Here is a 72,089-nt window from a genome sequence, read left to right as displayed (position 1 = left end):
GATTACACAAAGGTCTTGAGATTTGGCTAAAGTTTTTGATGAATCGCCGGTAGAACCCAGCGTGACCTAAAAATGATCGAATACCCTTCACAGAGTGGGGTTGTGGTAAATGTTGAATGAGTCGACTTTAGCTTTATCTACTTCAATTCCTTTTTCCGAAACGATGTGTCCTAGAACTATGCCGGAGTTTACCATGAAGTGGCATTTTTCCCAGTTTAAAATCAGATTCTTTTGCTTACATCTAGACAACACAAGGACCAGATGGTCCAAACATTCATCAAAAGAGGAACCAAACACAGAGAAATCATCCATAAAGATCTCGAGAAAACTATCTATCATGTCTGAAAAAATGCTCATCATGCAACGCTGAAAAGTAGCAGGTGCATTACACAGCCCGAAGGGCATACGTCTAAAAGCAAATGTCCCAAATGGACACGTAAATGTAGTTTTTTCCTGATCTTCCGGTGCAATGTGAATTTGGTTATAACCGGAAAAGCCATCTAGAAAACAGTAGTGACTGTGTCCAGACACACGTTCTAGCATTTGGTCTATGAAGGGAAGGGGGAAGTGATCTTTTCTTGTTACTGTGTTCAACTTCCTGTAGTCGATACATACTCGCCATCCTGTGGTTGTACGTGAAGGGACTAACTCATTCTTTTCGTTCCGAACTACAGTAATGCCTGACTTCTTAGGCACAACTTGAATGGGACTAACCCATTTACTATCTGAAATCGGATATATGATACCCGCATCAAGTAGCTTCAAGATCTCACTCTTAACACGTCTCTCATGTTAGGATTAAGTCTCCTTTGCATTTCCCTAGATGGTTTGGCATTCTCTTCAAGATTAATGTGTGCATGCAAATGGTGGGACTTATCCCTTTGAGATCTGAGATGGTCCATCCTAAGGCTTCTTTCTGCTCCTTAAGTACTTCTAAAAGCTTGTTTTCCTGTTCTATGTTTAATCGTGAAGAAATGATAACAGGTAAAGTATCAGAAGGACCTAGAAATGCATACTTCAAAGTATCAGGTAATGGTTTCAATTCCTGTTTGGCCTTAGGAGACTCATCCGAAGATATAACAGACTTCTCAGAAAGTGGGAGTTGTTCCACTGTAGTCTGCCATTTAGTGATGTCCATTTGAGGTACAGATTCGAGCAAAGATTGGACTTCACCAATGTATTCATCATCATACAACTCCAAGTTAACATCTTCCAAACATGCTTGCAAGGGATCTTTTGACATAATGCCAGTCAATGAATCTTGTATCAAACTCTCAATCATATTGACCTCATGTACATCCTCATCATCAAGATTCACATGCTGTTGACTAACATTAAACACATTCAGCTCTACAGTCATGTTTCCAAAAGACAGCTTCAACACTCCATTACGACAATTGATGATCGCATTAGACGTCGCCAAGAAAGGACGTCCTAAAATGACAGGAATGTGACTATCCGGGTTTTGTACAGGTTGAGTGTCTAAGACAATAAAGTCTACAGGAAAGTAGAACTTATCAACCTTAATCAAAACATCCTCAATTACACCTCGAGGGACTTTGACGGATCGGTCCGCCAATTGGAGAGTTATGGGTGTTGGCTTCAATTCTCCAAGACCTAACTGCGCATAAACAGAATATGGCAGGAGGTTCACACTTGCACCTAGATCTAATAAAGCTTTATTGACCATGTGGTTTCCTATAGTGCAAGAAATTGTTGGACAACCTGGGTCCCTAAACTTAGGTGGAGTTTTGTTCAGAATGATGGAACTCACCTGTTCAGCTAAGAAAGCACGTTTGTGCACATTAATCTTGCGCTTTTGAGTGCACAAGTCTTTGAGGAATTTGGCATATGCAGGGATTTGCTTAATTGCCTCAAGAAAAGGAATGTTGATGTTGACTCTTTTGAACAGTTCTAACATCTCATTGTAGTGGGTGCTTATCTGTTGGCGAACTAACCTCTGAGGATATGGAGCAACATGAGCATTAGGAGTTAGAGGGATATTCACAACAGTGGGATTGTCGGCTTCACTAATGTGCTCAGGCTCCTTTTCGTTGGAGGTGTTCTTTGGTGGTGCAGGCAATGATATGTTTGGCTCAGATTCATTTGATTGTGGTATGCCTACATTGTTCTCAACAATCTTACCACTTCGGAGAGTGGTGATGGAATGGACTTGATCGGGTGAGGTTTCATTGCAAGATGATGTGCCTGCTTGAAATATCCTCTTTGGATTTTGTTGGGGCTGGCTAGGAAGTTTACCCTTTTCTCTTGTATTCAGTGCATCGCAAATTTGACCCATCTGTAGTTCTAGAGCGGAGACTCGTTGATCAGTTGCTTTCTCATTTTTCATCAGATGTTGGGTCAACTGATTGATACTCTCTTCGATGCTAGACAATTTCTTGTCAGCAGTGTATTGAGGGTACGACTGCTGTTGAGGATTTTTAGGGTATTGATAGCCTTGATTGTTTTGATAGCTTTGAGTGGGTTGAGATGGTCCTCCTTGAATGGGTCCTTTAGACCATGAAAAATTGGGGTGGTTCCTCCATCCTGGGTTGTAGGTCTGTGAATAAGGGTTATGCTCTTGTTTTTGAAACATAGCATGTGCCTGTTCCAGCCTAGATTCTTGGAATGCATGCATTTCCGGACAATCACTGACCTGATGGTCAGAACCGTTACATATATCACAGATAGCCATTTCGACATGTTCACAGAAAGCAGTGGTAGAAGGTTTTACGTTTTTCTGAAGTTCTAACGCTTCTATTCTTCTTGCTAGTGCTGCCATTTTTGCATTTCCCTCAAAATCAGACTCAATTCTATGGACCTTATCTACAGGTGTAGTCTTTCTAGGTTCACGAATGGACTCCCACTGTTGAGTTTTTTCAGCAACTTCAATTAGGAAAGCCCAAGAGTCATCAGCACTTTTATCTGTGAAGAGTCCATTGCACATAGACTCTACAATTGTTCGGGTGGAGACATCTAAACCTTCATACAAAATTTGCACAAGTCTCCATTTTTCAAAACCATGATGGGGACACTTAAGCAACAATTCATTGAATCTCTCAAGATATCTAGCTAAGGTTTCACCTTCTAATTGTACAAAGCTGTTCAGACTTTGACGAATTGTCGCAGTCTTGTGATTAGGGAAGAACTTTTTGAAAAACTCTTTTGTGAGGTTGTCCCATGTCCTAATTGACTGTGGATGTAAAGCATACAGCCATGACTTGGCCTTTTCCTTCAAAGAGAAAGGGAATAGTCTCAATTTTAGGGTTTCGTCAGACATCTGAGTGAAACGTATAGTTCCACAAATCTCCTCGAATTCTCTCACGTGATGGTAAGGGTTTTCATTTTCAATTCCTCTAAACACGGGAAGCATTTGTATTGTGCTCGATTTTAGCTCATAATGACCAGTAGCTTCTGGTAAAACAATGCACGAGGGTTGACTTGTCCTTGTGGGATACATGTAATCCTTGAGACTACGGGGTTCTTCCATTATCTCAGGTTGGTCCGGTGTGTTTTCCTCAGAAGATGTGGGTATGTCAATTGGGTCTATTGGATTGACTCTAATTAGTCGGTTTGATTGGTCTCTAAAGGTCACAACCATATCCTAATAAGATCATTGATCGATGAAATAACATCTAACAAGCCCACAGTCAATGAAAAAAAACACGACCTAAAATTTGGTTTTGTTGGGTTTTGGTTTCACAATGGGTTTTGGTTTATAAAATGTAGAGCCCAAATTTTTGGTTTGAAAGGGTTAGAAACTTTGGTTTAAAATGGGTTTAGAAAATTTTTGGATTAATTGGGACAAAGCCCAACCAACTAAAAGGCTTTTGGTTCTTGGGTTCTTTGAAGAATTTTGGTGAGAAAAATCTTAACTCACGGCCCAACAGAATTTTGTTGCCTCTAAGCCCAACAAAATTGTTTTTGTAAGGTTAGGAGCCCAATGGATGGGATATAAACCTATAGTCCAAATTAAAGTGCAAGCCCACAAAAGAAAAGAAAAAATAACAAACAAATAATTACAAGCCCATAAAAGAAAGAGAAAAAGAAAAAGAAAAATAAAAATTATTACAAGCCCAAATATAAATACTTAAATACAAGCCCAAATAAATTTAATGAGGCCCAGTTGGGTTAGCTCATGGGTTAGGCTTACTTGATTTTTGGAGGGAAGCCCAAATTTGGGCTTTTTATCCCTTTTTGTTGCACTAGCCCAGTTGGGCTTGGATCTTCCTTAGCAACCTTAATCAACAGCTCAGCAGAATTGCACCAGCAGCTTCACAGCAGCAGCAAGCAGGAGGGAGCAGCAACAACAACAACAGCAGCTTCACAGCAACAGCAACAACAGCTTCACAGCAGCAGCAACAGCAGATTCACAACAGCAGCAACAGTAGCAGCAAACAAGGAAGTTGCAGGTCAGGAACAAGCAAGATTAACAAGAAAGAAAACAGAAAACAAGCAAACCGCTACCGAGTCCCCGGCAGCGGCGCCAAAAACTTGGTAGCTCAAGGAATGAGACCTAAAAACTACAACCTATGTTTACCTACAAGTATACATGGTCTTGATGAAGATAGAATGTAAATAGAGGTTTGTCCACAGGGACTTGGAGGATTTGCTAAAGTTTTCTAAATTTCTAAAGTTATCTGAATTCAAAAGAAGGTACTAAGGCTTTTGATTCCACTACTTGACCCTAGGCTAAGGAAATTATGATGCAATGTATGTCTTGTTCTTTCATGAAAGACTACAATGAGGATTCTACTAACTATCCTAACCAAATTACCCCTAGCATCAGTTGTCTTTAATCAGCACAACTAATCACAGGCATTTAGCTCCTCTAGCTAGTTTAGCTTAAGGCAATCTCTCTAGTGGATTGAATTCTTGGCCAAAGACCTAGCTCCACTCCTAGTATCAGCTGTCTTCTAACAGCACAGGTGATCACAAGCAGGTAGCCCAAATGGCTAAGCATTCATCCTAAGGCAATTCAGCTCAATAAAAGAACATACAAATACATTAACATTCCTAGCATATGATCAAGAGCTTCCTCTAAACCCTAGCAAGTGAATTAGAACATGGACATGCTTGTAATCATGATACTAACAGGTATAAACATGCTCCACATTACACAACATACAATTCACATTCAACCTTTATGCATAAGAAAGATTCAACATGGATGAATTGAAAATGAATTTTGAAATTAATATTGAACTGCAAATATTGCTCACTGGCTAGCCCAGAGATGCCGAATTTCACAACCCCTAACACCCTTTTATAGTTACAACAAAAAAAATTCCAAAATCCCCAAATCAGTGAAATTAGGGTTCTGACAAAAAGTGAGATTAAATCACCTAATACATTGAAAACTACTCGAAAACTTTCACCCATGCCCCTAATTAGACGTACACTAACTTTCCCCCAAAAATCCCCAATTTATGAAATTAGGGTTTTACAAAAAATCCTTACCTAATCTCTGAAAACGACTGATAGCTCTCACCCCTGCTTCCTTCTCGTCTGCTGATGCTACCCATGCCTTCGATTTATCCTCTAACCTCACCTATTTCATCAACTCCTAACCTAGGGTTCCTGTGAGATGAAACGATTAGGAGGTGATGTAATAAGTGGCTAGAAAAGTAGGTCTTGGTTGTTAGAAGTGATGATGGCTCGAGTGGTGGTGGTTGAGTGATTTGTGGGTTATGGTGGTGGTGATGGAGACAGCGTCGCTGTTGCAGAAGAGGGGAAGAAGGAGATGAACGAAGAGAGAAGGGGGTTGTTTGGTTTGGGTATAGATATTTAGTGCTCGGGTGTTGGGCGGTTGTAGCAAATTGGATGAACAGCGAGGATGAGCCGTGGGATGTGGAGATGATGGATCGATCTAACGACGATATGGAAGGAAGCGAGGAGCGACCGTTGGATGCGAAAGTACAACGAAACTGACGGCTCAAGATGGAGTTAGGTGCTATAGTGTTTTTCAGGAGCTTCAGATTTTGATGCACTATGATGAAGCGACCGTAGGATGCTGAGATGATCCAATCTGACGGCTGAAGATGAATGCGGGTATGGATATTGGAAATGGGTTTGGGTGAGGGTTTTGGGCCTTGGGTATGCCAAGCCCATATCTTCTTTAAGAACAATTCTTCCTCTTCAAGCCCACTTCTAGCCTTTTGGTCTTGTGCACAACATTCTTCGCGGCTTCCTTGTGTAATTCCTCCCGGCTTTTCACTACTTTTCTGCTCTTTTCGCTCCGTTATTCATCCAAACTTTATTTATTACCTAAAAATGCAAAATTAATTAATAAAAATATTTATTCTTGAAAACAATGAAAATAAAGAATATGGGATAAAATGTAGAATTAATGCACAAAAAATGAGTTAAATGTCAAGAAAAATATATAGAAATATGCACTTTTTAGCACCCATCACCTATCCGCAAGGACATAAAACCCCTGACTTAATGTTCCTTGTGTAAATAATGGGGTCATCTAATGATCAATGTGTTATAAAAACGCAAAAGAATCCTTGTTCTCGTACTTGAAAACCCTTAAAGATTAAGGAAAATCGAAAATCAAAAGCGACAGATCTCTCCAATAAAATGGAAAAAATCATACTAGATCTTCAGAGTTGTATCAAAGTTTTAAGGAACAAATTACGTAACAAGAAGAGGCAAACAAATTTCTCAGGTAAGTTTTCTGATTTTATTCTTGATCCTTTGGTTTATGAAGAAAGACTCGACTCGAGTAAGAGTTGTATCAAAGTTTGAAGAAACAAATTAAGTAACAAGAAGAGATAAACAAATTTCTCAGGTAAGTTTTCTGATTTTATTCTTGATCCTCTGGTTTATGAAGAAATAATCGACTCGAGTAGATTTCCCAAAAATATATTTTATATTCTTGAGAAACCACCTAACTTCCCACCTGGTGGGAGTAATTGCTATTTGCAATAATCCTCTGGTTAGTTTTCATCTTTCCCTTGGATTAGAACTACAACCTAAAGAGGGTATAATTGTCTGAACAAACTTTGTGAAAGACAATCTAAAGGAAAATGACAAAAATGATGGATTATATCTCAATAAAACTAAAAATATTCTCAAAACTATCGAGTCATGCTCCTAGATATGTTTCCTTGGATGATAAGTTTTGTGACTTGTCAAAGACAATGTTTATTGACTAAATTTTCAATACTAACAGTCTAATTAACACCACTAACTGAGTCATCTATTGTTTACTTGGTGTAACCATATCATAATAATAAGTCCAAAATATAACGGCTTGATGTGGATATCGACATGCCTCATACTCTCTATAGACTCTCTCTGGTTATCTGCCTCCTAAGCAAGAGACGAGAACAAGATCCATGAGCAAAGCTACATAGTTAGTTAATGGCAATATGCTTTGAAAAGATATCTCCCCGGATAAAGTTGATATTTAAATTTTAAAGTTATTATTCCTCAAATATTTTTATTTACCATATATAAAAAACTTCTTTTAAAAAGTTTTGATCAAAGACAATTCTTCTATAAGTTTGAATTGTTTCAAGCTCTGGTTATAGTAAGTTTAAAAAAAATTGTGTTTCTTTCTCAAAAAAAATATTGTATTATTTTAACTTTCATGAGGCATCACGGTTCCGTAACCTGTTTAATAAGAAATTCCTTTTAAAAGGAGAAGTCTCGTCCCCTTGCTTCATGGAAATACTTTCATAGTAGTGGTAGGCACATTTTTGTGTCTGAATTGTCCTCAATGTCTCTATTGATAGTACTCGTTTTCGTCCTTATTATGGTGTTTTATGTGTTTGTAGATATTTTTTTGGAAATAAATAATTTTTAAAAAATCGGCTCGAAAAATTATGCGGAGCATCTCGGAGGACATTTGTTATTCGGACTCTCTGTTTTGGATAAGGGGCACCTGAGTTGGACACCTGCTAGTTACACTCCACAGACGGTTAGGGGCAGTCATCTTCAAGAATTCAAATTCTGAATTTTGGCGGGAAATACTTAAACAGTTCTGGAAGAATTTCAATTGAGAAAATGAAGGGGTTATGGGTCGATTCAATGGCTGAAATTTGGTAGAGAGATGTGATATAGGTTAAGAAACACATTATGAGTGACAGGATCGATTAACTTTGGATGGAATTATCGGTGTGATTCACAAGCCCAAAACAGAGTACGTGGACTATAACACGAGCAAAAATATGTTTCTGCTGTGCATGGAGAAGTTCTGCTAGCGTTAGACGAAATCTGAGGCGTGTATAAGCTGAATTGGAGCGTGCTACAATGAAGTTTACGTGTGAAATTCCAAAAATGGTAAGAAAATATTCTCTTCACTGCCCGAGTAATGAAGGATTATTTAGAGTTATAGCGATGGATTTAAGCGTGTTTTTGAGTATAAATATGCTCCTTGGGTCTACTATAAAGGTTGGAAAGTTAGAGGGGATAGAATAGAGCAACACAGAGTTCAAGGGAATCGATAGAAAAACTTCCAGAAAAGAAAGTTTTTGCTGCTGCTGGAAGGGAAGAACGCGAAGAACACACTGACCAAGACAGTCGTTTACCAACAGTGACAACGACTGTCCACTGTGGGTCGTAGTATTCTAAATACTGCACTTTAGGGATATCGTTCTTTGTAACGGTGTTTGCAATAGTTATAAACGTTGCAAACACCCGATTTTATCATTTTTCTCCATTTCATCCTTGTAAACATCTTTTGAGCAATGAATATCAATTTTGAGCAAGTTTACACAATGATTAGCTAAACCCATCCTCTGGGGCAACGGAGGAAACTATTTGGCCAATGAAAAAGGGGTAATTTCTATTTTAATTATTTATGCAATTTATTATATTTAATTATTTCCCTTGAACTAAGAGTTTTTCCAAGGATTTTTATTAAATAGTTGTCATTTTAATTGATGGTATATGCTTGACTTAGAGTTTTTGATATTCCATGCTTTTAACTTACATTTATTCTTTTATAAAATCCATTTTTGCAATAATTAAAACTATTTAAAAGGAAAAATTTGCATAATAATATTAGAAATATCATTTTAAATTGGTAGAAAAAGTGGAATCCTTAGCCCCAGTTTCTCCAAAAATATTTCAATCACTTTGTTATTTTGCTTCACTTATAAAATTTATTTAAATCTAAAAAAAAAATTATCTCCTTCACAAGTTCGAAAAGAACCCCAGTTCTTAGCACTATTCACAACAACTTTTGAAAATACATCAAGTAGGTACCCTCCAATCATGTCATCTTCTTAAATATTAAACTCGAGCAAATAAAACAATGTCTGGACTGTACAATTTCCTACTGAGAAAATTCGTCTTCAATCTTATAATAGTGATTCAAGTCAAGGTAAGTGTATTTATGCACCTTGTAATGATTTCTTAATCTCTCAACTTGATGAGTTCTTTCTTAGATGAATTTATTGATCAAATTCAAGCATTATGTGAAGATTTGCAAGCTTTCATGGAAAGGATTGAAGACAAGATTGAGAATTTTGAATCCAGTTTGATTCTCTTTGAAGAGGAATTTGAAGCATACAGAGAGGTTGAAGACTACACCCCTGGAACTCCAGTGTAAGTAGTTCCTATTTTCACTAGTTAACTCCTTGTAGAAATTTTATCTTATTGTTTTAAGGAGGAACACTAGTTTTTGGAGTAGCGTTTATATGTGGTTATACTAGTTATTCCAAATACTATTATCTTGCAATAATTAAAGTTTATTTAGTTAACTTTTATTTTGGAGATTACTCGCAATACCTAATCTTTATTGATTATATATATGTATTGCTTATTTTGTAAGATTTTTTCTTTGTTATCATATTTCAGGTGATTAGAATAACTATCTCATAAGTTAATCTTTTAACTCTTTGTGTTCGTCACTAGCTAAAAGAAAATTAAACTATTTTGAGAATCACAATATTTATCTCCCACTATTACACTTTTGTGAATATATTACATTGGACTCACTAAGATGTTCTCTAGTAATCAGCTTTCCTCCCTGAAACCGTAACTGCAGGGAATAAGTTCGAGAACTTTAATCTCTACGTCCATACATGGCTAGAGTATATATAATTGTTGAGTCATATCGCATAAATTTTCCTCTTTGTTCGTAACTGGTCTAGAGAATAATTTTTTTCACAAAAATAATGTATATTTAACGGTTGGGTCTAATTTTGTATGGTTTTGAGTTTGGGTCCGGTCAAATAGTTGACCTAACATTTCATCGCTTGACTGTTTCTTAATTATTATAAACTTATATTTTTATATTTAACTACGATGTTAGCTGCCGCCAGACATTGCACAATAAAAACGGCTGCTTCTTATTCATCATGACTATGTTGTCACTCAAAATATGTCGTAGAAATCTTCAATAGAAAACACATCAATATATTTCTAGTTAACTTTTTTTTTGTTAAATTAAAATTATTAGCCGAAAAACATAAATGAGTGACATCTTATAAACAATCCAAGAATTATACTAGAATCCAGAATCATTGGCCATAAGAAAAAGATTATTACAATGGAAGCACATTTCAGTTAAATAAAGCTCAATGTATTTAAGTAGTTTTGATGATGATACATAATATTATGCAAATTGCATTGAAGTAATCCCGACGATGATACACAAATGTTATGCAAATGTAACTGTAATCTATGTAAATGAGGTCAGTTCAGGTAAAACCCATAATTTAAGCAAGACTCAACATGTTGTCACACATGTAGTTATTGATCATCGACCAAAGATATTTCGATCACATGTGGAGAATCAAAAATAAAAACATTCAATTTGTTGTGAATTGGGATCTAAAATGCTTTAAAGCCTAAATTAGCTCATACCCATTTGAGTCGGTTGCATGAGAGTGCATGAATAATATTACTTGCAGTACTGACGGGTTTATGAGATTATATACATATAAAGAATATATATATACAAACCTCGAGAGGTTGTTGTAGCAAGGGATTCTTTCAGTTAGATGGCAAAATAATTATGTGGGGGCAATCTGGTTTTTGAGGTGGTGGGAGACGTGTTAATGGCTGGAAAATTAAATTAGGGTTTCAAAATATAATCTCATGGATTTTAAAATCTTGTCTAATGATTTATGACGTTAATCTCTCATAATTTTCAGATTTCACCTTGTTAGAGTGTTGCTCGGTTAAACCCACAATTTTTTTTGTCTCAATCTTGTTGTCAATGTAAGATGATCAAAATCATATCTTGATTGATGAGTGCTAAAAAGTGCATATTTCTATATATTTTTCTTGGCATTTAACTCATCTTTTGTGCATTAATTCTACATTTTATCCCATATTTTGTATTTTCTTTGTTTTCAAGAATAAATATTTTTATTAATTAATTTTGCATTTTTAGGTAATAAATAAAGTTTGGATGAATAGCGTAGCGGAAAAGAGCAGAAAAGCGGTGAAAAGCCGGGAGGAATTACACAAGGAAGCCGCGAAGAATGTTGTGCACAAGACCAAAAGGCTAGAAGTGGGCTTGAAGAGGAAGAATTGTTCTTAAAGAAGATATGGGCTTGGCATACCCAATGCCCAAAACCCTCACCCAAGTCCATTTCCTATATCCATACCCGTTTCCCTTTCTCGCCGTTAGATCCGTCCCAGAAGATATTATCCCACGGCTCAGCTTCGCAAGACATCAAGATTTGTTGTACCCGCCTCACACTCGAACAACCTAACCCTATACCATCCCAACCAAACACCCCCTACTCCAAAAATATCGAACCCATCCTCTTCTCCCCCCTTCTGTGCACAGTGACGCCATCACCACCACCTGCTCCGTCTGCCACCACCACATCCACCACCAAAGCCATCATGGCTCCTACCAACCCTAAACCCCATCATTACTACCACTTTCACCTACTTTATAGCCTTCTAATCTATCAATTTCACGCCTCACCGATATCAGAAACCCTAGAGGTGAAATTGGTAGATTAGGTTGGAATAGAGTTGCAATTAGAGCATGGGAAAAGCAGGAGAAGAAGAGAAGGAAGCATGGGTCGAGACTATTGAGATGAAATCAGAGAGTTAGGTGAGTGAATTTCGTTTTTGGTGAAACCCTAATTTTTGGGGATTTTGATATTTTGATGTTGCATGTATAAATAGGGGATGTGTGGGAGGATTAGAACTCATACCTGGACTAGCCAGTGTGTCAATTAGGTTTAGTTTTAGATTTCTTTGTTTTCCAATTTCAATTTATGCTTCACTGTTTGGTTCTTAGGTTTTGTTTAAATGTTAGTTTCTTCAATTAAATATCAGTTTTATCATGTGAATGTATTGTTCATGTTATGTTTGTGTTAATTAGCATGTTTGTATTGTTTATACACATGATCCTGTAATTCCCCTGTTTAACTCACATGCTCTTATTTTGAGTCTTAATGCTTGACAACCATGAAGACTCCTAACTGCAACATGTTCTAATTCACCACTAGGGTGAGAAGACCCTTGAGCCAAATGGTTAGCCATTTGAGTTAGTCCTTGTTGAGCTCAAAACAGTTAGGTTAGTGACTTTCCAAGGGTTCACTGGCTTGTGATTAGTGGTGCTTTAAACAGACCATTAATGATAGGATTCAGTGATAGTCTGAGGGATTAACAAAGCCATATTAGTTAGATACCTAGACCCTAAGTGACCTGTAATTGCCTATGCTTTAATCAGATGGGCAATGCTAGGGGTTAATCCAAGGACTTTAGGTAGTTAACTAGACACATGACAAGGTTAACCTAGGTGAACTAGCTAGGTGAAAGAGAATTCTCATCCATCTTCATACACTTCCATTCCCACTGTTTTCAGTTTCTTCACTGTTTTCTTTCACTTGTTTTACCTTCATTGCTCACTGTTTGTTTCCCCTCATGCTCACAGTGGTGTCTTAACACCACAATCTTTACTTGTTTCACTCACTGTTCACTGCCCCCATTCAGCTCTCATACCTCAGTCCATTCAGCTCCATGTTAGTTTAGGAAACTTCAACTACACACACAAGTCCCTGTGGTTCGACCCTGACTTGCACACGTCTACTACAACAGACCCTGTGCACTTGCAGGTATCACTGTAGGCTGTCTTTGCTCTTATTTTATACACTCTTAAAAGCCTACCAAGTTTTTGGCGCCGCTGCCGGGGACTTGGTTGTGTTGTGTTGAATTTTTCTTGGCTGTTTTTGCATGTTAGTTCATCTGCATCTTGCATATCTTAGTTTGCATCTTAGCCAGCCTCTGGTGCTGCATATTAGTGTAACTTAGCCAGCCTCTGGTGCTGCTGCTGCATCTGCACCTGTAACTTAGTGTAGTGTAACTTAGTTCATCTTTAGCTGTAAGCATAAACATCTGCATCATTTGCATAATCTCTTCTTCTTTGCTTCAACTGCATCATTCTGGGAACTGAACCTCTTCTCTGAGTTGCCAGGTGCTTGTGGTGCTGCTGTTGCAGCCTGTTGCTCCTGTTGCTGTGCTGTTGTGACTCTGTTTTGCTTGGCTGAGCCCTTGCTGTTGCTGCTGATTGAGGTGCAGCTGGGCCTGCCACTTGCTGCTACTTTCTTCTTCTCCCTGCTGCTGCTGCTACTTCTTCCTGCTGCTGCTGGTGCTTGGGCCATTGCTACAGCCAGCCTCTGGTGCTGCTGTTGTTTTCCTTCTGCTATTGTTGAGTTGCTGGTCTGAGCTTGTTGCTGAGAGTCAAAGCCCAACTGGGCCTCTCCAACAAAAGTTTAGGAAGATCCAAAGCCCAACTGGGCTTGTGCAATTTAAGAAAAGGGATAAAAGCCCAACTGGGCTTCCCTCCAAAAAGGTAAGCCTAAACCCAAACCCAAATTTTTTGGGCTTGTAATTTTTTTGGTTTGTATTGTTATTCTCTTTTGGGCTTGTAATTGTAATTATCTTTTTGGGCATGTAATAATTATTTTAATTTTATTTTTTTTATTTGGGATTGTAATAATTTAGTGTTATTTTTATTTTCTTTTTTTTTTGTGGGTTTGTAATAATTAGTTTTATTTTTTTTTCTTTCTTTATTTGGGCTTGTTGTTGTTAGGCTTGTAGTTTCTTTTAAACTAAAATTTGGGTTTCAAAAACCCAACAAAAAAAAAAAATTGCTCCTAATTTCAAAAACCAAAATTTTTGCTCCCAAATTAAACCAAATTTTTATCATCTCCTTTAAAAAAAAAAAAAAAAAAAAAAAAAAATCAAATTATGGGCCTTACTTTTTTGTGATTTGTGTGATTATTTCATAAAACAAAGACATGTCTGGATTTTGGTCTGCCTCTGGGAATAAATCTATTAGAGATGCTTACGGGCAAGATTCACCTTATGAGCCTCCCACAGACCATGATGTCAATAGTTATAGGGATTATAATTATGGACCTTTTCAAGGTCATGAGCCTCAATATGCAACCCGTATAACTATTCACCCATGTATCAACCTAGCCAACCTAATATGCATGTTTGTACCTTTTGTGGTGGTTTAGACCACCTGATTAATATTGCTATGTTTTGCATGAATTTAGGAAATCTAGGGGATACCATGAAATCCAAATTATGAAATGCCCACAAATTGTGAGGCTGGTAGTCATTGGGACCATAATCAACCTTTCGAAGGTTGTGATCAATATTTTGTAAACCCTAATGACCATGCACATGTACCATTCACCACAATTTGAACATGAAGAATTTTGTACTCCCATGAATTTAGACTCCACCGTAGTAGAAGCTCTCAGACTCGGTGAGCAAAATTCTGATAGAACTATATCACGCATTCAGGCGAAGTTAGATCAGATTTTGCTTCAACTACAAAAGGAGGAAATTCATGAGGAAATGCATGTTGTCCCTAATGAAGTGTCCAGTCCCATTCATCTAAATGATATTGAATATGAACCTGATTTAGAGGAACATGAATCGACTAAGGACACCACCACTTTTAATGAGGATCAAATGCATGTATCATGATGATGTATGATGATATGATATGTTAGAAGAACATGTTTTTGCTGAAAATATTGTGGAACCTTTTGGTTCAATAACTATGGCTTCTCAGCCTCACCTTCATGAATGTTGTTCTTCTGATACTCATTGTAATTCATATGATTTTGATTCTAATATGGGGCTTGTACAATTCTTCTGTGAAGATGAACATGAACATAGGAATAGTGAATCTTCTGTAGACACTAATTTTATTATGCATGAGGACGAATTTGATGTGTCTGATTCCTTGCCTAAGTCACAAAATGTTATTTCTTCCGGTGATGATTTGAGTACTTCGAACAATCATGATACTGATTTAGGTCTTGATGTTTTGTTCGATGAATGTGAGCATGTTTTACCTGTTTCTGATTTAGGGAAAGTATGTGTTGGTACTATTGATCGTACCCATGAAAATAATTTAGATGTACCCACTTTCTTACCTAAATCTCAAATCGAGATTATTCCACCCAACCTAGATTTGGTTTGCAACAAAAATTTTAAACCAACTTTTCTGAAAATTCCCAATCTAGGATTGGAACTGTGTGCCTCCCAAGTCTTCTTGGACTATTTTGCTTCAAAATATAACACTTTTAAAGAGCCACAGTTGGAATGCATTTCTTTGCCCATCCCGAAAACAGTCCATTATGAGTTAGACCTTTTGAATCCTGAACCCCTAAAATTAAAAGATTTTGTGCTTAAAAGTAAACCTGTTGAACAATTTAGGTTTAGGGGTGATTCATTCGGTTTTTCACTCTCACTCCCATTTCAGTCCAATTTTAGTGTTTTGAAACTTTCTATGTTTCAACACTTTGTCTTTTGGGTTGATCCTCAACTCTTTAGACTTTATGTATATAGTGAATTTTTCGTATATAATCCGGTAGGTAGTTTTTAGTGGAATTTTATGTTTCTTTTTTATATTTTGCTAATCCAATATGATCTCGGCTGACATATGTTGGATTCTTGCCTTGAATAACGGAGTTCTAATATTGCTTTCGCCGAAATCGGGTATTCTCTTTCCTTTTCTCTACTCAACATGATCCTCTTCATGTGTATAATTTTGTTCATTTGAAACATTGAGGACAATGTTTAGTTTAGGTTTGGGGGTGAAAAGTAGATACTTTGATAATATGCATAATTGAAAACAGAACTCCTTCTTTTTGAAAAAATTTAAAAATTAAAAAAAAAAAAAATAAAAAAAAAAAATAAAAAACATAAAAATGGAGCTCATTTACCTTGAAATGTTGACTCTTGTGCAAATATGTATTTATTAGGAGTCTTAGTCTAGATATTTAGGCACCCTGATTCTAGCACAATTCACATAGTGATAAGAAACTTGCACGCGCACGATCTACCAATACATGTATAGCCTCATCCTTGAGGTGTTCTATCGGAAGTTTTAGTTGCCAATCACTTTAGAATACTGAACGAAACTTGACTAGCTTGTTCTTTGGTTGGTTGGGATAGAAGGTGGAGGTTACATTAAGAAAAACAACCATCGAATTTAACTGGGTGCATCAAAAAGGGCTACCTCTTGCAAAGTGTCATGTAATTTTTTGTTTCTTTTTGTTATGTATCAAAAGTGTTAGCATGTAAAAAAAAAAAAAGTATATTCAAAAAAAAAAAAAAAAAAAAAATAAAAAAAAAAAAAAAAAAAAATCAAGTATATATCAATTCATCCTCTCTTGTTCCAAAAATAAAAGAGAGTAGTCAATGTAAATAAGAGTCATGTAAAGAGTCATTTTGTTGTTTCATTGTAATAAGCAAGGAGGGTGTATGCCATTGATGTACAACGCGAGTAATTGTGAAATACCTCCAACTCATTCACAATTTCGTAAAGTCCGGACAGCTAGCTAGATTTCGACCTCGGTTCTTAGCCTGAGAAACTATCTCTTGGTGATTAGTAGTCATAACATCCGATCTTTCTTTACACATGTGTAGATACACTTTACACTCTTATCACATGTCTTTATTTGTTATCAGTGCTAGGATTGTGCCTTTGATAGCTAGATTGACATCTCCATTTTGCTGTGAGCTTAAACTGACTTGCACATGTCACATTTGATGGAATCTGAGCTTATATTTTGACCTAGAACTTTGTAGGTACGTTCTAAGCAAACCTTCACGAGACTTCACTCGTCCACTAGGGACACTTAGTGGTTTAAAAGGCTTAGTGCATACGCTAAATGCATTCGAGAGACCAGCGACAGTGGTATAGGTAGGATTTCCTTAGTTTTGTTTTACTTGAGGACAAGTAAAATTCAGGTTTGGGGGTATTTGATGAGTGCTAAAAAGTGCATATTTCTATATATTTTTCTTGGCATTTAACTCATCTTTTGTGCATTAATTCTACATTTTATCCCATATTCTGTATTTTCTTTGTTTTCAAGAATAAATATTTTTATTAATTAATTTTGCATTTTTAGGTAATAAATAAAGTTTGGATGAATAGCGGAGCGGAAAAGAGCAGAAAAGCGGTGAAAAGCCGGGAGGAATTACACAAGGAAGCCGCGAAGAATGTTGTGCACAAGACCAAAAGGCTAGAAGTGGGCTTGAAGAGGAAGAATTGTTCTTAAAGAAGATATGGGCTTGGCATACCCAATGCCCAAAACCCTCACCCAAGTCCATTTCCTATATCCATACCCGTTTCCCTTTCTCGCCGTTAGATCCGTCCCAGAAGATATTATCCCACGGCTCAGCTTCGCAAGACATCAAGATTTGCTGTACCCGCCTCACACTCGAACAACCTAACCCTATACCATCCCAACCAAACACCCCCTACTCCAAAAATATCGAACCCATCCTCTTCTCCCCCCCTTCTGTGCACAGTGACGCCATCACCACCACCTGCTCCGTCTGCCACCACCACATCCACCACCAAAGCCATCATGGCTCCTACCAACCCTAAACCCCATCATTACTACCACTTTCACCTACTTTATAGCCTTCTAATCTATCAATTTCACGCCTCACCGATATCAGAAACCCTAGAGGTGAAATTGGTAGATTAGGTTGGAATAGAGTTGCAATTAGAGCATGGGAAAAGCAGGAGAAGAAGAGAAGGAAGCATGGGTCGAGACTATTGAGATGAAATCAGAGAGTTAGGTGAGTGAATTTCGTTTTTGGTGAAACCCTAATTTTTGGGGATTTTGATATTTTGATGTTGCATGTATAAATAGGGGATGTGTGGGAGGATTAGAACTCATACCTGGACTAGCCAGTGTGTCAATTAGGTTTAGTTTTAGATTTCTTTGTTTTCCAATTTCAATTTATGCTTCACTGTTTGGTTCTTAGGTTTTGTTTAAATGTTAGTTTCTTCAATTAAATATCAGTTTTATCATGTGAATGTATTGTTCATGTTATGTTTGTGTTAATTAGCATGTTTGTATTGTTTATACACATGATCCTGTAATTCCCCTGTTTAACTCACATGCTCTTATTTTGAGTCTTAATGCTTGACAACCATGAAGACTCCTAACTGCAACATGTTCTAATTCACCACTAGGGTGAGAAGACCCTTGAGCCAAATGGTTAGCCATTTGAGTTAGTCCTTGTTGAGCTCAAAACAGTTAGGTTAGTGACTTTCCAAGGGTTCACTGGCTTGTGATTAGTGGTGCTTTAAACAGACCATTAATGCTAGGAGTCAGTGATAGTCTGAGGGATTAACAAAGCCATATTAGTTAGAGACCTAGACCCTAAGTGACCTGTGATTGCCTATGCTTTAATCAGATGGGCAATGCTAGGGGTTAATCCAAGGACTTTAGGTAGTTAACTAGACACATGACAAGGTTAACCTAGGTGAACTATCTAGGTGAAAGAGAATTCTCATCCATCTTCATACACTTCCATTCCCACTGTTTTCAGTTTCTTCACTGTTTTCTTTCACTTGTTTTACCTTCATTGCTCACTGTTTGTTTCCCCTCATGCTCACAGTGGTGTCTTAACACCACAATCTTTACTTGTTTCACTCACTGTTCACTGCCCCCATTCAGCTCTCATACCTCAGTCCATTCAGCTCCATGTTAGTTTAGGAAACTTCAACTACACACACAAGTCCATGTGGTTCGACCCTGACTTGCACACGTCTACTACAACAGACCCTGTGCACTTGCAGGTATCACTGTAGGCTGTCTTTGCTCTTATTTTATACACTCTTAAAAGCCTACCACTAGTCTACTAAGTCAAGTCTCGGAATAGGTTAGAATTTGGTAGTTGAAGACTGAAGATCGATGAAGACATTTGGAGAACTTCTGTATCATGTACATGAAGGCCGGACCATTTTATTTTACCCACTATCTTACCATTCTATATTTTTAAGATGATATCGTATGACTTTTAATAGATTTACAAAGAAGAAATTTCGAGTTAAGCTTGTTTTGTTAAAAATCTTGAAATATGATTCTAAGCAACGATGTTCAATGATTCTTAAAATTATTAGTTCTAAACAATTCATTGTGTGGATTAATTTATGGATCAATTGAAAATTTTCCATGTTTTATGTGGGAATGTTTCAAACATCATAAGAGAGAAATATTGAAATTTTTGATATTTATACTCAGGGTAGGTTGGAGAATTACTTCACAAACCATAAACATCTGAGTTTCAAAAATACAGGAGGATTGGCGAACCAGTTCGTGAACCGAAAGTTCAGTTGGGGACTGTTCACGAACCGTTGTGAATTGGATTTTGAAAGTTAGTATTATAGATTAGTAGTGAAGGACCCGGTTATGAACCGTGTCCAATTGAGTTTGATAGTCTTGTAGGGTTGGCGAATCCGTTTCACGAACCGTTGCACCATGACTCGTGAACAAGCCTAACGGTTCATGAACCGTTGTACCAACTGTCCTAGTTTAGTTTTTAGTATATGCTCAAAGACTTATTTTTAAAATATATTTAGCATTACTAGAACTCTCATAAACACTTCCAAGACTTCATCGATCACTCGAGCACTTATGTGTGTACATCATGATTAAATTCTTAGGTGTTTAAATGAATATCAAATCGCTTTATTTCTTTGGCATACTTCCCAAACCGAAAAATCACTATACATGGTTCTAGAGGCGGTTCCCAGTGTATATTCTTCTATTGTATTTTTCAAGATCTAAAGTGTTCGCTTGATTCCCGACCCAAGTTATCTTAGCTTGAACTCTAAGCAACCCCTGGTCCTTGAAAATCTATAAATAGATATGTTATTTCAACTGGAAAAATCAATCAATCCCTGACACTTTGCGTCCTAGTTGATTCTAGAGTCGTCCTTTATAGACCTAGCTATGTTTCCTATGAGAAACATAATTAGGTCTACGAATACTGTGGGGATTCGTGAAGACAGGTCTGACTATCTTTATCTTGATAATTCGTATATCTTGATCATATTTTTCTGTTATCGAGGTGGTCGTAATATCTTTCAGGTAAGATATATAATAATCACAAAGTTCTCTTCGTCTCAGACTTTGTGATTCCTCTACATAGATATCCGAAAACCGATCTTAATTTATCTTTTGACGATTATTCTTGAGAGGTGGTTAAGAATCTAGGATGCTCTTCTGGAGTCCTAAGTTCCGGATTTGTGAGGTTTGCTAGCTTGTCTATTGCAAACATATTTTCTCTCATTGATCTTTGATCTAAACATAATCAAATAGGCTTGTCTGTGAAAGGAGGATTGGTATCAAAAGTCTTCACTTAGGTTGAAGCAATTCTTAGGCTATAAAGGACTTCAGCTAAGGGAATCAAGTGCGTAGAGCCTTACGAGGTTCAAGAGGTGTAAGGAGCGGAAGTGTAACTGAATCGCTTAGAGGGTGAATTATATCTCAACTACATTCTAGTCTGAAGTCTGATAGTATGCTAGTATCTGTAGCGGCTTAATACAGTATGGTGTTCAAATCTGGACGAGGTCCTGGGGTTTTTCTGCTACTGCATTTTTCCTCGTTAATAAAACTTTTGGTGTCTTGTGTTTTTCCTTTTTCGTATTATATTGTTTATCTTTATAATTGGATTTACATAGGTTTGTACGTATTCAATCTAAGTATATAGGTCCGCTGAATTGTAATCAATTATGAAACTAGTTCTTGTAGAATTTGAATATTCAAAGATTGATAACAAGTTTAATTACTTGGCAGAATTGTGATTGGATTATTTGGATACAACTAGATTGGTCTTGGATATTGATTTTTGAGATCGACTAAGTACTCTACTTAACAATCAGTTTCACATACCTTGTGTCTATATACATACCGATCGAATGGAGGTTAAATATATATATTTTATATACGTATTTTCAAGGATCATTCAATTGGTCTACTTACAATTGTATTTAGTTTTGTCCATACAGGTTGCCGAACGAAAAAGTTGGGTATATACTTGGTTCCCCTGCGTTTTCACGCCCATTTTTAAACGTGCCGTATAGTCACGTGTTTAACATGGTAAAGTTAGTAAATAAATGGATAGTCATGTTTTCCATAGTCATCTATCTTTTTAAATTTTTATTGGATGGTCAAGACAATCGAAAATGGTGAATTCGTTAACCGGGACCCAATCAAAAAACTGGACAAAATGAAAACTTAAGTGCTAACACACACCATTTAATGGAAACTAAAGTCAAAATTTATCTTGTTATTAATCAATTAACTAACCAAATTGTCTTGTGATGGTTTTCTGGAGTCGTATTTCGCTGTTCAGTGTTGGTTTTCTAGGGCGCATTAACATGGGATACGACATCGAAAAATTGTGTTTTTTTTTAATGTTTTTTACATAGAAAACGGGCTACTCAATTGCACATAACTCTCTGCAAAGCCATTAGTAAGCCGAGCGGATGAATATTTTTTGTCATAACCAAACGCAGCATTTCAAAGATTTTGTTTTTCCAATTCTTATGAAGAAAGTCAACTGTTCTGATCTCCTTTGATACCTTGTGTGCGGCTTCTTTATGATCCCCATGAACTTTTGTAAATCGAATATCAAACGTGTCTGCCTTTTCTTGTACGCCTTTAAACTATTTGATGACATGTATCAAAATTCCGAAACAAGTATCTTTAACCAACACATAGGTCGTGTTTGGTCCCTTGAAAATGCCTATCCTAGGTTGGGTTATCAAGAAAATACATTTAAATTATGTTTGTCTTGTTCTAATTCTAGTCTAGGATATGAACAACTAAATCTTCCTTGATTTTAGGAAGCTAAAAAAACAAGGTTATGCTATTCTCCAAAATAGCCAGGATACCAATATCCTTGCCTGGGTTAGACGGTTATAAAGGTAGTTATTTTAATTAATCAAAATATTTTCAATTTTTTTAACTTTATTGTTATGTTTTTATTTTTTTCTCCGATAATTTTATCCATAATACATAATTATTTTATAAAAATACATATTTAAAATATGGAGAGACAAATATAATACATGATAAACCCGCCGTGATGGATATAACTGATAGACGCATTTATGTGTCTATTTTCATCTCTTTTGTGTATTTTGTTAGTACCCATTTTTGCTTATTGTGGTGTTTTTATGTTTGTTTAGGTGTTTTTGGAGAAATACCCCTTGTGTAGAAAGAGTTGCTCAATAAGTAATGTTTTACACCCCGGAGAAATGCACTGAAAGGCACCCCAGAAATGTACCGGAGGATCCCAGAAATGTACCGGAGGATCCCAGAAAAATTATCATTTCCACCCAAATTACTATTTGCACCCCAGCACTCTGGATAAGGGGCACCTTCTTCTCAAATTCAAATAAACTTTTTGGCGGGAAAATTGGTTCATCAACTGGCAGAATTTCAATCGACAAAATGAAGGTGTTGTGGTGCGATTCAATGGCTCAAACTTGGTAGGAAGATGTGATATAGGTTAAGGAACACGTTTTGGGCTTTTTGTTCGATCAAATTTGGCCATAATTAGCTGGACAATTCACGGAAGCAAAACAGGGAAACACGGGTTGGACACGGGATTGGAGAAGATTTGAGCGTGTTCTTCTCATGCATGAGGGCTCTAGCAACGTTGTGGGTCGTGCTTAAACACTTCTAGAGTGACCAGATGGAAATCTATGCGTACCAGAGCAAGAATGGAAAGAAAATATTCCCAAGAATATTTTTCTTTACCGCCGAGTTAAAGAGAATTATATGGAGTAATTGAGGGAGATTCAACGAGCTGTAGGTGTATAAATATGTTCCCTGGGAGTACTAGAGAGGCTGTCGAGAGTTTGGGGAGGTTTGGAGGCGAGCAGAGAGGCGCAGGAGGAGTTGCAGAGAAGTTACCTGCTGCTGCTGCTGCCATTAACACGCCTGAAGAACACGAAGAACGGACTCGCAGCAGCAGTCGTTCTTCAACAGTGAAATCGACTGTCATCTGTGGGTCGTAGTTCTTCAAAGACAACAGCACCTAAGCTCTGTCGTTGATTCTGGACGCCTTCTGTGGGTCGCATAGTTCTGTTTTACATCAATTTCTTGTATTTCTCTTCATTGTAAAACACTTTTGAGCATCAATGAAATATTTTGAGAGCATTTTTACTATGATGAGTTAAACCCCAACACTGGGGCGACGGAGGAGGCCGAGCTTCATAAATGGGTAATTTTATTAATTCTTTTTAAGACTTTTGCATTAAAAATTAATTGAAATATGATTTGATTAAATTGGGTGTTATTTGATTAGATGGGTCATGCTTAGCTTAGGTGATTTGATGTTCCATGCTTAACATTTACAACTAATGTTTTGAGAATCGACTTTGGCAAAATAAGAGTCCATATATGTTTTGAGCTATTATTGTTGAGAATAAATCATTAAGCCTTATGTTATGAAGATTGGCCGAATCATTAGTCCCAGTACCTCTCTACCAATTTGTCAATATTTGTATATATATTTTTAAATCTAAAAATCCATTATCTTCACAAGTTCGAGTTTGAACGATACCCCTTATCATCATTACTACAACCACAAAAAAATACTATAACAATAACGGAAAAACAAACATCATCTTTATTAATACATCTTGAGATAATCCTGCTCAAGTTAGAGAAAAAAATTCCCTAGCTAAGCTTTATGTAGTCAAAGCTCCAAAACACGGCCATAATTTTTTGTATAATCCTTAAAAATGCCCTTTTATCTTTACATGGTTGCTGCAAGACATAACTAGAAGATAGCAATTGTTTGAAAAGTTGACGAGCCAAGAAGATCAACAGATTTTTGCACGTTCGTACCCTAATACCAGTCTTTACTCCACTAACACCTGAAAGAGCTGTGATCTTCTTCCTCCTTTTCATTTGAATTAAGTTGTAACAATTCCCTATCTAGTTATTAGGTATACTAACTTCATATCCTCTGTGAATTTTATCCTTATTATAGCAATTTTATGCACGTCGTCCCAAGATGTACCTGGATATGTTATCTCTGATCGACCGAGAGTTTATCCCTTCCTGCTAGGGATGTGCATACAATCAGGAACCGCGGATTTCATCCACAACCGTCCGCAAAATTGCGGGTGAAAACCAATCCGTAAGAGTCTATGGGCCGGTCACGGATGAGTTCTCAAATCCGCAAAGTTTAGCGGTTTGGTTGCGGTTGGTTTTGTAAATCCGCGGATTTATACGCACCGTAGAGTAGTGAATTTCATAAAACTTATTAGTAATTTTTGATAATTATGTTAATTCAATTGTTAGTTTGATGATTATGTTAATTCAATTGTTAGTTTGGTTCAAGTTATTACTTATTAGTAGTTTTTGTTTATGATATGCATGGTTGTAGTCAGGAAACACCACCTTACGTACTTTGCTTCCCTTGATTGAGTTTTTTTGGAAGTGGGGGAGATTAGTTTGAAACTCTTTTGTTTACGAAAGTATGTTCAGTTTACATGAAAAGGGCAGTATTCTGATCACCTTATATAATTGCCCAGTTCTTAAGGTTACAACTTTACAATCATAAATATTTGTTTGTGCCAGGAGTTGCATCTTATGTTTGGTGGGCATTTAAAAAGTCAATGCTAGTGTATGAAAGTCACAACCAACTCATATGGGGAAGAAAATGAACAAGTTAAAGTCACAATCTAAAATGGAACTCTCGCCAATTGAAATCGTGTTAGTACTCTTTTTGTATTAAGTGTCGTATGTATTAAAATTCTGGTTTCTATACTGGTATTTTTTTATTTTATTTTTTTGGCTAAATCCGTGGTTAATCTGCATTCGGTCTGTACAATTCGCTGATCCGCAGAGGTCAAATCCGCGGATGATTGGGCCGGTTACGGTTCAATTTTCCAAATCCGCAACTTTAACGGTTTGGTTGCGGGTGACTCCTAATCCGCAACCGTCCGTCCGTTGCACACCCCTACTTCCTGCAATAGTGGCCGCCTATCTTGGATACGCTTCACTCTTTGATCAAAAGCAGGAGCACCCAGCATACACGTGGATCTTAAATCTTTTTTTTTCTATAACTTTTCTTTGGGTTTCTAAATGAAGGAATTTTACTTGTGGTCGTTATTTTACAATATGCAAATATGGTGGGATATTATCCATAGCAAGACTAATCCAAAGCTTTTGACATCAAGTGAAAAATGCAACATTTCCTCGTTGGTGGACGCATGATCGAAAGACTCTTAAACCGTTGATTTGAATATACGAACAATAACTTCGCTGGAAAAAATAATTAAGATTAACAAGATATTGCCACAAATTATTTTTATTTGGTTTTTTATTCTACGGAATACGTGATAGGGTTAATCGTTTGGATATATGGTGATTGTGTGTGCTACAACTAAGATTAAAAGATTGGTTATCCAAAAAAGAATGAATTGACGGTACACACACACACAGTTATTCTAGTGGTTTTTGTGTGGTGGGGTAAGCTTCAGATGAAGATGTATAACAACCTTAGTCTCACTTGTCTCCAACTTACATTTTCTTATATATTAAATCAGTCCTAGGGCTAATCCCTATGGTCTTCTAATCTAGCAGCTAGATTGGCCATCCACGTCAGCTAGGGTAACCTCCTAAATCATATGGGATGTCTAATCTAGCATCTAGATTAGAAGACCACGTCAGCGGGACCACCATCTAGAGCTGAACGGTTCAGCGCTTTAAATCTCAGCCGTTAGATCATAAAATTTTCTCCCAGTGCTGAATGGTTCAGCGTTTTGGTTACTTTTTGAGCGTTGAATGGTTCAGCTTTTGAAACTAGTTGCTAGTTGAACTGCGAGCAAATGTTAGGAGAGAGAAGTAGCAGGTACAAGTGTTAACTTTTTTCCCACACTTATTTTTTGATTTGCAACACTTTTTGGCCAATCTAGCAGTTCAATCTAGCCCATAGGGGTTAGCTTAAAGGTTAACATCGAGAATCTCGAGGGTCTGAGTTAGCAGAGGCTCGTGACATTAAATAAATTTTTTTTTTTGCAAACTCTATCAAGAGTTCACCAATTCTGAAGGCCAACATCGAGTATTTCAAGGGATCGTGATGTCGAAGTATCATTTTTCGTAACATATTAGATGCATCATAGATTAAATTCATTACAAAGTTAATTGCATGCCCTGATACATATTGAAGTTCACGAGCATAATTAACTTTGAAAATCGTCTTGCACAGTTAGGGTTGTCCAAGGCTTATTAACAGCCGAATCCTAAATTGCTCATAAAATATGTAATTATTTTCAACATGTAGAATCAATATCCACATTACTTGTTGCATGCCTGAAGCGATATCATGCATACTTTTCCCTGGCCTAATTATTTATAGGTTGTGATTACGAGATTACCAAATTCCACAAGAATAATTGATACCAGGTGAAACAATCCAAATCATATGAAATTTGGTAAACTCTTTTAGCAAATTTCATGTAGCCCAAGCCTACATGAAATTTGATTGTCCCATGTACCAACCTATTATTTGCTAAAAGAGGATGATACGTACAATGATAAACGACAAAAAAGAAATCTAAAGACTTAAAGGCCTAGACAAATAAAACTGCCACGTTCAACGGTGAGGAAACCCTCGCTTTCTATTGGATGAAATAGGCCTTGAGTTTTGTGAAACGAGCGTTTTGGTGAGGACACTTGGCAACGTATAGTTGGTTTAAAAATTACAAACTCAATAGGAAAACTTAACTTAACGTGTTTGGAATTTTATGGAAGTCCAAATTCGATTCGGAAGGCGAATACCTACCATACTAGGACTCTCTTTTTCAAATTAATACATACAAGAAAAACTAAAAAGAAAAAAACTCACATATTTCACTCATATGTTATGTGAAAATAAAAGGAAAAATAAATAAATATCTGTGGAAATAAAAGGAAAATTTTAATAAAATCTGCACATATTTCCTATATTTTCTCCACATATTTAATGTATTCGCTGCGCCACACAAAATAAAAAGTACATCCCCGGGGCGGGGTGAAGCCCAATATGGTCGATTTCGTATCTCGGACTGTCTTGCCTGGGTCCGAGACACCGAGACAGAACTTTTTTGCCGAAACAACCGGCCGGAATTCCGGCTGGATCATTTTAGGCTTCTTTTTTATACTTGTGAAATTTGTACAAAAGAGTAGAGTCAGAGACGTGTGAAACTCTTGTAATCAACTCTCATAAAGCCGTGATACATGTATACCCTTTGGGGTTATACTATTAGCTCTCTTTCTTCTTTTACGAGAAAAAATTGCTTCGTCTTTCACTCGTACTAAAACTCTCTCATGGAACAGAATGTTTCTTCTCGTATCGTGTGGATGTGGGCCTTTTAACAAGTCTCTGCTCAGTATAAATTTGAAGACGGATCCCACCTGTGACAGAGCTGTTTTAGTTTTGTTTAGTTGGGCGGTACCCCAAGAATTTTTGTATGACCTCATATGTTAACAGATAGGAAGTGCACATCCTTTTTTATTCGTGGTGACTTGTTTTTATCTGTACAATTTTGTCCTATAATTTCTCCTCTAGACTCCAGAGACTCTATAGAGTAATAGGGCTCCGTACCATAAAATCATGAGCAGCCGTAATAAAACAACACTCTAAAGAAAGAAAGAAAGAAAGAAAGAAAGGACGTTTTGGTCCCATAAATTCTCTCCTCCCGCAACACCTCCACAATCATCATCATCATCAGCTGAAAAAGAGAAGAAAAAGAGGAATAAATTACCGAGAGATAGAAATTAGCAAAATGTTGCAGAATCTCTAAAAAGGTATATTTCTTTCTATTTCTCTATCTGTCTCTTTGAAGTTTTACTTTTTTTTTTTTTTTCCCAATCTGTCTTAAATATCTCTGTTCTTAACTTTCCACCGCATTTGCTCGATCCGCTCTTGTTCATATCACATCGTAGTCTTTATCGCTTTAATCGTCAATTCGGGTTATCACTCAATTTCTTCATTTAAATCGTGTTGTTAAATTGAATCTCGTCGGATCGGGGAATGTTATTTCGGATCGGTTTCTGATATCACATGTACGACCGATTCGTTTGATAGATTTTGTTTTGGTTTATTTTTTCTATTGTACATGTTTTAAGATCTGTTGCTTTCAAAATTTATGTATTAATCTGATATGAATTGAATTATATGTCTGGTAATTCGAATCCGAAAAATTGCTTTCTTTTTCCTAGTTTATGTGTGATTGAAATTTCATCTGGAAATTATGCAGCGTTAAAGAAATAAGTAAGCAAACATATTGATTAGGAAGCCAAACCAATTATGATTCGTAATAGAGAGTTTCAGAACTATGATTGTTATTACAGCTGTTTTTGTTAATTTCAAGTTGTGATAACAAGTATAATGTCTTGACATCAATGTCACGCTAATTTCTGAACATCCAGACGGTTGAGTTGTGAGAAATTACGTTCATGTCTACACTTTTACGAACATTTTTGATAGAATTATGTCATAAGGAATTCAGTGGTAGGATTTAATAGAGGTGGCGTGAGTAGAATACTTTAGTAAGCTGAACATTAAGTATGTGTTAATTTTCAGAAAATAGCAGTATATGCAAATGCATATCATATTGGGTAAATCCTTTCATTTAGTGACATGAGATGTATACCTTAGTATTTCTGCTAGACACCTCAATAGAATAGAATCTTTGGTTGAGTATGAGGTTATCCATCTCGAGGAAAATTCCTCCTGGCATATGAATGCATAAAATAGGTTTAGATTTCTATCTTTTTAGATAAACCGACCTCTAGAAGTCGTTAGTAATGGGGTATCTACTGTAATCCACGTGTATATTAAAACAGACTACTGATTTGGAAAGTTGGAGGTAATTGTATTTTTGTATACGTGGTCTATTTGGCTTTATATCAGCTCAGTTTCCATGCATGTTTTGCTTAGATGGTACAAATTAAATTTAATGGAACCCAAGGAGGTGGGTGGGCGCAATTGATTTATGAGATCTTGTGGTTAGTGTTATAAGGCAAGTGAGGGTGCTCAATTTGGTGTAGACAAAATCTGTTAGTAATTCAATTCTAAAGGATTCTAGCCTTGTTAGGTTACCATTAAAAGGTTAAAGATTGGATCTTTCAGTCAATGTCGTATGTGTTTGTCCGTACACCTTCTAATGATGTCACCATTATGTTAACAAACAAATAAAGATGGCTAAATTGTGATCATATTATTATGCCTTCTATTTTTGGGTGGGTTAGGGTATTCGACTAAACTCATCAGCCAAAGTATCCGACAAGCCTTATTCCTTTTGATTTCATGTTTATGTAGATTGTTTCTTTTGCTTTGGAGGTTCCCTGCTATCTTTATTTGCTTTTATTGCTGCCTAAATATTAGATTTCACTTTCCTATGCCGAAAGGCTTGCGTCTTCTGGCGAACATACATCTTTACTTTACTTTTGTATTTTCTACTCACATTCCTCCAGATCCTCTGTCATTGAGCTATTGTTAGCCTACAGCAAATGATTAAAGGGTCCGCTCAATTTTAATAAGTGTGTACTGAAATTTTCTCTTGATTGAGTGCTGAGAAATTATTCTTTGCTTTCTCACAGGTATGGGGTGTTCTGAAGAAAGAAGAAAATAATGGTGCAGTGCTTAGACGGGATTAAGCATTTGTGTGCTGTCGTGTTAAGGTGTTGTGACCTCGAGTTGTCTAAGCAACCGATAGGGCTTGAAGATCCAGAAATTCTAGCAAGGGAAACTGTGTGTATGTTATCCATCATTCCTGAAATATCATTATGAATGTCTAAATAGTCTTTTCACTACTGGATAATAATACTCATTAACCGTGTTAAATTTTTTCATGCTTAGGAGGTTATTATTGGTCTCCTTCAACATCTATAATCAACTTAATTTTCTGGCATAGACTTTTTCTGTCTTAATACATGAGTGGAATCTCGGGTTGTAATACACGTTCACACAAGATCTTTGCCAAATGTTCCCTTTTGGACTTAGTTGATGAACTCTTGATTTGACTTGCCATCTTTGTGTCGTCTTTTTGGTTCGCAGGTTGTTCAATCCGGGTACTAACTTAGTACTAATTGGAAATGTTATGAAACCATGTCCCAATTGTTTTTGCTTTATTTGTTTTCTCCTCGAATGATGCCTCTAAACATTATGGACTAATATTGCGGTTATCTTTCTGTTATACTTCTACAGTTAGTGTTAGTGAAGTAGAAGCGTTATATGAGTTATTCAAGAAAATCAGCAGTGCTGTAATTGATGATGGATTGATTAATAAGGTAGGTACCCTGATTTTGTAAAGCAACTATTTTACCTTTCAGATATGTGATAACATATAGTGATTAAAGTTGTGTTGCCATTCAGATTTACGGATGAGATATGCTGAACACTTTTAGCATTTATTTAGTCAGGGAGCATTGTGCCTCATTTAGCCTGTTGAACTAAATGTGCTTTTCTCTCTCAACTATTTTCATACAGGAAGAGTTCCAATTGGCGTTATTTAAGACTAATAAAAAGGAGAGCTTATTTGCAGATCGGGTATTCTACTTTTGGGACTACCCTTCTTAATGCAATTACAGCTTCTTTTAATTGTTATTTGTGAATCGGTGATGCAGTCCTACGGGTTTTTGATGTGTTATTTCTGTTTCTGATTTTAGGTATTCGACTTGTTCGACACAAAGCACAACGGGATATTAGGTTTCGAAGAGTTTGCACGTGCTCTTTCTGTCTTTCATCCAAATGCTCCAGTTGAAGATAAGATTGAGTGTGAGTTATCTCTTTCATGAACTCACAAGTTTCTTCGTACATACTTGTGTTTTTGGACGTTCACGGTTGTGTATTATATGATATTTGAGAAGCCAAGCTTACACATTCTTAATATGCAGTCTCTTTTCAACTATATGATCTCAAGCAGCAAGGTTTTATTGAGAGACAGGAGGTAATTACTTGGTCTCCTGAGATAGAAAATAATGGCTTTACCAAACGGCAACCTATAATTTGAGGCAGATTCTTTGCTTTCCTGAAAATGGTCATTAATGATCAACTTTTAACTCTGAAATTCCCAGGTAAAGCAAATGGTTGTAGCTACTCTTGCGGAATCTGGAATGAACCTTTCAGACGATGTTATAGAAAGTATCATTGACAAGGTGCCTTTTTTTTTAATCTATTCTTATCTGTTTCTCGTCTCTCTTTCTGACTTTAACATGCGATTCCTGTTTCTTGATCTCATGAACAATTTTTGATACGAGTTCTTTCTTTTGTGTGGTCTGAATTAGACCTTTGAGGAAGCTGACACTAAACATGATGGGAAAATAGACAAAGAAGAGTGGCGGAATCTTGTATTGCGGCATCCGTCTCTGTTGAAGAATATGACCCTGCAGTATCTAAAGTAATCTCAATATACTATTTGAGCAGCAAACTTCTACATCGTCTTGGTTTATTGAGCTAACTGTTTGTTTCTTTTATCACTGACCAGGGACATCACAACAACATTTCCCAGCTTCGTATTTCACTCACAAGTTGATGATACATAAGTTCTTCCAATGACGCCTGTAGAGTTCTGTTGTTATAATATTTGTTTTCTTGAAATTATTTGTTTCTTTTATCTTCAAATTTTAAAAAATTTAAGACATTTTCTATTAAAATTTTTTTTAAGTTATACTCAGAGAAAGGGAAAAAGAGGACCTCAACCCACCCAAAAAGATCAAGTTAAAAAAGAAATGTATTTCTACGAAGGAGTGAAATATACGGAAGGTATGATGAAAGTTTCTTATACTCAGTGTTCGCTTTTTCTAGAGACTTTACGTTCTGAATCATGCAATTTAGACCCTTTGTAAACCTTCAATACCCATTAACAAGCGTCTTCAGGAAGACTACAAACAAAACAATTGTGGTAGCATGTGGTAGTATAACTACCAGCCGCTCCCAACAACATACAACACACTGACCATTTACACTGACCATTGCATTCCAACAACACACAACACACTGACCATTACACACTGACCATTGCATTCCAACAACACACATCAGAACACAAGATGCAAGAAACTAAGCACTGCCCAGTACTCAGCGTTGGATTTTTTTAGACCACAGAGGAAAAGGCGTCAAGAAACTATACACCAATTTGTTGAGACACAATGAAGAAGCACAAAATTAACAAAAGCGACCAGCAGGCATGTAGGAAACAGTTACTATTCACTAAAAAAAATACTAAAATTCTACCATATCCATCGGTAACACCCAAAACAAGAGAATATCCAGGGCCAAAACAGAAAGAGTAGTACCCTCAAACTTACTGACTAAAAGCAGAAAAGGGAAAAAAAACATAGTAGGAATAAAGCTAAATCTGTTAAAGAGAGTGCGCCAGTGCTAGGAACTCAAAGCAATCAACCAAAGGCTTAGTCGACCTCCTCCATCTTGCTGCCCTCAGCATCATCTTCAACAAGTTCAGGCATCTCTGGGTCAGCTTCAGTGTCAGCACTGTCTTCATCAATGCTCAAACCCAACTTCAACATTCTGTGGATCCTGTTGCCAAAGGTGGTCGGCTCCTCAAGACTGAAACCAGATGTAAGAAGAGCAGTCTCAAACAACAAGAGAACCAAATCTTTCACAGACTTGTCATTCTTGTCAGCATCAGCCCTCTTCCTGAGCTCCTCCATGATTGAGTTTTCAGGGTTGATCTCCATGGTCTTCTTACTGGACATGTATCCAGCCATGCTTGAATCCCTCAAAGCTTGAGCCTTCATGATTCTCTCCATGTTAGCAGTCCAGCCATACTCTCCAGTAACCAAAACACAGGGAGATTCAACAACACGCTCAGAGACAACAACCTTCTCAACTCTGTCACCCAACACTTCCTTGATCACCTTGCAAAGACCCTCAAACTTCTCCTTCAATGTCTCAGCCTTCTTCTTTTCATCCTCACTTTCCTCCAATTTCAAACCCTCCTTGGTGGCAGACACAAGTTTCTTTCCCTCATAATCCTTCAACTGACCAACGGCATATTCGTCAATTGCATCAACCATGTAAAGTACTTCATAACCCTTCTTCTTCAACCTCTCAAGGAAAGGAGAGTTCTCAACTGCTTTCTTGCTCTCACCAGTGATGTAGAAGATGTCATTCTGACCCTCCTTCATTCTGGTCACGTAGTCTTTCAAACTGGTCATCTCATCACCACTCTTGGTTGAGTGGTATCGGAGCAAATCAGCAATCTTTGACTTGTTGGTAGAATCCTCATGAATTCCAAGCTTCAGGTTCTTGGAGAAGGCTTCGTAGAACTTGTTGTAATCTTCTTTGTTCTCAGCAATCTCAAAGAAGAGCTCAAGGCACTTCTTCACCAAGTTCTTGCGGATGACCTTAAGGATCTTGTTCTGCTGCAACATCTCCCTAGAAATGTTAAGGGGAAGGTCCTCAGAGTCAACAATACCCTTAACAAAGCTAAGGTACTCAGGAATGATATCCTCACAGTTGTCCATGATGAACACACGACGAACATACAACTTGATGTTGTTGGGCTTCTTCTTTGTGTCAAAGAGATCAAATGGGGCTCTCTTGGGAACAAAGAGAACAGCCTTAAACTCAAGCTGACCTTCAACTTCAAAGTGCTTGACAGCCAAATGCTCCTCCCAGTCATTGGTGAGACTCTTGTAAAAGGCAGCATACTCCTCCTTTGTGATCTCATCTGGCTTCCTCATCCAGATTGGCTTTTGCTTGTTCATCACAGCCCATTCGTGGGAGACTTCCTTGATGGTCTTCTTTTTCTTCTCCTCCTTCTCCTTTTCTTCGTCAACATCCTCTACCTTTCCCTCTTCATCTTTCTTCTCCTCCTCATCTTCATCATCTGAGATTTCCTTCTCAGTGGTCTTCTCTGTCCACAAAGAGATTGGATAGCTGATGAACTCAGAATGCTTCTTGACCAAATCCTTCAATCTGCGCTCCTCAAGGTACTCAAGCTGATCATCCTTGAGAACAAGAGTAATCTTAGTACCCCTACCAAGAACTTCACCAGAGGTATCCCTGGTAACAGTGAAAGATCCTCCAGCCTGGGATTCCCAGACATACTGCTCATCATCATTGTGCTTGGTGGTAACAATAACCTTGTCAGCTACAAGGTATGCAGAGTAGAAACCAACACCAAACTGTCCAATCATACTAACATCAGCACCAGCAGCCAAAGCTTCCATGAATTCTTTGGTTCCAGACCTTGCAATGGTACCAAGGTTGTTCACCAAATCTGAAACAGCAAACAGCAAATTAGGAAGGCGACTACTTAGGTAAAGACAACAGACAGATGTGCATAGTTGCAGTTAAAAGTACTAACCTGACTTGGTCATACCAATACCACTGTCAATAAGGGTAAGGGTGTTGTTGGCTTTGTCAGGGATGATGTGGATAAAGAGCTCAGGTTGAGAATCAAGCTTGCTCTTATCAGTCAAACCCTCAAATCTGATTTTGTCTAAGGCCTTCATAACAGCAGATAACAAAACAAAAACAAAAATCAGAACAACACAATAAGGTCTATAGAGCAGAATTACAGAAATATAATCCATACTAACCAATCAACTATCGTTCTGTTTTTCAGATGATAGGAAAAAAAATCGACCCACATTAAACAAATCAACTCACAACAACTCACAAACAAGAAGTATTTTATAACATACTTGAGTAAGGTATTTCATACCCCAAACCAACATCAAATATTTTAGGGTTTAAGTCATCAACAAGCATGGAATTCAAAAACAGGCGTAAATCTTAGGGTTTAAGTGACCACCAAGCATGTTTTATCATATATTAAAACCTAGAAAAATCAATCAAGTATTCCTTGGTATGGATCTGTCGAAAACAGTTACAAAAAATTCAAGTTCTTATCTAACAAGATTGATCACTGCATACATCTTGAATCAAAGTAACAAAAACGCAATCAAGACATGGAAATCTAGGGATCTAGAATAATACTCGGTAAAAAGCATCATAACAAAGATCTTGACGGAATACTTACATCGGAGGAGTTACTGATGAGCTCCCTGAGAAAGATCTCCTTGTTAGAGTAGAAAGTATTGATGATCAAACTGAGAAGCTGGTTGATCTCAGCTTGGAAAGCAAACGTCTCGGTATCCGCCATTGATGAAGACTCTCTGTTGTAATCGCAGAAGAAAACTAAAGAGAGAAACTAAAATGAAGGCGAAAGAGGAAACGAAATTAGGGTTTCGAGCTTGTGTGAGTAACTTAAGAGACTTGAGAAAGAGGAAGTGAAGTCTGCTTATATAGGGGCTCTAGGGTTTCTAGAGTCTTCTATCGTTTAGAATCGGTTTCAATTAGAACTCATTGGTTCCCTATTATTAGAAGTGGGTTCCGATATTTTGGAAAGAAAAAATTAACGGGCCCGATAAAAGAAGACTCTAGAATCTTTTTGACTTACCTACGCCTCACGCGTTGCTTTATTCCTTTTTTCTGCCTCTGCCTCTGCCTGTTGGGTCTGGTCTTGATGGACATGGTTTAGTATACATGAAGCCTGATCCATTTGAGTCGTTGGGTCGCAATTGGATCTTTTTTTTTATTTATTATTCAAAATACAGGAGAAACCTATAAATTAATATTATCGGGACCATCAAAATTTATTAACTAAGCGAGATATTAATTAATCGATAAATTTGGTAACCATTATTTTAATGGATTATCATCCCATAATCCATTATGCAGATTATAATGGATTCTATATGCGTTTGGTAACCATTATAATAATTGCTTATTTTAGTCATAATTGAAAAAAATCCATTATTTCCATAAACAGAAAAAAAGTTGTTTAAAAATTATTATAATCAATTATTTTTTCTTAATAAAATTGAGTTGTGTTTATTCCTCTTATTTTCTATAAACTATCAAGAGAGGGTTAAAAAAACACTAGGGAACTTAGAAAAAAAGTTCTAGATCATTATTTTTTCCACTACTTTTAGGCATCATTTTTTAAAGATTATCAATTATTTGATAAAAGTGTTTGTGAAAATTTATTATAAAAATGATTATACTAAAATCATTTATCTATTTTTGATTATCTATATAATCATAAATAGATAATCATAAATTTTGCCAAACAAGGCCTTAATTTATAGATACAATATAAGGCATTATTAATTTAACTAACAAAAAAAAAATATTTGTATATAAATACAATATGAAATCATACTACTAACACAAACAAATCATACACATAAATATGGCTTTTCATCTTAAAGGTGTTAAAAAAGCAACAATGACCAATGAAATTCTTAGAGCATTATTCAAGCACAAGAACGATAATCCAACAACACCAAAAATTCTTGCAATGATAAGAAAAATTATAGATGAAATTTAATGTGATATTGATTTTAGCAAAAAACATAAGACTAGTCATCAATGTATTGAATATATATATAATGCATTATTAATTTATGTTTCATTGGGGCCTATATAGGTAATCAAAAAAGTATTATCTTATAATTTTAGCGAATTATTAATTTGGCACGTTGATCCTGACTGGGGACCGGCCAAAAATATTATTTAAGAAAGTTTATTAAATAATCGAGTATTAATTAAAAAAAATTCTACTGTAGTTGATTTTATTGACAGGTCATCATCTGCTTATATTTTGTAAATCTTTTGAAACTACATCTTGTATATCAAGGTGGTTAGTTCTCAGCAAATTCAAAATCACTCTTACTACTTCTTGCTTTAGCTAAGAAGTCTATTATATTACTTTTAGTTTTATGAATCTAAAAACTATGTTGTCTAAGTAAAAACTTAATATCCAAAACAAGGTTTCTATTCATCCAATGAACGTAAGAGTTTTGCTCATTGATAGATTTTATTAAAGACTCATTGTATGATTTAAAAACTATTCTTTTATACCCATCAGCAGCATCCTGTCACACAACTTCTTTCATAGCAATACATTCTAGCTGATCTACCTCATAGTCTCTTAGCAACCCTGCATTGATATATCTCCCTTTGACTCCTTTGCATACGCCTGCAAAATTCCGACTGATTAGACCAATACCACCTTGAAAAGTTTCTTTAACAAAATATGCATCAATGTTAATTTTACTATAATTCCTGTCAGGAGGATCCCAACTCTGAAACTGTATGGGATTACAATTATCAATTCTTATAAGGGTCGAGATCCCTTGACAAAAGGTTTTGACAAAATCTCTCGACAAAATTTTCTACCTGTGGGATCTCATGTACCCAACGGCTTATATTTTGGACGATGTAAAACTTAATTATGTGTTTGGAACTTTGGCTGTGACAAGAGATAAGACTGCGTGAATGTGGGAAACAAAATAGTTACGAGAAGTTTTAGGGAAAAAATCAGTCATCTCTGAACAAAACAAAAATGCTAATGTTCACTGGCGGAAAAAAATATCAAATCATAAATATTTTTCTATTATTTTCATCATATTTGTTCTTGATTTTCAATCTTCTTCCCAAAACATTTATTTTATTTTTATGTGAATCGACTTGTTTGGGAGGAGAAGGTACCTTATCCCCCCGTATCATCGTCCTTATTCAAATAATTAGAAAGTACAATTTAACTTAATTCGAAATATCTGGTCAAAACTTAATTCAGAGCAAGTCGCACATACAAAGAGATTGGAAGCAAAGGTGTGGTAAGAGAGACTAAAAAGAGAATTAATTAATCCAGACACCTTACGATAATAATCAAAATTTTATCTCTTCCTCCCAAATTCAAGTTATAAAATTTTGATCGATGATCTAATTCCAATATATTCTACTGGTCTTAATAGGTCGGAAATTTATTTTCATGGAAAAAAACCAACTTCATGTTTTCATAAAATAAAACAATAAATCAAGGAAATGCAATCTAGATTTTATTTTATTTTATGAAGCATATTAATGTATAAATGATAATACCGGAGGAAGATGAGTCTTCAACCCAATTATTCTTTAATTTAAATTCTTAAGTTTGGTCAGACATAATGAGCCAAACACAAACTAAAAGGGACTTAAGTACCACGTTACCTAAAAAGGTAAGCCATTAGATATATGAGATCCTACGGATAGAAAATTTTGTCGAAAGGTTTTGTCAAAATCTTTTGTCAAGGGATCCCGACCCTTTTTATAAAATGAAAATTGTTAATTAAGTTTAGTATCCTGTCAATTGCCTGTTTGGTTTGATATTTTGAAAAATGAGTGAGCACCTGTCTTTCCAAAATAAACCAAATGGTAGTCGTTAACAAGTATAACCTTTTGGTATTATCATTTTCATAGTCGTCTGCTTGTGCATCTCCTGCATTAAACCAACTAATAATCCAATCCATATAATTGTTATGCAAGTTTAAGATATTACTACAATTAACATTCAGCAAGAGCCAGGTTGAACTAGCATAAGGCCATTCAAAAACAGGTGATCAAAAATTTCAAGAGGTTCATTACACAGACTGCAATGTCGTTCAATGTCATTCTTACATCTAGAAAGTTTTTGCCTAGTAGGGACAATGTTTTTAAGACATTTATACGGGGAAGTTTAGCTTCCCAGAATCTCTTCCAAACACCAGTTGGAATTTGAATGACATCAGTGACTGTACTGAGATTATTCGTAAGGAAATTGTAAGCACTTTTGACAGTGAAAATCCCTTTCATGTCATGTTTCCACGCTAGAGTATCAACACCATCTCTAGGAAATAGTATAGCTAAGATCTTACCTGCGGAATCTGTATAAAAGATATATATCATTTACAAGCTGCACATTCCAAGTTTTAGTACTAGAGATAAATAGCTCAACCACATAAAAGAATATTAGAGGGAGTATTCAAACCTGGTTTCAGTTCATGTGGATGTTCTAAACCAATAACCCAATAATTCAGCCAGATTTTTATTTTAGTGCCACACCTAACATTCCAAAAACTATTCCTGTAGATAGTATCATTGCATCTATAGATCCCTTTCCAAATCCAGCAGCTGGTATCACTAAGTTTAGATTGATGAAGAAAACCTATATCATGGTGATACTTAGCCTCCATAATTTTAACCCAAGGTTCATATGAGTTAATAGCAGCTTTCAAAGCCATCTTACAAAGGAGAGCATCAATGAATTTCTCTAGATTTCTGAAACCCAAACCACCTAGTTCCTTAGGGTTATTCATACTAGTTCAAGAGATAAACTTTACCCTTTGTTGGACTTATGTCCACACCAAAAGTTTCTTTGGAGATTATCAAGCTTATCAATTACAATAGTTGGAATCTTGAAAGAACCTATTTAATAAGTGGGCAAAGAATTTAGAACTGATTTCACCATAGTAGTCCAACCTTCTTGGTTTAGTGTTAGAGCACTGCTCGGTTGAACCCACCAAGCGTTGATATGTCAAGTTTGGTTGTCATATTTAGTTACAAAACTTGAGTTGCTTAATAAGTAAACTAGAGTCAACTTCGTCAGGTTAGGCTAGAAACGATAGAAATTTTGGGCTCCAGTTACTCATGAAAATCTGAAGATGGATTGAAGACAACAAAGACATTATCCTTCAGCTCGAGGTTAGTAACTACAGACTTGGCTTATTCTATTTTTATCTTGTTTTTTTTCAAGTCGTGCTATACTGAAAACATAACATGCGAAGCTGTATATACTGTACATATTGTATGTAATACTCTAGTGGATAGACATGATCATAATATATGGGCATAATATTAAGGAATGATATTATAAAGTATAACTCTTATCTTTTGAACTTCGTAGTTATGACATCGACATAATATAATATATAGTTTTATAATTATGTGAATGGGTGCATGGTGAATATTTCATCATAAGAAACAATGTTTTACATTTTTTTAAAGGAAGTACATTCATGAACTTGTTTCGTGAATCAAAAGAGAAATCAATAGGCTTATTGGTCTGGCTATTCTTTGCGTATCTTTAGATGACCAATATGTGTGAGTTGGTAGAACCAATCGTAACTCAGGTTATGTATCTTGGTATAACTGATCACAATGCCTAGACTTATGATTTGGTATGACCATTGGTGTAACCGATCCTAAGTAATCACCATGTGATGGTATGATCGATCGTTGTAATTGGTGTGACCGGTCACAAGAGCTCGTGTAGTCGATCCTTGTAATTGGTGTAACCGATCCTAGTGACCGATCACAAGTAGATACCATATATACATGTAACTGATCCTACCTAATTATATTTATAAGGTAGTATTGGTCCCTACCTGATTACTTTTATAAGGTAATTGGTGTAACCGGTCTTAGTGACTGGTGTGACCGATCATAAGAGGGTGTGTGACCGATCCTTGTAATTGATATATAATCGATCCTACCTGATTATTTTTATTGGGTAATATCGATTCCTACCTGATTACTTTTATAAGGTAGAACCGATTCCCTTAAACTTCAAGATCTCAACATACTTTGAACATGAGCATTATTGTTCAAAGATATTCCTTGGTACTCAAGGTGATCCTATACCGAAATAAATCAAGAATCTTTTAATCAAGGTTTTTGGTTTTATATGCCTTAATTACCAGCAATTAATGCATACCTTTAGAGAATAAAAATCAGTAACGTGCATTTACTAATTTGAGATTTCTATTGAGAGATTTCGGAAATATTGGACAAGCATTTATTGGAATCATGAAAACCGAATTTTTCCATTCATTGCATATCTTGAGAATATTTTCGGTTTTGGAAATTCCTTGGTGCCCAAACATCCTTGGTCTATAAATACCTAAGTTTTCATTTATAGCAAACTATCATAAGAGCCATACAAACTTCACTTTTTGTTATTTCTGGTGGAACCGTCCATCCGGAGAGGAAAATACCCTAATTATGTGAAATCTCTTACGACCGCTTGTTTAAAGACTTCTATGGGATCAAGAAGCTCTACGAATACCGTTGGTGGGAAACTAGATAATTGCATTGTTATTGTAGTTTTCGATTATTGCTTTGATTGACTAACGGTTGCTAAAACTTTGATTGCACCTAGTTTGTTTATTCTTGAGAACCTTCTCTTCTGATATAAGGCTCACTCAAACTAGATCAAAGATTTAACGTTTCTACAAATCTAAGTTTTTGTAGATCTGTAAGATAGATTCATTGATTTGCCATTGTTATCAGACTCCGTTCTGTGCCACAAATCAATAAGAAATCAAGTTTTTTTTGCAGGTTGTTACTTTGAAGATTAAATCGAAGATTGAAGACTTTTAAGATTTGAATACTTTATTCTTGTGTTTTGATCTTGGTGTGACTTTCTGTGACTTGATTTTTTGGGATTAAAAGGTTGTTTATTATCGAAATAATCCTATATTCCCGAAGAACAACCTAGTAATATCAATCATCTCATAATAATCTTAATCGTATGGTAGCGAAACAAGATATTGTGGAATCACAAAGAATGAGACGAAGAGCTTTGTGATTACTTTTTATCTTACATATCGGAGATTAAATATCGAACAAATCTTAGAGAAGATAATACTCAATATGATAGAACAAAGTAAGATTATAACACGCAACTACCGAGAAAATAGTTGGGTCTGGCTTCAGAATCCCAATAAAGTCTTTAAGTCGTTAACCTATAATAGTTTTAGGAAAAACCTAGGTTAAAGGAGAATCAACTCTAGTCGCAACTAGTATCACACAGGAGGTGTGGGGATTAGGTTTCCCATTTGCTAGAATTCTCCCTTATATAGTCTTCAAATCAGGGTCTGCAATTAATGCTACCTTGGTAAGAAAACATTTAATATTCACCTGTAGATGAAAACTTGATTAGAGTCAAGTTAATATCTTTTAACCGTTAGGTTGACTTATCTTGTTACACACAAATGAAATGTGCCTTCATTTAGATATAGGTAACCGTACCTAAACGTGTACACTTGGTTAGCTCAACAATAGTTAACCGAAGTTAGGCATATGAACACTTTCATATCAACCTTATTCATCTTAAACACAACTAGTTCAAATGACTCAAATGAAACTAGTGATAAAGTTGTTCAATTGTTTATATTCTCATAAAAGTATACAAGACACAATTGAAGTAAAATCGGTTTTGATTCACTCGAATTGACTCATGAACACTATAGCCACGGTTTGTAAAAATTGCATTCCTTATTATATAAATGTATTTGTTCATGAGTATGTAAACATAAAAAAATGATTTTAGAACTTAATCCACTCAGGTATGCAAACAAGTACACATACCTAAGTTCCCGGACATGGTCTTGTTCACAAGTATGCAAACGGATACACATACTTGTTAGAGCATTGCTCGGTTGAACCCACTAGAATTGGTATGTCAAGTTAGTTTTCAATTTTAGTTTCCAAAATGCATTCTTGATTTAGTATACTAAAGATAGTTTCAGAATAGATTAGGTCTAAGAAGAGTTATTCTTGAAGGATGAAGACTGAAGATTACAAGAAGACATCAACAAGGACTTCATCGACAAAGGTATGTTGTGATTGATTTCGTTTGGATTCTTGTTCAATTTTACCTTTCTAATCCATCGAAACAAATGCTCACTCTATAGAGCAATTCCTATGACGGTTAATGTACATTTATGTATATATACTCGAGGTTATTTGAGCCACGACTCTTGTGTCAATAACATTTATCCATGGAAAGGTTCTTATGTTATAGTGAATGAGCTTACAAATTCAATGAGCCAAGAATCACTCAATTCCGAGTTATAACGATGAAGTTATGAGTGATTTATTAAAGTAACAGTTTTAAGTGTTGCTGAAACTGTTACAGTTCGTTAGTAGGAAACTATCCATGAACTGTTTATAACGGTTGTTGATGGTGGTTTTTAGTATAGGGCGAAAACTGTAAAAGTCTATCAACCTGACCCGGCATCAGATGTAGCAGACATTGATATGTCTATATTCCGCAGGGAATTTGGAGAATATATCAAAATCTGATGAGTGCATGTGTCTCTCTCCATATATATTGAAACTCAAGCTCCTAGATGAATTGTTCACTAGTATAGAGCCTAATGAGTATATAAGCTCCTAGCTGCATTACTCGCTAATGGCGGAGCCTGCCGATTTTTTTTCCTATGTTATGTTCCCCAGCTGAACCCTTAATATTGATATGGCATGACAATTTTTGTTCACTCGCAGCAGAGTAGCACGGATTCCCTAAGGATCGAGGTTAAGGTCCTTGCATAAAAGTACTCAATCAGAAAGCATACTGCTCTCTGGCAATAAACTTAAAGAACTCTGTGTCAACACATAGAAATCAATCAATTTTGTGATAATTCACAAGATTCAAATATTACCCTGATTAATTTGCAAAAATTAGGGTTTTTGCGCCTTGCGCAATATATTAGACCCCGTTGGTCAAAATTAAGCTTAGGCGAACTAAGCAATTAATCCTCCATGGATTAGTAGGTGCAGAATCCTACCCAAAATCAGAAAACAAGGAATAAAAATAGTCGCGGAATAGGAGCTGCAGCAAAGGGAGGTGTGGCCATGCCTTAGGCCAGCCGGTGCCATTTGCAATTGGCCACGCACCATGTTGCCCAACCGGCCTTATTTCCCCGTCGACCAATCAGGTCGCCTTAAACCCGCCATACGTTGGCTGGGCCCATACTTGCCGGCCCTGTTTTCCATTGACCAATCAGGTCGCTTTAAATCCGCTACACGCATACTAGAAGTGTGGCCACACCCATGCTTAGCCGACCTCTTTTATATTAACCAATCAGGTTACTCCAAACTTACCACAGTGTTAAAAGAGGCAAACTGCGCCAAACGGTCACAAAGCCATTGGCTAACATACCTCATGTTCGTGGCCGCCGCGCCAAACGTGCCACTTTGTGGCAGCATGCCAAAACATGCCAACGTGCCGTAAATAGCGCGCCTACGTGCTAACATACCTCATGTTCATGGCCAACGCCATGATGTGCTTAAATTAGGGTTTTCTAGTTAGAAGCACGACTCTGCTTTAGGCGCATTAACCAAAACCCTAATTTCCAGTTGTGGCTCAAATTACGTCACTTTGGGCCCCACAACATGCCACGAGCCATGCGGGACCCAGGAAACCCTAGGAATGGCACCATATCATAACCACTCATAGCAACCCTTGCTCCTGTAGTCGTTTCCACATTATGACCTTACTATAGTTCCTTTGACGTGACTATGGCTTCGTTTGCACAAAAAGCGTCACCATGCCGCGGCCACATGCCACACGCACTAATTAGGGTTTCGGCATGCCAAGCCCTAATTTAGGCAAAGTTGTTATGCCAACCAAGCCTAATCATGCTACCCAGAGCATTGGGATTGATGTGGAAACTAGAGCTAATGTTGCCAAGCCATATTTGGGTCTAACACCAATGTGCCAAAATCTAGCGGCCATGGCTACGTCAGGCGCTACTTGCACCACCGTGCCACTGGCATGCGCTAACTATGCCAACCATGCCATTGTGCCACTGGCATGCGCTAAATATGTCACTACGCCATTGGCATGTACCAATGACGCCACTGTGCTATTATTGGGCGCCAACAGAATGTGGCCATAATCAATGGCCACCCTTCCTCATAAGTTACAATCTCAGCCGTTCAAATTCGCCACAGAATTGAGAGGCCCGTGGCAAGTCTTAGGCGACCATCCAAGGCAATCCTAATAGCACCACATCTTATTTTCCTGCGGCAAGTCTCTTGACTTTGACTTGCCACACATAGCAATCTGCTACACTTTTTCCACGAAAACACTTGAGACATCAAGCATGTCACAAATTGGGGGATATTCATCAGGGTATTGGTCTGGAGGTTTACAGCGTGCGGCGTGCAACACGCCCATTATAAGAAAGTGTCAGAAAGCAGGGCAATTAGTGGCGGCAAGAAGTAGTGGGTGTAAACTAACCCATCTCCTTCATAGTGGGAACGTGGTTTCTGGCATTTACGCACGACCCCACTTCTCCATCACTCAATCATTCCCACTTTCTATGAGATCAGGGTACGTTCAATATGATATGTATAAATAGGTTCTATTTATTTCAACTAGACAACAAGTTTTGGTTTGAACAACAATACAGTATCCAGAAAATATCAAAGAACTGATAGCTTACATTCCGCAAGCCAGTTCCAAATTCTGATACAAGTCATAATATAGCCACATCTTCAGAATTAACCATTCCGGTCTCAACACCTTCTTCGCTTCCCGCCCTAAGACCAACCCTTCTCCTTAACTTTGTGACTGAAGCAAGAATGGAACGACCATTTCTTGGTTTAGGCCAGGATTGTACAAATTGATCTCTCGAATCTAAAGTACTCCCGTGAAGTGCATTTGTTTAAGGTTTATATTTGTTTCTCATCCACACACCCACATTTACCAAAACCAGCAGAAACAGTTTTAACCCACAAACAATTGGAGACCACAGTGGGAGATTAAATATCTCGGTCGCAAATTCAATTCTCAGTTTCATTTTCATCCCAGTTGGTCTTAGGCTCAATTCAATCGTTAATTGAAACCCATTTCAGTCAAAGATTCTTTCCAGATGTATTCGGGTCATTCGAACCTTGTAGAAGCAATGAATAGATAGAATCCAACTACCATGGAAGACATGACAAAAATGCTAGAGGATATGGTTGCCAGCCAAGTCGATATTATCAGGCTGAAAAACGAGACGCTTCGTATCCTGAAGAGTATAATAAGCCGATTGCGGCAAGAATCAGCAAAGGCTTATCCGAAAGGTCCCGCCAATTTCAAGAGTAATACAAAGTATGTTAAATATTTGGCTAAAGCCTGCACCTCTACCAATGAGGATGCTGACGGAGCACGTAGCCACATCATAAAGGAGCAGCAGAAGAGCGGCCAATTGGATTCTGCCAACACAGAGAGCCAGGACAATTTCACAAGACTGGGGGAGGAGACTTTCCAGGTACGCCATAACATCTGCAAGACAAAGGTAAAGATCCTGCCTATGAAGCCTTGCTGGAAAATATTTATCTCCAAACCCTCGCAGAAGTTCAAAGAGTTGTCCAACATTCCGCAACCGCAACTGCTTTGCTGAAAAGAGAAGCACCTGAAGAGGGGGAAATCTACCAAGACGCTTATGGAAAAGAACACTGCGCAATGAACAATATCCAGCTCAACCACCACGTGTCGCCGTCACTGAAGGCCCCTCAAAGAAATTACCTTTCAGCAATACGGTAGAAGTAAACGGTCCGCTCATGAATCAATGATCTCAAGCGTCAGTTCCGCCCTTAAAGAGAGCTTCATGCCAAAGCCTGCAAATTTCCACCACCAACTACTGATGCGGGAGAACCAACTCAAAATATCGCTTTCCGTTGCCTATCATAAGTTATAGAGTTACTGAAATTGGGTACGAGAGAGTAGTCCAACTACCCCCGGTAGGGCGTCTACCAACTGAGTAGATATGCTAGATCAAGATATTTCCACTATCACAGGTTTATTCATCATCCTACCAACGAATGCAACGCTATGAAGCGCATTGTCCGGAAAAGATTGATTCAGGAATTACGCCTGGGGACTGGAGGTTCTTCGCCTTGCCGCGATCGACATAGAATGTTACAGAGATAATAAAGGATGACTGGGGACTTCTCGTGGCTAGGATTGCACACACAATAAACTCTGATTTGCAACCTGAAAATTCAGTTTTGTGGAGAGACCCTAAGCGAATAGAGTATGTGGCCGTATCGGACGAGAGCAAAAAAGGAATGGCCAACACCAATGTACCATCCGCAAGCGCAGTCAACACATCCCATGCGTTACATCCTCTACCACCAACACCAGCAGCACCGGAGCATCCCCTCTGACGTGACGCCTCTTATTACCGAAGCCAGAGCTGCCGCTACTCCTAATATTTATTCGATCATGACGCCTCCAATCATCACCAGGACTGCCACACTTCTTCGTCAGGACGAGAGACTGGAGGACCAGAGGAAACCAACCTTCCCATTACCATTATCGATTTAATAGAGAGAGAAGTTCTTGCCAAAACTCAGACGGACATGGCCACAACTCAGAAGGAGCTCTTCAACGTTTCGCTCCAGAAGCCGCTCCGCTTCAACATTTCGATCCAGGGCGCTTCAACGTTTCGCTCCAGGATCCGCTCCGCTTCAACGTTTCTCTCCAGAAGCCGCTTCAACGTTCTCTCCAGAAGTCGCCACCCTCCTTCCAAGGATCGTGTCGTAGCCTCCACACTCCTCCCTGCCAAGGATCGTGCCGTAGCCGCCACACTCCTCCCTGTCAAGGATCGTGATCACAACCATCTAAGGTTCGTAGTTGTGGCCACTTTTTGATCCATCTCGCCAAAGCTCGTGGTCGTGGATAGTTTACTCGCCTACGCATCCAGCCAATCCCTTTGCACCATGGACGCCCATGCAATTCCAGCAACCTATTTTGGTTCCCACGACAATGTAGTCTCTTTCTGCCAAGAACTTTGATGTTCGTTGTTGATACCAGCCAGAGCTTTACCATAGCAACACCACTACAAAGGTAATCCATACTTCTCCATATTTTAGTTTCACATGGAAGAAGTAATGAATCACCAGTACGGATGCAATATGATATCTTTATCATGGTCAACCGACCATACAAGATAGAAACATGTAAACCAAACTTGGGGACTGAGGCTCTACACGGAATCCCTTCACTGTTAAAGCTCAGGAGACACGGTCAACCCAAAATCATAGCCACGACAAGGTCATCTACTCTTCAAAGGTGTAACGTAAGGATATCATCACATCTCCGTCTAGAAGGAGCCTGCAACACTTTACGAGGCCCACGACGGATCCCAAGCATACTCATAGAAAACAACTTAAGTAACCGAAGAGAGGTGCGACTAGGGACTACTCATCGCGGTCCATCCCCGACAACAATCAAGCATTCATGAGATAACTCCAGAGACGTAGTTGAAACATTTTTCTTGAAAAGACAGAGGGAACCACGATTAACGACATAACTCTCTCACTTTACCTCTTCGTTATCCAGAATGTTTCGTCTATGTGATGTTCAAGCATCCCAACATCACATCAGGAGAGTACAATAAGCTTGTATCAAATCCCATAGGCGTGGATTCAAGGCGATGCAATTAAAGTAGGCTACACTTAGGGACTGAAGCCTCCTTCATGTTTAGAAGTTTAAACACAGTTATCACCTTACCAGTGAATGCAGTAGAAGCACATCTTCCGCGAGAAAATAGGCTCAGGATAATTACACATGGGGACTACCAGCATGGGATGCATTTACATCCCTCAGTCAGGTTATTTCTGATTTAAACATCATCACTGTCGAAGTTTTAAGAGCCGCAGGAATTTCTCAACATGAAGCCGTACACGTGCATCAAAGATTCCAAAAGCACACCCCAGAGATACATTCACATATCCGGCCACGCCATTGGATCTAATAGAAGTATAACCGGGGACTGCTCATCGCATCCCATTATATACAATAGTCCAAGATTCAGAAGATGGTTCAAATGATGTCGCTTGGAACGAAGTCCTTGAAGACTTGATAGCAGCACATCGGCAACGAAACGCTTCTCAACTCATCTATTTCACCCAATGGCTCCGGAAGATTTCGACCATACAAGCATCCAAAGCAGATCATCATCGCAATCAGAAAGTCCAGGCACTAAATAACCTAAAGTCAAGGATGGACCAACAACACAACCACAATCTCCAAGATTAGCCCTGACATGATCATTTCCGAGCATATATTTCATCCATCCATCCCAAGAGTGCAATGGAGTTTGGTAATTTTGAAATCCACTGGAGAGGTTAGATACTCATTCTTCTGGAGTCAGAATCTTATTATACATTCTGGAGAAGGTCGATGGTACTGTTGGGTGGTTACATGCGCAAAATAGGAGAGAGCACCTACCTTGAGTTCTCCTGGCTCGCCTTGCTGCTGATTATAACTATTGGAGATTTCTTTGTTGCCGTTAATGATCGCTCTACCACCGCTAACAAATGACGAAGAGGATCTAGACGCTGCAGACGAAAGCACGGAGCCGGACGAGCAACAAAAACAGAAGAGGGTCGATACCCCTTTTCATACAAACGGAGTTTCTAGAGTTTGAACAGAAGAAGGATTCCTTTTTGCTCCATGAACGGGAATAGATGACTGGGCGCACCACACTCATGCTCCATAGCCGAACAAGCAGCACACGAAGATTTCCGCTCCGCGACCTAACTAGTAGCGTGCCAAGATCACCAGCCACTCAGACTTGTAACGCTTCACATCACCAGCATCTTGTGGCCAAACTACAAGTACGTCAACGCTCCTTAGCATCAACACCCTGTGGCCAAGCCAGAAGTACTCCAAGCACCAGTGTCGTAGAAAATCCATAGGTACGCCAAGCGCCAACACTCTATAACACCAGTACTCCGTGGCCAAGCCAGAGGGGCGTTGACACAAAGATCACGGACTGTTCATGCCTCTTGCCAAAGGTCGGACAGATTTTTTCCTGGTAACCTCTTCATGTCCTGCCCTTTAGATTTGTTATCCTTGACTGTCATCATCTCATGCTTACTCCGCAACAATGCCACTATTACGTGCTAATCATGGGACTTAATGTTGATGGTGGTTTTTAGTATAGGGCGAAAACTGTAAAAGTCTATCTACCTGACCCAGCATCAGATGTAGCAAACATTGATATGTCTATATTCCACAGGGTATTTAGATAATATATCAAAATCTGATGAGTGCCTATGTCTCTCTTCATATTATATTGAAACTCAACCTCCTAGATGAATTGTTCACTAGTATAAAGCCTAATGAGTATATAAGCTCCTAGCTGCATTACTCGCTAATGCCGGAGCCTGCCGAGTATTTTTCCTATGCTATGTTCCCCGGCTGAACCCTTAATATTGATATGGCATGAAAATTTGTGTTCACTTGCAGCAGAGTAGCACGGATTTCCAACTATCGAGGTTAAGGTCCTTGCATAAAAGTACTCAATCAGAAAGCATACTGCTCTCTGGCAGTAAAATTAAAAAACTTTGTATCAACACATAGGATTCAATCAACTTTGTAATAATTCACAATATTTAAATATTACCCTGATTAATTTGAAAAAATTAGGGTTTTTGCGCCTTGCGCAATATATTAGACCCCGTTGGTTGATAGACACATTTTTGTGTCTAATTTTCCCTCAATGTACGTATTGTTGGAACTTTATTTTTGTACTAATATTGTGTTTTTATGTATTTTTAGGAAATAAACATTTTTGGAAAGATCTGCTCGAAAAATTATGCGGGGCATCCCCGGAGGACATTTGTTATTCGGACTCTCATTTTGGTTAAGGGGAAACCCAATTACTAAGGGGCACCTCAATTGGGCATTTGCTATTTACACTCCACAGACGATTAGGGGCACATCATCTCTTTAAATTCAAAAACTTTTTTTTGGCGGGAAATGAAGTTCTCAAGTGTTAGAGTTTCAATCAACAAAAAGAAGGTGTTTTAGGGAGATTCAATCGCTCAAACTTGGTATGAAGATGTGATATGGCATGAGGAACACATTATGGGCAGTGGGTTCGATCAGAAGTGGATGGAAAACGCGTGATGATCCTTGATCCCAAAACAGAGCACATGCACTGTAACACGAGCAAAAATGGAGTTCTTGTGTGCATGGAAGAGTCCTACTAGCGTTGGAAGAGTGTTGAGGCGTGGAGAAGACATTTTGGAGCGTGCAGGATCAAAGTTAACGCGTGCATGGGATTAAAAATGGAAATTTTCGTTATTACTGGCAGCCGAGAATATTTGGATTAAATGGAGAATATATGCAATCAATGGTCGGATTTTTGGCTCCAATTCACTATAAATACAAGGCAAAACAGTTTGGGAAAGGTGAGAAGAGTTTGGGAGGATTTGGAGCCGAGAGGAGGAAGAACTTCATGCTGCTGCTCGAGGAGAGGAAGAAGACGAAGAACTGACGCTCCAGAAGCGTCGTTCTTCAACATCACCAGCAGCAGTTTCCTTGTGTCGCTGTTTACAACGCTGAGTTTTTATCGCTCTTTTCTACACTTCAGTTTTGTTTTATACAGCGCAATTGTAACGCTTGTAACTGTTGCGGATCTTTGTTTTAGCATTTTCTCATCTTTTAATCAACTTCTTGAGCTATAAAAATGTATTTTGAGAACATGATTAATATGAGTAGCTAAACCCCAATACTGGGATGATGGAGGAAGCCATATTTCACGCATATGATAATTATATTTAATTCCTTTTTTGACTACTTGCACTTATAATTAATCGTTTTAAGATTTTTCTTAATTCATTGTCATTTCATTTGATGGTTTATGCTTGGTCTTAGTACTTTTGATATGCCATGCTTTCGATTTACAATTAATCTTCTAAAAATCTACCTTGGCAAGAATGAGAGTCCTTATTATTTGAGCTATAACTGTTAGGAATAAATATATGAATCTTGTGAATGATTAATGGTGGAATCCTGAGTCCCAGTATCTCTTGATCCTGTGACAAATTTTTGTGTATATATTTTTATTTATAAATCTTTTCAAGTTCGAGCAACGAATTCTTATTTACCGCAATCTTAATACTACAACAAAAATGGCGCTGCCGACGCGGACTTGTGTATAGATTTTTTTTATTTTTTTTTTAGGTTTATATTTTTTTTTATTATTTGTTCCTTTTTACTTTGTCTTTTTTTTCTTTGATTTACAGGTTCGAAGTGGAGCACTAAGGACTTGGAGAGGAAAAAGCTTAAAGCGAAAAGCGAAAAGAGAAGAAAAAATGACAATTTTAGGATTTAATTTTTAATTTTTAATTTTTTTTAGAGTGTGTGAGGAAAACTGTAATTTTTTTATTTTTTTATTTTGGACTTGGACTGTGACGTTGGACATTTTTAAGTTATTTTTACCCTACATAAGGGTACCTTAAATACAAACTGTGTGCAGGGAAGGACGACGATTACGATATCGTCTCGTCCCCTCGGGTTCGTACATGACATAGGAGTCGTGTCCCGAGTCGACTTCAACGGTTCATCCCCCGTCTGGTACGGGAGGTAAGTCCATCGAAACACTCGCGAATCTCCTGTAAGCGAGTTACTGTATTCCTTAAGGTGATTCATTGATTGAGGACGAATTTGGACTGTTTTTAAATTCCTAGTAAAGGGAAAGGCCTGGCCAATACAAGATAAGGGTTCGGATTTCATCACCGTTCCCTTCTTGCCCGCCTTAGGAAAACGAAACCTAACGCGAACCTAAGCCTAAAATTTTGACTAGAACGAGACCTATAGGGTAACGAGCTTAATAGGACAGTCATTCGAAAAATATTGGATACTATTTTAGCATACTTCGAAGTTCATGATGGTCTCTGTGAGCTGAATGCGTGACTGCGCCGCCTTGTGATAGCGGTGAGGCCTTTGGTATCAAAGCTCCACTGAGCTTCCCTCACCTCAATTCAACTTACTTTGACTCGGATTGACTCCAGAGGGGTTTGCTTAAATTGTAACGAATTCCCTTTCGAAGGATTAGAAGCTGGTCTAGAAACAATCTAAGTGGAGCCATCATGCTTTTTGTTTGCTAGAATTCAGTAGGTTTGCTGTGGTGGAGTCAGCCTTGTTTGTGTTTGCATAGAACTTCCCTTCCCTTTTAGGGCTTTTCTTTTTAGTTTTGTTTTTCTAGTGTATGCCCGAGGTAGAACGGGCTTGGAAAAGAAACACTCTAGGTCGTCTGATTAGTGATAAACCTAGTAGTTCTTCTTGTGAAGGCGGGGAGCTCGAAGACTCTTCTTTAGAGAGCCCCGTTTTTGGAAACTTCAGTTTTGAGAATCTGCGTCTTTGTGAAGAAAGTTCTCCTAGTCCTTTGGTAGTGCCAGAAATGACAACTTTAAAAGCTTTATTGAACCCAACTAGGACCTCTCGTCCGTTTTGTATCAAGTTAGCTGAAACCGAGGCAAATTATGAACTCAAACCTGGGACTTTACAAATGCTCCCAACCTTTTTAGGAAAAGAGAATGAGAACCCCTATTTTCATGTTAGGGAATTTGAGGAAGTATGTAGTACTCTGAAAATTAAAAACCTTAGTGATGATGCACCAAAACTTAGGTTATTCCCCTTTTCCTTAAAAGATAAAGCCAAATCTTGGTTGTATAGTTTGGATTCTGAGTCAATTGAAACCTATGAACAACTTACATATGCCTTTATACATAAGTTTTTCCCAAGGCACAAAACATCGTCTATTAGGACACAAATTTGTACTTTTGCTCAACAAGAGGGAGAATCTTTATATAGGTATTTAGAAAGGTTCAATGACTTAATTTCTCAATGTCCTCATCATGGTTAAGAGAAGTTTAGGTTAGTTCAAATCCTCTACGAGGGTTTAGACTATTCAACAACGACCATGGTTGAGTCCTTATGCACAGGTGGGTTTGAGAATAAAACTGTTGATGAGGCGATGACATTTTTGAATGAAATTGCCAATAAGACCCAACAATGGGAAAATAATAGGGAACCCCAGAAAACAATTCTTCTAAGTAGAGGAAATGTCAATAGGGTAGAAGGATCCTATGAGTCAGATGCTAAAATAGCAGCCATAGCCAAAAGGTTAGAAGCGTCGGAATTAGGTCATTCTAGTGGTATTAGTGGTAGAATAGAGCCTTTTTGGGAAGACCATACTGTTGAAGAGCAAGCCAATGCTCTTTATAACAACACTACATTCGATAACCGTCAGAAGTTTGACCCTTATTCAGAAACCTATAACCCTGGATGGAGAAACCATCCCAACCTTTCTTGGTCTAAGGGCCAGAATCAAGGTCAGTCTAGTAACTCTCAAGCTCCCCCAGGTTTTGGCTATCCTAAGAATCCTTCAGCCCCGGCACAGTTTCAGAACCCTTCGGATAAGAAGATTATGAGTTTAGAAGAGTCTCTTGCTTTGTTAACTCGTAACACTATGCAGTTTCAGCAATCTGTTGCTCAAGGTATAGAAGAAAATAAGAGAATAGGTCAGGCTAACTCTCAGGCTATTTCTGAGTTGAAAACCCAGGTTAGTCATATAAATGAGTCTTTGAGGGAAAAAGGTAAGTTTCCTAGTCAAACTCAACCCAATCCTAAAGCAGAGAAATCGTACAATCATGTGAACTCTATTGCAACCCTTAGGAGTGGAAAGAAAGTTGACAATAAGGTTGTCATGCCTGATAGTGAACATGCTGTAGTTCACCCTTATGAGCCAGAAAATGAGGAGACTGATAGAGTCTCCAAAGAGACCAATGAGGGTCCTGATGAGCCCGGCTTTGTTCCCAGAGCCCCGTTCCCCCAGCTGCTAGTTCCGACTAAGAGGGAGTCCAACTTTAATGATATATTGGAGGTTTTTAAGCAGGTTAATATCAACCTTCCATTATTAGATGCAATTAGGCAGATTCCCTCCTATGCCAAGTTCCTTAAGGACTTGTGTACGCGAAAGCGTAAGCTCAGTGTCCAGAAGAAAGCTTTCATAGCTAGTCATGTGAGTTCTATTATTCAGAATACCACTACTCCTAAGTATAAAGACCCAGGGTCCCCTACCATTGCTTGTACAATAGGTAAGTACCGTGTTGAGAAAGCGTTGCTTGACTTAGGAGCCAGTGTGAACTTACTTCCATACCATGTGTACCTTAAGATAGGACTTGGTGAGATGAAACCTACACAGATGACACTTCAGTTAGCTGATAGGTCCATTAAAATTCCTTGTGGTGTGATCGAGGATGTTCTCATAGAGGTCGATAAGTTTATATATCCGGTGGATTTTGTTATCCTAGATACCCAACCTATCCCTGACCCAGAGAACCAAATACCAGTGATTTTAGGTCGCCCGTTTTTAGCTACATCCAATGCGATCATTAACTGTCGAAATGGTATTATGAATTTGTTTTTTGGTAATATGACTATTGAGTTGAACATTTTTAATATTAGTAAGCTACCCTCTGAGCTAGATGACACGTGCATTGAAGAGGTCAACATGATAGGAACCTTTGTTCCGAAGTCTGTACCAAACACCGAATCGGAAGATCCATTAGAGAGTTGTCTAGCCCGTTTTAGCATGGATTTCGACGATGATAGCAACATTGAACAAGTAAATGCTCTGTTGGATTCTATTCCTATGTTAGATACCTATAGATGGAAATCTAGGTTTGAACCATTACTAGCTACCAAATCTACCTTAAGCCCTTATTTCGAAGAGCCTAAAGATCCTCCTAAGTTGGACCCCAATTATGCATTTGTAGGCCCATCTGAGATTTTGCCTATAACTTCCGATTTGGATAGTGATCATGAGATTAGGCCAGTAACCGTGCTTCAACACAATAAGGAAACTCTAGGGATGACCATAGAGGATATGAAACATATAAGTCTTATAGCTAGTATACCTCAAAAGAATTTAGAGGATGAACCACCTGATTATAACTCAGAGAAAGCAATTGACCTTTTTCAGGAACCGGATAGTCTAGAAATTGGGAATATTGTGACTAGTTTATCTAGAGACACCCAAAACTCTAAGTTTGGGGGTAGTGAACTAGAAGAAGCTCTAGAGTATTTTAAATACTCTCCGGATCCGGAAATTCAAGCCATAGTTAAAGGTCTTACGGAGAATAGTGATTACCCTAAATTTGGGGGTAGAGATTGTCAATTATCCCCAGTAGAAGTCCCTAACTTGGGACTCAAGCCTAGTGCATATGAGGTATCGCTTGAGTCTATTCAGACTCTACAACCTGATCCGCCTGATACTGTTCAGGAGGAAATCCATATATTAGAAACCCGTTTTTCGGATGAATCTATTTTTCAAGACACTCTTATGAAGCCCAACTGGAGGCTCTGGATAGATCCGGTTGTCTTGCAAGAAACCTTAGATGAGGATGTGATCCTTCTGTTCATTTTTCTGAACCAATACAGTTGTCTCATATTGGTGTTAGCTCTATTTGGTATTATGGACCCACAACTTTTTCGGCTATTGGTATATGACTTTGGAAGGTGAAGATCCTTTTTGAGGTATTTGATGTCTGGCTGAAGACTTTAAACTTAGCACTTCTTGGGGGGTAACCCAATCTCACGCAACACGGTAATATCTTTCCTCAACCCTTTTTGCTTCACGTGGTAACAATTTCTCCTCGTTCATGCTGTTAATTTTATCATTGGAAACATTGAGGACAATGTTAGATTTAAGTTTGGGGGTATGGGAAAATCTTTTGGTTGGAATAAATAAACTCCAGAGCTTAGAAATTTATGCGTAATCAGGATGGCACTAACTAATCTAAGTGGATGGAAGCATCTTGGTTGTAGGAGTTGAGGAACCAATCTGATTAGATGGAAATATCTATAGAGTCTATTCATAAAAGCACAGAGCTCAGGTGTTAGAAATAACATGATAGTTGCACCATATCTCGTTGAGTCCTTTTCATTTCTTTTTTATTTTATTTTTTCATTTTAAACTATGTTTCTCTAAGTGATTAGGTGGGGCACACGATTCAAGTTGTTACCATTGCTAGGGTGAATTAGGGTGACTGAGTTACTAATAAAAAAAAAAGACCGGACCAGTTAGACCAATCGGAATAAGTATTAACACTTGGATAGCAATATGCGTGTGTTCTCCCTGTTTCTGTCGCCTAAGCAAGCGTGGAATGCAGGACCCGTGGGAACTATCGTGTAATCTTCTGACAAGAAGCATGCGCTTGGATCAAAAAGATCTACTCATGCCGTTGAGTTAAAAAAAAGGTTATTGTTCTGTGTAGTCAACTGCTGGTTCCCTTGTATTTGCCAGTTTGTTGATCTAGATTTAAGTTATTGACCACTGGTTCCCTTGTATATGCCAGTTGTGTTGATATTAGTCAAACCGGTATCTCAGTACATTAGGATAGGTTCATTCTGGCAGTGGCATTCAGACAGATATGTGAAACATCGATCATTTGGTTAACATCAAAACCATCTACATTTTTCTATTTCCATCTCCTTTTTCTATCCATATGATTAGTTTGACTCCGAATATGATGTCCATAGTGCAACTATCTGAGTAGAGCTCTGTCATTTTATATGAATTTTAGTATGCTTGAGTGTAAACTCGTGTACAACAATTGGAATTTCGCATCAGGGTACTTCCTCCTGTAGTCATTGATTGTAAGCCAACCAAGGAGATTCTTTAGTGCCTTCCAAGGTTCTTTGTAGATAGCTAGGGTCTTGAGTAAAGGTTTTGTGGGTACACCTCTGGTAAACCCTCCGGAGACAACACTCCACCACTAGGGCCACCTAGTGGTTTAACGGCTTGCTGCACGTGCTAAGTGTAGTCATTTTACTTTCTAGATTAGATTTGCTCGAGGACTAGCAAATAATAAGTTTGGGGGTATTTGATAGACACATTTTTGTGTCTAATTTTTCCTCAATGTCTGTATTGTTGCAACTCTATTTTTGTACTAATATTGTGTTTTTATGTATTTTTAGGAAATAAACATTTTTGGAAAGATCTGCTCGAAAAATTATGCGGGGCATCCCCGGAGGACATTTGTTATTCGGACTCTCATTTTGGTTAAGGGGCAACCCAATTACTAAGGGGAACCTCATTTGGGAATTTGCTATTTACACTCCACAGACGATTAGGGGCACTTCATCTCTTTAAATTCCAAAACTTTTTTTGGAGGGAAATGAAGTTCTCAACTGTTAGAGTTTCAATCAACAAAATGAAGGTGTTTTAGGGAGATTCAATCGCTCAAACTTGGTAGGAAGATGTGATATGGCACGAGGAACACATTATGGGCAGTGGGTTCGATCAGAAGTGGATGGAAAACGCGTGATGATCCTTGAGCCCAAAACAGAGCACGTGTACTGTAACACGAGCAAAAATGGAGTTCTTGTGTGCATGGAAGAGTCCTACTAGCGTTGGAAGAGTGTTGAGGCGTGGAGAAGACATTTGGGAGCGTGCAGGATCAAAGTTAACGTGTGCATGGGATTAAAAATGGAAATTTTCGTTATTATTGGCAGGCGAGAATATTTGGATTAAATGGAGAATATATGCAATCAATGGTCGGATTTTTGGCTCTAATTCACTATAAATACAAGGCAAAACAGTTTGGGAAAGGTGAGAAGAGTTTGGGAGGATTTGGAGCCGAGAGGAGGAAGAACTTCTTGCTGCTGCTCGAGGAGAGGAAGAAGATGAAGAACTGACGCTCCAGAAGCGTCGTTCTTCAACATCACCAACAGCAGTTTCCTTGTGTCGCTGTTTACAACGCTGAGTTTGTATCGCTCTTTGCTAACTTCAGTTTTGTTTTATACAGCGCAATTGTAACGCTTATAACTGTTGCTTATCTTTGTTTTAGCATTTTCTCATCTTTTAATCAACTTTTGAGCTATAAAAATGTATTTTGAGAACATGATTAATATGAGTAGCTAAACCCCAATACTGGGATGATGGAGGAAGCCATATTTCACGCATATGATAATTATATTTAATTCCTTTTTTGACTACTTTCACTTATAATTAATCGTTTTAAGATTTTTCTTAATTCATTATCATTTCATTTGATGGTTTATGATTGGTATTAGTACTTTTGATATGCCATGCTTTCGATTTACAATTAATCTTCTAAAAATCTACCTTGGCAAGAATGAGAGTCCTTATTATTTGAGCTATAACTGTTAGGAATAAATATATGAATCCTGTGAATGATTAATGGTGGAATCCTGAGTCCCAGTATCTCTTGATCCTGTGACAAATTTTTGTGTATATATTTTTGTGCAACACGCCCATTATAAGAAAGTGTCAGAAAGCAGGGAAGTTAGTGGCGGCAAGAAGTAGTGGGTGTAAACTAACCCGTCTCCTTTATAGTGGGAACGTGGTTTCTGGCATTTACACACGACCCCACTTCTCCATCACTCAATCATTCCCACTTTCTATGAGATCAGGGTACGTTCAATATGATATGTATAAATAGGTTCTATTTATTTCAACTAGACAACAAGTTTTGGTTTGAACAACAATACAGTATCCAGAAAATACCAAAGAACTGATAGCTTACATTCCGCAAGCCAGTTCCAAATTCTGATACAAGTCATAATATAGCCACATCTTCAGAATTAACCATTCCGGTCTCAACACCTTCTTCGCTTCCCGCCCTAAGACCAACCCTACTCCTTCACTTTGTGACTGAAGCAAGACTGGAACGACCATTTCTTGGTTTAGGCAAGGATTGTACAAATTGATCTCTCGAATCTAAAGTACTCCCGTGCAGTGCATTTGTTTAAGGTTTATATTTGTTTCTCATCCACAAACCCACATTTACCAAAACCAGCAGAAACAGTTTTAACCCACAAACAATTGGCGACCAAAGTGGGAGATTAAATCTCTCGGTCGCAAATTCAATTCTCAGTTTCATTTTCATCCCAGTTGGTCTTAGGCTCAATTCAATCGTTAATTGAAACCCATTTCAGTCAAAGATTCTTTCCACATGTATTCGGGTCATTCGAACCTTGTAGAAGCAATGAATAGATAGAATCCAACTACCATGGAAGACATGACAAAAATGCTAGAGGATATGGTTTCCAGCCAAGTCGATATTATCAGGCGGAAAAACGAGACGCTTCATATCCTGAAGAGTATAATAAGCCGATTGCGGCAAGAATCAGCAAAGGCTTATCCGAAGGGTCCCGCCAACTTCAAGAGTAATACAAAGTATGTTAAATATTTGGCTAAAGCCTGCACCTATACCAATGAGGATGCTGACGGAGCACGTAGCCACATCATAAAGGAGCAGTAGAAGAGCGGCCAATTGGATTCTGCCAACACAGAGAGCCAGGACAATTTCACAAGACTGGGGGAGGAGACTTTCCAGGTACGCCATAACATCTGCAAGACAAAGGTAAAGATCCTTCCTATGAAGCCTTGCTGGAAAATATTTATCTCCAAACCCTCGCAGAAGTTCAAAGAGTTGTCCAACATTCCGCAACCACAGCTGCTTTGCTGAAAAGAGAAGCACCTGAAGAGGGGGAAATCTACCAAGACGCTTATGGAAAAGAACACTGCAGCAGTGAACAATATCCAGCTCAACCACCACGTGTCGCCGTCACTGACGCAGACCCCTCAAAAGAAATTACCTTTCAACAATACGGTAGAAGTAAACGGTCCGCTCATGAATCAATGATCTCTCAAGCGTCAGTTCCGCCCTCAAAGAGAGCTTCATGCCAAAGCCTGCAATAATTTCCACCACAGCAACTACTGAAGCGGGAGAACCCAAACTCAAAATATTTGGGCTTCCGTTGCCTATCAGAAGACTTATAGAGTTACTGGAAACTTGGGTACGAGAGAGAGTAGTACAACTACCCCCGGTAGGGCGTCCACCAACTGATCATGATATGCTAGATCCAAGATATTGCCACTATCACAGGTTTATTCATCATCCTACCAACGAATGCAACGCTATGAAGCGCATTGTCCGGGAAAAGATTGATTCAGGAGAATTACGCCTGGGGACTGGAGGTTCTTCGCCTTGCCGCTGATCGACATAGAGATGTTACAGAGATAATAAAGGATGACCGGGGACTTCTCGTGGATAGGATTGCATCGCACAATAAACTCTGATTTGCAACCTGAAAATTCAGTTTTGTGGAGAGACTCCTAAGCGAATAGAGTATGTGGCCGTATCGGACGAGAGCAGAAAAGGAATGGCCAACACCAATGTACCATCCGCAAGCGCAGTCAACACATCCCATAGCGTTACATCCTCTACCACCAACACCAGCAGCACCGGAGGCATCCCCTCTGACGTGACGCCTCTTATTACCGAAGCCAGAGCTGCCGCTACTCCTAATATTTCTTCGATCATGACGCCTCCTCACCAGGACTGCCACTACTTCTTCATCAGGACGAGAGACTGGAGGACCAGAGGAAACCAACCTTCCCATTACCATTATCGATTTAATAGAGAGATAGTAAGTTCTTGCCAAAACTCAGACGGACATGGCCACAACTCAGAAGGAGTCTCTTCAACGTTTCGCTCCAGAAGCCGCTCCGCTTCAACATTTCGATCCAAGGGACGCTTCAACGTTTCGCTCCAGGATCTGCTCCGCTTCAACGTTTCTCTCCAGAAGCCGCTTCAACGTTCTCTCCAGAAGTCGCCACTCCTCCTTGCCAAGGATCGTGTCGTAGCCTCCACACTCCTCCCTGCCAAGGATCGTGCCGTAACTGCCACACTCCTCCCTGTCAAGGATCGTGATCACAACCATCTAAGGTTCGTAGTTGTAGCCACTTTTTGATCCATCTCGCCAAAGCTCGTGGTCGTGGATAGTTTACTCGCCTACGCATCCAGCCAATCCATTTGCATCCGTGGACGCCCATGCAATTCCAGTCAACCTATTTTGGTTCCCACGACAATGTAGTCTCTTATACTTCCAAGAACTTTTGATGTTCGATTGTTGATACCAGCCAGAGCTTTACCATAGCAACCACCACTACAAAGGTAATCCATACTTCTCCATATTTTAGTTTCACATGGAAGAAATAATGAATCACCAGTACGGATGCAATATGATATCTTTATCATGGTCAACTCACCGACCATACAAGATAGAAACATGTAAACCAAACTTGGGGACCGAGGCTCTACACGGAATCCCTTCACTGTTAAAGCTCAGGAGACACGGTCAACCCAAAAATCATAGCCACGACAAGGTCATCTACTCTTCAAAGGTGTAACGTAAGGATATCATCACATCTCCGTCTAGAAGGCGCCTGCAACACTTTACGAGGCCCACGACGGATCCCAAGCATACTCATAGAAAACAACTTAAGTAACCGAAGAGAGGTGCGACTAGGGACTACTCATCGCGGTCCATCCCCGACAACAATCAAGCATTCATGAGATAACTCCAGAGACGTAGTTGAAACATTTTTCTTGAAAAGACAGAGGGAACCACGATTAACGACATAACTCTCTCACTTTTACCTCTTCGTTATCCAGAATGTTTCGTCTATGTGATGTTTCAAGCATCCCAACATCACATCAAGGAGAGTACAATAAGCTTGTATCAAATCCCATAGGCGTGGATTCAAGGCGATGCAATTAAAGTAGGCTACACTTAGGGACTGAAGCCTCCTTCAGGTTTAGAAGTTTAAACACAGTTATCACCTTACCAGTGAATGCAGTAGAAGCACATCTTCCGCGAGAAAATAGGCTCAAGATAATTACACATGGGGACTACCAGCATGGGATGCATTTATATCCCTCAGTCAGGTTATTTCTGATTTAAACATCATCACTGTCGAAGTTTTAAGAGCCGCAGGACTTTCTCAACATGAAGCCGTACACGTGCATCAAAGATTCCAAAAGCACACCCCAGAGATACATTCACATATCCGGCCACGCCATTGGATCTAATAGAAGTATAACTGGGGACTGCTCATCGCATCCCATTATATACAATAGTCCAAGATTCAGAAGATGGTTCAAATGATGCCGCTTGGAACGAAGTCCTTGAAGACTTGATAGCAACACATCGGCAACGAAACGCATCTCAACTTATCTATTTAACCCAATGGCTCCGGAAGATTTCGACCATATAAGCATCCAAAGCAGATCATCATCGCAATCAGAAAGTCCAGACACTAAATAACCTAAATTCAAGGATGGACCAACAACACAACCACAATCTCCAAGATTAGCCCTGACATGATCATTTCCGAGCATATATTTCATCCATCCATCCCAAGAGTGCAATGGAGTTTGGTAATTTTGAAATCCACTGGAGAGGTTAGATACTCATTCTTCTGGAGTCAGAACCTTATTATACATTCTGGAGAAGGTCGATGATACTGTTGGGTGGTTACATGCGCAAAATAGGAGAGAGCACATACCTTAAGTTCTCCTGGATCGCCTTGCTGCTGATTATAACTATTGGAGATTGCTTTGTTGCCGTTAATGATCGCTCTACCACCGCTAACAAATGACGAAGAGGATCTAGACGCTGCAGACGAAAGCACGGAGCCGGACGAGTAACAAAAACAGAAGAGGGTCGATACCCCTTTTCATACAAACCGAGTTTCTAGAGTTTGAACAGAAGAAGGATTCCTTCTTGCTCCATAAACGGGAATAGATGACTGGGCGCACCACACTCATGCTCCATAGCCGAACAAGCAGCACACGAAGATTTCCGCTGCGCGACCTAACTAGTAGCGTGCCAAGATCACCAGCCACTCAGACTTGTAACGCTTCACATCACCAGCATCTTGTGGACAAACTACAAGTACATCAACGCTCCTTAGCATCAACACCCTGTGGCCAAGCCAGAAGTACTCCAAGCACCAGTGCCGTAGAAAATCCATAGGTACGCCAAGCGCCAACACTCTATAACACCAGTACTCCGTGGCCAAGCCAGAGGGGCGTTGACACAAAGATCACGGACTGTTCATGCCTCTTGCCAAAGGTCAGACAAATTTTTTCCTGGTAACCTCTTCATGTCCTGCCCTTTCGATTTGTTATCCTTGACTGTCACCATCTCATGCTTACCCCGCAACAATGCCACTATTACGTGCTAAGCAAGGGACTTAATGTTGATGGTGGTTTTTAGTATAGGGCGAAAACTGTAAAAGTCTATCTACCTGACCCAGCATCAGATGTAGCAAACATTGATATGTCTATATTCCACAGGGAATTTAGATAATATATCAAAATCTGATGAGTGCCTATGTCTCTCTTCATATTATATTGAAACTCAACCTCCTAGATGAATTGTTCACTAGTATAAAGCTAATGAGTATATAAGCTCCTAACTACATTACTCGCTAATGCCGGAGCCTGCCGAGTATTTTTCCTATGCTATGTTCCCCGGCTGAACCCTTAATATTGATATGGCATGACAATTTGTGTTCACTTGCAGCAGAGTATCACGTATTTCCAACTATCGAGGTTAAGGTCCTTGCATAAAAGTACTCAATCAGAAAGCATACTGCTCTCTGGCAATAAACTTAAATAACTCTGTATCAACACACAGGATTCAATCAATTTTGTAATAATTCACAATATTTAAATATTACCCTGATTAATTTGAAAAAATTAGGGTTTTTGCGCCTTGCACAATATATTAGACCCCGTTGGTTGATAGACACATTTTTGTGTCTAATTTGTCCTCAATGTCCGTATTGTTGGAACTCTGTTTTTGTACTAATATTGTGTTTTTATGTATTTTTAGGAAATAAACATTTTTGGAAAGATCTGCTCGAAAAATTATGCGGGGCATCCCCGGAGGACATTTGTTATTCGGACTCTCATTTTGGTTAAGGGGCAACCCAATTACTAAGGGGAACCTCAGTTGGGCATTTGCTATTTACACTCCACAGACGATTAGGGGCACTTCATCTCTTTAAATTCAAAAACTTTTTTTTGGCGGGAAATGAAGTTCTCAACTGTTAGAGCTTCAATCAACAAAATGAAGGTGTTTTAGGGAGATTCAATCGCTCAAACTTGGTAGGAAGATGTGATATGGCATGAGGAACACATTATGGGCAGTGGGTTCGATCAGAAGTGGATGGAAAACGCGTGATGATCCTTGAGCCCAAAACAGAGCACGTGCACTGTAACACGAGCAAAAATGGAGTTCTTGTGTGCATGAAAGAGTCCTACTAGCGTTGGAAGAGTGTTGAGGCGTGGAGAAGACATTTGGGAGCGTGCATGATCGAAGTTAACGCGTGCATGGGATTAAAAATGGAAATTTTTCGTTATTATTGGCAGCCGAGAATATTTGTATTAAAGAGAGAATATATGCAATCAATGGTCGGATTTTTGGCTCCAATTCACTATAAATACAAGGAAAAACAGTTTGGGAAAGATGAGAAGAGTTTGGGAGGATTTGGAGCCGAGAGGAGGAAGAACTTCCTGCTGCTGCTCGAGGAGAGGAAGAAGACGAAGAACTGACGCTCCAGAAGCGTCGTTCTTCAACATCACCAGCAGCAGTTTCCTTGTGTCGTTGTTTACAACGCTGGGTTTGTATCGCTCTTTGCTTCACTTCAGTTTTGTTTTATACAGCGCAGTTGTAACACTTATAACTGTTGCGAATCTTTGTTTTAGCATTTTCTCATCTTTTAGTCAACTTTTTGAGCTATAAAAATGTATTTTGAGAACATGATTAATATGAGTAGCTAAACCCCAATACTGGGATGATGGAGGAAGCCATATTTCACGCATATGATAATTATATTTAATTCCTTTTTTGACTACTTGCACTTATAATTAATCGTTTTAAGATTTTTCTTAATTCATTTTCATTTCATTTGATGGTTTATGCTTGGTCTTAGTAATTTTGATATGCCATGCTTTCGATTTACAATTAATCTTCTAAAAATCTACCTTGGCAAGAATGAGAGTCCTTATTATTTGAGCTATAACTGTTAGGAATAAATATATGAATCTTGTGAATGATTAATGGTGGAATCCTGAGTCCCAGTATCTCTTGATCCTGTGACAAATTTTTGTGTATATATTTTTATTTATAAATCTTTTCAAGTCCGAGCAACGAATTCTTATTTACCGCAATCTTAATACTACAACAAAAATGGCTCCGCCGACGCGGACTTGTGTATAGGTTTTTTTTTTTTTTAGGTTTTTTTTTTTTTTTTTTTGTTCCTTTTTACTTTGTCTTTTTTTTCTTTGATTTACAGGTTCGAAGTGGAGCACTAAGGACTTGGAGAGGAAAAAGCTTAAAGCGAAAAGCGAAAAGAGAAGAAAAAAAGACAATTTTAGGATTTAATTTTTAATTTTTAATTTTTTTTAGAGTGTGTGAGGAAAACTGTAATTTTTTTTATTTTTTTATTTTGGACTTGGACTGTGACGTTGGACATTTTTAAGTTATTTTTACCCTACAGAAGGGTACCTTAAATACAAACTGTGTGCAGGGAAGGACGACGATTACGATATCGTCTCGGCCCCTCGGGTTCGTACATGACATAGGAGTCGTGGCCCGAGTCGACTTCAACGGTTCATCCCCCGTCTGGTACGGGAGGTAAGTCCATCGAAACACTCGCGAATCTGCTGTAAGCGAGTTATTGTATTTCTTAAGGTGATTCATTGATTGAGGACGAATTTGGACTGTTTTTAAATTCCTAGTAAAGGGAAAGGCCTGGCCAATACAAGATAAGGGTTCGGATTTCATCACCGTTCCCTTCTTGCCCGCCTTAGGAAAACGAAACCTAACGCGAACCTAAGCCTAAAATTTTGACTAGAACGAGACCTATAGGGTAACGAGCTTAATAGGACAATCATTCGAAAAATATTGGATACTCTTTTAGCATACTTCGAAGTTCATGATGGTATCTGTGAGTTGAATGCGTGACTGCGCCGCCTTGTGATAGCGGTGAGGCCTTGGGTATCAAAGCTCCACTGAGCTTCCCTCGCCTCAATTCAACTTACTTTGACTCGGATTGACTCCAGAGGGGTTTGCTTAAATTGTAACGAATTCCCTTTCGAAGGATTATAAGCTGGACTAGAAACAATCTAAGTGGAGCCATCATGCTTTTTGTTTGCTAGAATTCAGTAGGTTTGCTGTGGTGGAGTCAGCCTTGTTTGTGTTTGCATAGAACTTCCCTTCCCTTTTAGGGCTTTTCTTTTTAGTTTTGTTTTTCTAGTGTATGCCCGAGGTAGAACGGGCTTGGAAAAGAAACACTCTAGGTTGTCTGATTAATGATAAACCTATTAGTTATTCTTGTGAAGGCGGGGAGCTCGAAGACTCTTCTTTAGAGAGCCCCGTTTTTGGAAACTTCAGTTTTGAGAATCTGCGTCTTTGTGAAGAAAGTTCTCCTAGTCCTTTGGTAGTGCCAGAAATGGCAACTTTAAAAGCTTTATTGAACCCAACTAGGACCTCTCGTCCGTTTTGTATCAAGTTAGCTGAAACGAGGCAAATTATGAACTCAAACCTGGGACTTTACAATGCTCCCAACCTTTTTACGAAAAGAGAATGAGAACCCCTTTTCATGTTAGGGAATTTGAGGAAGTATGTAGTACTCTGAAAATTAAAAACCTTAGTGATGATGCACTGAAACTTAGGTTATTCCCCTTTTCCTTAAAAGATAAAGCCAAATCTTGGCTGTATAGTTTGGATTCTGAGTCAATTGAAACCTATGAACAACTTACATCTGCCTTTATACATAAGTTTTTCCCAAGGCACAAAACATCGTCTATTAGGACACAAATTTGTACTTTTGCTCAACAAGGGGAGAATCTTTATATAGGTATTTAGAAAGGTTCAATGACTTAATTTCTCAATGTCCTCATCATGGTTTAGAGAGAAGGTTAGGTTAGTTCAATCCTCTACGAGGGTTTAGACTATTCAACAACGACCATGGTTGAGTCCTTATGCACAGGGGTTTGAGAATAAAACTGTTGATGAGGCGATGACATTTTTGAATGAAATGCCAATAAGACCCAACAATGGGAAAATAATAGGGAACCCCAGAAAACAATTCTTCTAAGTAGAGGAAATGTCAATAGGGTAGAAGGATCCTATGAGTCAGATGCTAAAATAGCAGCCATAGCCAAAAGGTTAGAAGCGTTGGAATTAGTCATTCTAGTGGTACTAGTGGTATATAGAGCCTTTTTGGGAAGACCATACTGTTGAAGAGCAAGCCAATGCTCTTTATAACAACACGATTCGATAACCGTCAGAAGTTTGACCCTTATTCAGAAACCTATAACCCTGGATGGAGAAACCATCCCAACCTTTCTTGGTCTAAGGGCCAGAATCAAGGTCAGTCTAGTAACTCTCAAGCTCCCCCAGGTTTTGGCTATCCTAAGAATCCTTCAGCCCCGGCACAGTTTCAGAACCCTTCGGATAAGAAGATTATGAGTTTAGAAGAGTCTCTTGCTTTGTTAACTCGTAACACTATGCAGTTTCAGCAATCTGTTGCTCAAGGTATAGAAGAAAATAAGAGAATAGGTCAGGCTAACTCTCAGGCTATTTCCGAGTTGAAAACCCAGGTTAGTCATATAAATGAGTCTTTGAGGGAAAAAGGTAAGTTTCCTAGTCAAACTCAACCCAATCCTAAAGCAGACAAATCGTACAATCATGTGAACTCTATTACAACCCTTAGGAGTGGAAAGAAAGTTGACAATAAGGTTGCCATGCGAATCTTTGTTTTAGCATTTTCTCATCTTTTAATCAACTTTTTGAGCTATAAAAATGTATTTTGAGAACATGATTAATATGAGTAGCTAAACCCCAATACTGGGATGATGGAGGAAGCCATATTTCATGCATATGATAATTATATTTAATTCCTTTTTTGACTACTTGCACTTATAATTAATCGTTTTAAGATTTTTCTTAATTCATTGTCATTTCATTTGATGATTTATGCTTGGTCTTAGTACTTTTGATATGCCATGCTTTCGATTTACAATTAATCTTCTAAAAATCTACCTTGGCAAGAATGAGAGTCCTTATTATTTGAGCTATAACTGTTAGGAATAAATATATGAATATTGTGAATGATTAATGGTGGAATCCTGAGTCCCAGTATCTCTTGATCCTGTGACAAATTTTTGTGAATATATTTTTATTTATAAATCTTTTCAAGTCCGAGCAACGAATTCTTATTTACCGCAATCTTAATACTACAACAAAAATGGCGCCGCCGACGCGGACTTGTGTATAAATTTTTTTAATATTTTTTTTTATTATTTGTTCCTTTTTACGTTGTTTTTTTTTCCTTTGATTTACAGGTTCGAAGTGGAGCACTAAGGACTTGGAGAGGAAAAAGCTTAAAGCGAAAAGCAAAAAGAGAAGAAAAAAGAACAATTTTAGGATTTAATTTTTAATTTTTAATTTTTAATTTTTAATTTTTAATTTTTAATTTTTTTTTAGAGTGTGTGAGGAAAACTGTAATTTTTTTATTTTGGACTTGGACTGTGACGTTGGACATTTTTAAGTTATTTTTACCTTACGGAAGGGTACCTTAAATACAAACTGTGTGCAGGGAAGGACGACGATTACGATATCGTCTCGGCCCCTCGGGTTCATACATGACATAGGAGTCGTGGCCCGAGTCGACTTCAACGGTTCATCCCCCGTCTGGTACGGGAGGTAAGTCCATCGAAACACTCGCGAATCTCCTGTAAGCGAGTTATTGTATTCCTTAAGGGGATTCATTGATTGAGGACGAATTTGGACTGTTTTTAAATTCCTAGTAAAGGGCAAGGCCTGGCCAATACAAGATAAGGGTTCAGATTTCATCACCGTTCCCTTCTTGCCCACCTTAGGAAAACGAAACCTAACGCGAACCTAAGCCTAAAATTTTGACTAGAACGAGACCTATAGGGTAACGAGCTTAATAGGACAATCATTCGAAAAATATTGGATACTCTTTTAGCATACTTCGAAGTTCATGATGGTCTCTGTGAGTTGAATGCGTGACTGCGCCGCATTGTGATAGCGGTGAGGCCTTGGGTATCAAAGCTCCACTGAGCTTCCCTCGCCTCAATTCAACTTACTTTGACTCGGATTGACTCCAGAGGGGTTTGCTTAAATTGTAACAAATTCCCTTTCGAAGGATTAGAAGCTGGTCTAGAAACAATCTAAGTGGAGCCATCATGCTTTTTGTTTGCTAGAATTCAGTAGGTTTGCTGTGGTGGAGTCATCCTTGTTTGTGTTTGCATAGAACTTCCCTTCCCTTTTAGGGCTTTTCTTTTTAGTTTTGTTTTTCTAGTGTATTCCCGAGGTAGAACGGGCTTGGAAAAGAAACACTCTAGGTCGTCTGATTAGTGATAAAACTAGTAGTTCTTCTTGTGAAGGCGGGGAGATCGAAGACTCTTCTTTAGAGAGCCCCGTTTTTGGAAACTTCAGTTTTGAGAATCTGCGTCTTTGTGAAGAAAGTTCTCCTAGTCCTTTGGTAGTGCCAGAAATGGCAACTTTAAAAGCTTTATTGAACCCAACTAGGACCTCTCGTCCGTTTTGTATCAAGTTAGCTGAAACTGAGGCAAATTATGAACTCAAACCTGGGACTTTACAAATGCTCCCAACCTTTTTAGGAAAAGAGAATGAGAACCCCTATTTTCATGTTAGGGAATTTGAGGAAGTATGTAGTACTCTGAAAATTAAAAACCTTAGTGATGATGCACTGAAACTTAGGTTATTCCCCTTTTCCTTAAAAGATAAAGCCAAATCTTGGCTGTATAGTTTGGATTCTGAGTCAATTGAAACCTATGAACAACTTACATCTGCCTTTATACATAAGTTTTTCCCAAGGCACAAAACATCGTCTATTAGGACACAAATTTGTACTTTTGCTCAACAAGAGGGAGAATCTTTATATAGGTATTTAGAAAGGTTCAATGACTTAATTTCTCAATGTCCTCATCATGGTTTAGAGAAGGTTAGGTTAGTTCAAATCCTCTACGAGGGTTTAGAATATTCAACAACGACCATGGTTGAGTCCTTATGCACAGGTGGGTTTGAGAATAAAACTGTTGATGAGGCGATGACATTTTTGAATGAAATTTCCAATAAGACCCAACAATGGGAAAATAATAGGGAACCCCAGAAAAAAATTCTTCTAAGTAGAGGAAATGTCAATTAGGTAGAAGGATCCTATGAGTCAGATGCTAAAATAGCATCCATAGCCAAAAGGTTAGAAGCGTTGTAATTAGGTCATTCTAGTGGTACTAGTGGTAGAATAAAGCCTTTTTGGGAAGTCCATACTGTTGAAGAACAAGCCAATGCTCTTTATAACAACACTAGATTCGATAACCGTCAGAAGTTTGACCCTTATTCAGAAACCTATAACCCTGGATGGAGAAACCATCCCAACCTTTCTTGGTCTAAGGGCCAGAATCAAGGTCAGTCTAGTAACTCTCAAGCTCCCCCAGGTTTTGGCTATCCTAAGAATCCTTCAACCCCGACACAGTTTCAGAACCCTTCGGATAAGAAGATTATGAGTTTAGAAGAGTCTCTTGCTTTGTTAACTCGTAACACTATGCAGTTTCAGCAATCTGTTGCTCAAGGTATAGAAGAAAATAAGAGAATAGGTCAGGCTAACTCTCAGGCTATTTCCGAGTTGAAAACCCAGGTTAGTCATATAAATTAGTCTTTGAGGGAAAAAGGTAAGTTTCCTAGTCAAACTCAACCCAATCCTAAAGCAGAGAAATCGTACAATCATGTGAACTCTATTACAACCCTTAGGAGTGGAAAGAAAGTTGACAATAAGGTTGCCATGCCTGATAGTGAACATGATGTAGTTCACCCTTATGAGCCAGAAAATGAGGAGACTGATAGAGTCTCCAAAGAGACCAATGAGGGTCCTGATGAGCCCGGATTTGTTCCCAGAGCCCCGTTCCCCCAGCTGCTAGTTCCGACTAAGAGGGAGTCCAACTTTAATGATATATTGGAGGTTTTTAAGCAGGTTAATATCAACCTTCCATTATTAGATGAAATTAGGCATATTCCCTCCTATGCCAAGTTCCTTAAGGACTTGTGTACGCGAAAGCGTAAGCTCAGTGTCCAGAAGAAAGCTTTCATAGCTAGTCATGTGAGTTCTATTATTCAGAATACCACTACTCCTAAGTATAAAGACCCAGGGTCCCCTACCATTGCTTGTACAATAGGTAAGTACCGTGTTGAGAAAGCGTTGCTTGACTTAGGAGCCAGTTTGAACTTACTTCCATACCATGTGTACCTTAAGATAAGACTTGGTGAGATGAAACCTACACAGATGACACTTCAGTTAGCTGATAGGTCCATTAAAATTCCTCGTGGTGTGATCGATGATGTTCTCATAGAGGTCGACAAGTTTATATATCCGGTGGATTTTGTTATCCTAGATACCCAACCTATCCCTGACCCAGAGAACCAAATACCAGTGATTTTAGGTCGCCCGTTTTTAGCTACATCCAAT

At 38.2% G+C, this 72,089-nt stretch overlaps 2 protein-coding genes across 3 annotated transcripts; one reads left to right on the top strand and one right to left on the bottom strand.

The window, feature by feature from the left end:
- Nucleotides 1-27,852: 27,852 nt before the first annotated feature.
- Nucleotides 27,853-31,942, top strand: LOC113288201 (calcineurin B-like protein 3). 2 transcript variants are annotated; one of them, XM_026537158.1, is made up of 9 exons: nucleotides 27,853-28,076; nucleotides 29,874-30,028; nucleotides 30,481-30,563; nucleotides 30,763-30,822; nucleotides 30,942-31,050; nucleotides 31,170-31,222; nucleotides 31,350-31,430; nucleotides 31,560-31,672; nucleotides 31,760-31,942. In XM_026537158.1, exons 2-9 carry the CDS (start codon nucleotides 29,905-29,907, stop codon nucleotides 31,815-31,817), a joined length of 681 nt encoding a protein of 226 aa, XP_026392943.1. In that variant the 5' UTR covers nucleotides 27,853-28,076; nucleotides 29,874-29,904; the 3' UTR covers nucleotides 31,818-31,942. The 2 variants fall into 2 exon arrangements, with proteins under 2 accessions (XP_026392943.1, XP_026392944.1); XM_026537159.1 differs by lacking the exon at nucleotides 27,853-28,076 and adding an exon at nucleotides 28,182-28,334.
- Nucleotides 31,943-32,439: 497 nt separating this feature from the next.
- On the bottom strand, nucleotides 32,440-35,530 carry LOC113288200 (heat shock protein 90-2). The gene is made up of 3 exons (XM_026537157.1): nucleotides 35,285-35,530; nucleotides 34,607-34,748; nucleotides 32,440-34,519 (listed from the first exon to the last, which is right to left on the bottom strand). Exons 1-3 carry the CDS (start codon nucleotides 35,405-35,407, stop codon nucleotides 32,685-32,687), a joined length of 2,100 nt encoding a protein of 699 aa, XP_026392942.1. The 5' UTR covers nucleotides 35,408-35,530; the 3' UTR covers nucleotides 32,440-32,684.
- Nucleotides 35,531-72,089: the final 36,559 nt, after the last annotated feature.

The sequence above is a fragment of the Papaver somniferum genome, chromosome 6 (genome assembly GCF_003573695.1).
Source record: "Papaver somniferum cultivar HN1 chromosome 6, ASM357369v1, whole genome shotgun sequence".
Lineage (NCBI taxonomy): Eukaryota > Viridiplantae > Streptophyta > Magnoliopsida > Ranunculales > Papaveraceae > Papaver > Papaver somniferum.
This window is presented reverse-complemented; position numbering and strand designations above follow the sequence as displayed.

Coding starts and splice junctions, on each gene's coding strand:
- LOC113288200 (XM_026537157.1), bottom strand. CDS start 35,407: ATGGCGGATACCGAGACGTTTGCTTTCCAAGCTGAGATCAACCAGCTT. Junction 34,749..35,284: donor TCATCAGTAACTCCTCCGAT/GTAAGTATTCCG, acceptor GCTGTTATGAAG/GCCTTAGACAAAATCAGATT. Junction 34,520..34,606: donor TATTGGTATGACCAAGTCAG/GTTAGTACTTTT, acceptor TTGCTGTTTCAG/ATTTGGTGAACAACCTTGGT.
- LOC113288201 (XM_026537158.1), top strand. CDS start 29,905: ATGGTGCAGTGCTTAGACGGGATTAAGCATTTGTGTGCTGTCGTGTTA. Junction 30,823..30,941: donor AGAGCTTATTTGCAGATCGG/GTATTCTACTTT, acceptor TTCTGATTTTAG/GTATTCGACTTGTTCGACAC. Junction 31,051..31,169: donor AGTTGAAGATAAGATTGAGT/GTGAGTTATCTC, acceptor CTTAATATGCAG/TCTCTTTTCAACTATATGAT.